Source organism: Carassius gibelio, chromosome B23 (genome assembly GCF_023724105.1).
Source record: "Carassius gibelio isolate Cgi1373 ecotype wild population from Czech Republic chromosome B23, carGib1.2-hapl.c, whole genome shotgun sequence".
Classification (NCBI taxonomy): Eukaryota; Metazoa; Chordata; class Actinopteri; order Cypriniformes; family Cyprinidae; genus Carassius; species Carassius gibelio.
In genome coordinates, this window is record NC_068418.1 from 24,366,897 (window position 1) to 24,438,985 (window position 72,089).

A 72,089-nucleotide genomic window follows, 5' to 3' on the forward strand; every position below is an offset into this window, starting at 1 on the left:
CTTTAATTCATGTTAGAATATACTTTCGTTTTTTTTTTTGTTTTTTTTTACATTGTATGTAATAAAGAAAATAATATGAAATGTTTATAAATTATGGCACTAATACATTCTAATCATTTATTTGTAAATGTTTTTAAATGTTGTCCAAAAAGTCTAGGTTACTTTTTGGGTTTACAGTTTTATCAATCTTTGTGCTGCTAAATGTGTCTGGACACAATTGGACAGAACATCAAACAATGAAACATCCAGAATCCCATATTTTAAAGGTCAGGTCTAATTTTTAATAGGCCTACGTAACACAACATGCAGTCTCAGTAAGTGCTGGTGATAAAATGTTGTACCTTGTATGTTAATCTACTTGCAGAGAAAGAAATAAGAGATCAACAGAGCAAAAAATAAAACGAAATAATATAAAAGTGGAAAGAATTGTGCAAAAGTCAAAACAAAAGGTCAACATTTGCATTTTTATGCAAGCCTATTTTTTATAAATGTAAGAACATACAATGTTTACTTTGGGTTTTGCATTTTCGTATAAGTAAAATGTTCCCCTAATCTCCAAAATCAAAATGCAGCCACCCCCCTGCCCCCTTTTTTTTTTCAGGCAAATTACAAAACTAAACCTATCTGGATTTGTCATTTTCCAAACAATAGTTATCAGTGTACGTTTTATCTGTGTACTCACTAATTCAAAAGAGATTCAGGCTCCAAACACGCCAGCTTTACAAACAAATAAACAAACTAAATAAATGTATCATGTATCATGTATTACACTTTATAAATGTCTTATTCTCATTATTATTTTCTAATAATATTTATAATATCTAGGCCTATTGCAATAAAAATATTAGATAATGTATTAAATAGCATCATCAAGTGAATGTGAACATCACTTTGATGCTTAAAATAACATAAAGCCGTTTTTGCAAAGCTACACTGTCGCGTGGCAGGGATATTCATGTAAATATTTTTCTTCTTTATGTATGGTCTGTTTGGATATCTATAGGCAATACAAAATAATCTAAGCAAATTTGGATTTGTTGTGAAGCACCCCAGGATGGTCCTCTGCTGCAATCTGCTGGACAGAGCTGGTTAATCCACCTTCTGTTCAAACACAGAAATCATATTACATGAGTTGCTACATGCACCTTCTTCATTATTAGCCTCTCTTTGTTCATCGTCACCATTCATGCTTATTTAATATTTTGTTAATATAGTAAATTTGGTTGCACTTTATTTTACAGTACATGCACTTACAAATACCTACAGTGTACCTACCTAAGAAAGTACTGTAATATAAGGTAACTACATGAGGTAGAGTTAGGTTTAGGGATAAGTTCAGAGTTAGTACCTGATTATTACTAGTTATTGTAATACACAGTATGTACATAAGGAACAGGTCTATAAATTAAAGTGCTACTGTAAATTTAGTAATTGGTATGAGCCACTGCAGTCATTTAAAAATATACAAAATATCACAAAGTTAACATAAAGTGACCTTTTGGTGGAAACGGAAACAACAGTAGCCATATAAAATAAATACAACTAACTGTATCTCCACTGTAGCTTCTAGACTCTGAGACTAGCTGAGGTGTTTTATTAAATCTGTAAAATAAAAAAGGACCTTCTTGCTGAATTGCTTGTGATTACTGTATCTTTGAGCTTTTTAAATTGTTTTAAATCTGAAAATTCTAAAAGTTCTGAATGCTTTAGTTTTTTTGATGTAGAAAATAACCCCATGGCTATGTTTTACTTTCTAAGAATACCCAAATAAATTCTACATTTTCTTCGCACTTGAATAAATTTATATGAGGTCTTTTGTTTAAGAATAAATTCATTTGTTTTGAAACCTACTGTACACACATCTGATGTTGGTTCGATCAAATGTTGAGACCAGATCAGATTTTTGTATTTTTCTTTGCTAACTGGCTTAACTGGCCATACAGGTTTTACAGCCTATGCCTGAACTGATTAAACTAATCTTACTGTTCCTTTTGTGTTTTAATTTCCTGAACCAAGCTGTGTGTTTCATGAAAAATGCAATGGAAAGTCCATCTTGCTTTAGTTCTGAAGATTTTTGTGCTGATGTCAGGTATTTACAGTCTTTACACATTTAAAACAATAATTGCATGCATATTTACTGAATGAAACCCATTCCTTGTTTTCTTACTATCTTTGCGGTGCTGATTTCATAAATGGTTTCAGTTTTTCTCTGGAATGTGACACGTTGTCACGAGATATGATCCATTTCGTAGCATTTTTGCTTTCGACTACCATTTGTAAGGTGAAAAGTTTCTATTCTCCCTTAAACTGCCAAAAGACATGTCTTCCCTGTCATCCCTGTCTTCTTTGGAGCCAGATTATGATGATTTGGGCACATGTATGAAGGATTCTCAAGACATTATTTTACACCTAATCTTTAACTTTCCATATCTTTTTCCAATACTTTGCTGTTTGTAGGTTAAATGATACATTCTTTTTGAATGCTTTCAGGTGCACAGATAAAACATATACATGTATATAGTTTGACAACTCTTATCTTATGTTATGTCTGTACATGATGGAAAGAATATACAATAATAAACAGTAATATAATATTAATTATTTTTGCTCAACTGAATTTTTTTTTTTTTCATAGTGCAGGGCTATGTAATCCGTTGTAACAAATTTAGTGGACACTGTAATCCGAAGCAACATAGGTATGAGGAACACTCTTAAAAATAAAGGTGATTCAAAAGGTTCTTCACAGCGATTTTTGTTCCACAAAGAACCATTCAGTCAAAGGTTCTTTCAAAGAACCATCTCTATCTTACCTTCTTCTAATCTGAAGAACCTTCTTTCACCACAAAGAACCTTTTGTGAAACAGAAAGGTTCTTCATATGTTAAAGGTTCTTTATAGAACCATTTAGAAGAAAAAAAAAAAAAAATATATATATATATATATATATATATATATATTCATTCTATGGCATCTTGAAGCACCTTTATTTTTAAGAGTGAATAAAATGATTCATGCTAGTATGCTAATGCTCCTGCTACAAATTCTTCATACAATGTAACACCCTCTTCCGTGCCATTTGGATCACGAATTTCTGCTGTTTTTAGTCTGTGTGAGGAAGAATCTCCTGGACCCAGCTGTGTGTCCATGAAGACTGATGCATCAATGGATTGTCCATTTAAATTCAGTTCAGGAGACCCTTCTGCTAATGTGAGGTGAGGACAGTCTCAAGTTTAGGAAACCTAATTCTTACTAAATGGTATAATTCTAGTCATGTAATCATTACAAATTTTATATGTTTAAGGGGCTGCTGAATTATCTGAGTGATTTGTGTTCCTTTCTAACAACAGATTTGACCTTTTTAAGATAATGAGAGAGCCAAATATATCTCAGATTGTTACTGTGTTTTTAGGCTGACTGAGGGTGATCCTCCTGAACCCAGCTGTGTGTCCATGAAGACTGATGCATCAATGGATTGTCCATTTAAATTCAGTTCAGGAAACCCTTCTGCTAATGTGAGGTGAGGACAGTCTTGTGGTTATAGACATAAATTGGTTAATAACTATGTGTTCTGGTTAATAACTGGATGAGCAGTGGGAACATTGATTTGGTATGTGCTATACTTTATATGTTTGTATTTTTACAATAAACTAATTTACTGTACATGTACATTATGTTAAATACTGTATGTGTTTAATATCTGAATAGTGTCAGGTATTGGTAAGGGAGGAACTCAAGTGCAGACAGCAGACAGGGATCGGGTACACACAGGATTTATTTGACAAAAAGGGGAAAACAAAAACCCACGAGGGGGAAAACAGGACTAGGGCAGATACAACAAATAATAAACAGGACTGATCAGACAAGATAAACAAAGACTCAAAACTAGAGAACACTAACTACAAATAACACTCACGGTTATACAGGGACTTCAGAGGTACAATCACAAGTGTAGAACACATTAGTACACATCTGAGAAACACAATGAACCGACGCAGGACAGAGCACACTAGGAGATCTAAATAGGGGGAACAATTAAGACACGACAGGTGTTACAGATAGGACAATCACGACACGACTAGGATAACAAGGGGGGCGGGGCAAGGGAACGAGACAACACAAGCACATGGCCCAAAGACAAGGCCATGCGCTTGTACACAAAACACGGGTCTGTCATGATCCTGCCTCAAGACTAGGAAAAATCAAGGACACGAGGGCAGAATCATGACAGAACCCCTCCCTTAAGGAGCGGCTTCCAGACGCTCCTCAAGGGAACATCAAACACGGGACATGACTGACATGACAGACTGGGACACAGACACAAACCAACAGGACATGACAAATAACAACAAAGGCAAACATGAGTACACAACGGCAGGGTTGGGGTGACAAATCAAAAAAAACAAACAGGGAAGGGGAGGGGGCGGGACCACAAAGTTCATGGGGGACAGACCAGGGCGGGTGGGTGGGGTAGGAATCCTAGGAGGACAGGACGAAGGCTGACGACGGGGGGTACGGGCAGGTCTGGGTGGTGAGGGGCGGGGAGGGTTCTCGGGATAACTGACAGGAGCAGACACAGGACGCGGGGCAACATCAACAGGACGAGGGGCGACTACATCAACAGGACGAGGGGCGACTACATCTACAGGACGAGGGGCGACTACATCTACAGGACGAGGGGCGACTACATCTACAGGACGAGGGGCGACTACATCAACAGGACGAGGGGCGACTACATCAACAGGGCACGGGGAGACAACATCTACAGGGCACGGGGAGACGACAGGACACGGGGATACAACATCTACTGGACACGGGGGCACATCAACGGGACACGGGGCCACATCAACAGGACACGGGGCCACATCAACAGGACACGGGGAGACAACGGCTGGACACTTAGGACTTCTGGGGACAGGGTCAGGGGACAAAACAGGACTGACGGGGACTTCTAAAATTTGGACAAGACGGGACAAATAATCAGAAAATGCTTTAGCAGCTAGGACAATTGGCATCTCCTTATGAGATGAAACCGACTGTACAAGAGTCTTTGCTGCAGAGTCGGCCGCGGCTCTCTCCTCCGCTCTCACGACTGCCGACTTGCATACAGCTTTCTTTCCCGGCTCGGGCACGCTAGCGCTCACCGCTGCTGACTCGGACACGCTCACTGCTGCTGGCTCGGGCACGCTCACCGCTGCTGGCTCGGGCACGCTCACCGCTGCTGGCTCGGGCACGCCAGCTCTCTCCGCTGCTGGCACGGGCACGCCAGCGCTCACCGCTGCTGGCACGGGCACGCCAGCTCTCTCCGCTGCTGGCACGGGCACGCCAGCGCTCACCGCTGCTGGCACGGGCACGCCAGCTCTCTCCGTTGCTGGCACGGGCACGCCAGCGCTCACCGCTGCTGGCTCAGGCACGCTCACCGCTGCTGACTCGGGAGGAGACAGGGTCACAGGACCGGCAGGCCCCTTCTTCTTCCTCTTCCTCCTCGGGCGCGGTGCAGAGGCTACAGCTGGGTCAGAGGCGGGTTGGGGGAGTTTGGTCTCGGACAGGGCAGACACGGACGCCGAAGACTCTGAAGCCGACTCCCATGAAAACCGTCTCCCTCGTTTCATGGGGAGACTGCTGGCTGAGGAGGGCACCTCAGGACTCTGGGAGGGGCTTGCCTGACCCCCCAGGGTTGCCACGGCCAGGACACGACCCTCCGGGATTGCCGGCAGCTGGGTAGGTGGGGACCTCTGGGGCTCCTCCTCTCGCCCGCTCACTCCGGAACGACCTCCCCTGGTCCCCCGGAACACCACAAGGCGAGAGCCCTCAAAACAATCTCGCTGGCTGGCTGATGCCATCCAGCATTGCCTCCTGTCTGCTGAGTTCCTTGGTGGTCGGTTCATTCTGTCAGGTATTGGTAAGGGAGGAACTCAAGTGCAGACAGCAGACAGGGATCGGGTACACACAGGATTTATTTGACAAAAAGGGGAAAACAAAAACCCACGAGGGGGAAAACAGGACTAGGGCAGATACAACAAATAATAAACAGGACTGATCAGACAAGATAAACAAAGACTCAAAACTAGAGAACACTAACTACAAATAACACTCACGGTTATACAGGGACTTCAGAGGTACAATCACAAGTGTAGAACACATAAGTAGTACACATCTGAGAAACACAATGAACCGACGCAGGACAGAGCACACTAGGAGATCTAAATAGGGGGAACAATTAAGACACGACAGGTGTTACAGATAGGACAATCACGACACGACTAGGATAACAAGGGGGGCGGGGCAAGGGAACGAGACAACACAAGCACATGGCCCAAAGACAAGGCCATGCGCTTGTACACAAAACACGGGTCTGTCATGATCCTGCCTCAAGACTAGGAAAAATCAAGGACACGAGGGCAGAATCATGACAAATAGATATTTACCATAAATCTAAATGTTCTTACTATCCACAGTAACAAACGAGATGGGTCAGTGTCTACAACTGGAAAGAAGCAGCTGGGCTCCCTTTTTAAGGTAAGGGTGTTTTTTTATATATATTGCTTTACGGACATCCACAAAGATGATAAAAAAGATGATTAAGGAAATCAAATTACTTCCAATATTTGCCTATATTAATGTATTCTAAGAAAAAAATATTTAAAAACTTTGTTTGGGGTGAAATGTTCTTCGGAAATAATAAACTTTGGTCATTAGACCATTATCCTTTTTTTATATCTTGTCTTTTACTTTTCATATCTCTCAGACAGACAGCAGTCCATTAGCACTGATACATTCAAATCTCATTCTGTCACTTTTTCTCGTGGAGTGCTTTTTGTATTTTATTTTTTTGCTCAGGCTTCAAATACAAACAGCGAGTAACTTAATGTGATTCATTCTGGTGCTGACACTGCTTGTAACATTACATTAATTCAGCCTTAGTGTTAGTAGATTAATTGCTCAAATATTCTCTGGTTTCAGAAGCTTGAGGACACAGTCATTTCTATATTGAAGAAAGAGCTGATGAGGTTCAAGGCAATACTAAGCTCAGATTACCCAGTGTCCTCTGAGATAGAGGAAGAACATCAGCTCACAGAGGAGTTTCTGAAGATCACACTTGACGCCCTGAGAAATATGAACCAGAGAGACCTCGCTAAAACACTACAGACCAGTAAGAGCTCATGTGACTATTATATCTCCTTCATTTCAAAGGAAAGACAGTAGTTGCATTACATTTTTGTAAAGTTGTTAACAGTCTTTTTTACTTCCACGTGAAAGAGAATATGCAACATGCAAAAAAAATTACATTGAGATTTGATTTGAATAAGATTTTGCATCCCTTAATTCAGGAACAATGTAAGAAAATAAACAGGAACTGATATTTCTCTTCATCTGTTTATCAGAGCTGGCCCCTTTGTATGTGAAAAAGCACAAATCCAGACTAAAGGATGCCTTTCAACTAATAAACGAAGGAATATCAAAGCAAGGAGACTCGCTTCTGAATGAGATCTACACAGAGCTTTACATCACAGAGGGAGGGAGTGGAGAGGTCAACAATGAGCATGAAGTGAGACAGATTGAGAAAACATCAAGAAGACCAGAAATGCCAATCAAATGCAATGACATCTTCAAAACCTTACCAGAACAAGACAAACCCATCAGAACTGTGCTGACTAAAGGAGTGGCTGGAATTGGAAAAACCATCTCTGTGCAGAAGTTTATCTTGGACTGGGCTGAAGGGAAAGATAATCAGGATATTCACTTCATGTTTCCACTTCCATTCAGAGAGCTGAATTTGATGAAGGAAAAAAATATAAGTCTGATGGGGCTTCTGTATCAATTTTTTACAGATACAGAAGGGCTGAGATCAAAAGACTTTCATGACTATAATGTCCTATTCATCTTTGATGGTCTTGATGAGTGTCGACTTCCTCTAAATTTCCGAAACAATCAGAGGTTGTGTGATGTAACAGAATCAGCCTCAGTGGACGTACTGCTGACCAACCTCATCATGGGGAATCTGCTTCCTTCTGCTCTCCTCTGGATCACCACTCGACCTGCCGCAGCCAGTCAGATTCCTCCTGAGTGTTTCGACCAAATCACAGAGGTTCGAGGCTTCAATGACCCTCAGAAGGATGAGTATTTCAGGAAGAAGATACATAATGACACTATGGCCAATAAAATCATCACACACATCAAATCATCAAGGAGCCTCCACATCATGTGCCACATCCCGGTGTTCTGCTGGATTACAGCCACTGTACTAGAAGCAATGCTACGTGAATCAGAAAGTGGGAAGATTCCCAATACTCTCACTCAAATGTTCACACGCTTCCTATTCTTTCAGACAAAACTGAAGACCCAGAAGTATGAAGGAAAATGCGATGTGGATCTTCAGCAGACCAAAAAAAAATATTCTCTTACTGGGCAAACTGGCTTTTGAACAGCTGGAAAAGGGGAACCTGATCTTCTATGAGGAAGACCTGAGAGAGTGTGGCATTGATGTCAGAGAAGCGTCTGTGTACTCAGGAGTTTGCACACAGATCTTCAGAGAGGAGTTTGGGCTGCACTTGGGGAAAGTCTTCAGCTTTATGCACCTGAGCATTCAGGAGTTTCTTGCTGCTGTATATGTGTTTGTGTCATTTGTCAACAAAAATATCTTCACTTCCAAGTCAAAAATGGAGGAGTTTCTAAAGAGTGAGGTGGACAGGGCCTTACAGAGTGCAAATGGACACCTGGACCTTTTCCTTCGTTTCCTTCTGGGTCTATCACTGGAGTCTAATCAAACAGTCTTTCGAAGCCTTCTGAAACAGCGAGGACATCACTTTCAAAGTGGACAGGTCATTGTTAAGTACATTAAGAGGAAGATTAGGCAAAATCCCTCTTCAGAGAAATCAATCAATCTGTTCTACTGTCTAAATGAATTAAATGATCATTCTCTGGAGCAGGAAGTACAAATATTCCTGAAGAGAGGTAGAAGTGGTATTTCCAACCTCTCTCCTGCTCAGTGGTCAGCTCTAGTTTTTATGTTGCTAAACTCAGAAAAGGAAATGAATGAGTTTAAACTGAGTGTATATTATCCATCTGAAGAATGTTTACTGAGGTTGCTGCCAGTGGTAACAGCATCCAGGATAGCCGAGTAAGTCATTTTATATAAATTCTAATTTCTCTTTTCATTAGTGAAATGCAAGATGTCTATTGGTCAGCAGTAAGAAAATTTTGTGACAGCAGCCATAACACTGTAAAATTATAATTCACACAGTCAAGAGGAAAGTTCATCCATCACATTTTAATTAACCAACAGCAGCTTTTTTCTAACAATTTTTGACTGAAAAGCTATTGTAGTTTTAAAAATAAGCTTCATTCAGTGAAGACTATGCAGTATTTTAATTTACATTTGGTGAATTAATTCAATTTCACTAGTATTTCTTACTTGCATCCTACTGTTAGATAGACCTACCTAAAAACATTTAAATAGTATATTTATTATATTGCATTTATTTGTCCTGTAATTTACTTATTAGTTTTATTCTTTTTACTGACTGTCTACTTGTCTTCATTAATCATTTGAGAACTTTATACTTACATCATTTAAGCTAGTAGGCTATTAGCTTTTGCTGTGATATTAAGAATTGAGGATTGTTGAGTTCCCTTTTGATACTACACTCATACTGCGTCATAAGTAAGTACAGGAAAAACTAATTGTTTTCAGATTTCCGAAGCCTTTTTCAATCCGGCGCTGAAACTTGCCAGCCATTAGTTCGTGGAGTTGAATAAAACAAACCAATGATAGTGTGGCACAGCCACACGAGCCTATTGTGAGCAAACTCACCCAAGCCCGCAAAAAAGGGCAGGGGAACAGGCTTTATATGCTGGCATCTCACCAAGGCAGGCTGATTCATTATCTTTAACAACACAGATCTCTTCTCTTTACTGGATCCTGAGACTTGAAGCCACCTTTATCTGCAAGCAGCTGGATTCTGATCAGCTCGCCGCACTGCACAGCCAGATCAGATTGCCTCTTCTCTGCTCACCGATCTCTACAGTTCGCCACTCTCTAGCAGACCATCGCTCTCAAGCAGCTCTGATCATCGCGCCGCTTCTGGTCAGTGCTTTGCTCATGAGCCACCTGCAGCATCGAGCGCATCCTTCTCATCGCTTCTACCCACTTTGCAGTGCTTTTCTAAAAGAGCTAATTTCTAGAGCAATTTCTGCGATGTTGTTGCGAATGTTGTGCCATGGCTTTGGCTTGTGCAGAGCACCTCTGAACAGTGAGTGTGCGCGATATCGGGAGAAATCCTACACTGAACCCACACTCACTGAATTTATCTGTTCTCATTGCGAGAGCATGAGTCTGGCCTCTCTGCGCTTGCGGACTGCTTTCTTTGCAGAGAGCAACTCCGCCCCTCGCACCCTCCCATTTCTTTTCTCCCAGGAAAGTGGAAGTGGTGTGGAATGGCGCAGCAAGCAGCTTGATACCGAGCAGGTCCTTACTGGGAGGACACAGGCTCTACATTGAGATTATAATATCTCACAAATGTGTTAGGTGTCACCCAGCCTGCAGCTCTACAGATGGCTGTTAGCGGGGCGTCATGCGCCAGCACCCAGGAGGAGGCTACACTCCTAGTTGAGTGAGCTCTCACCCCTAGGGGGGCATGGCAGGTCTTGAACCTGATAAGCAGGACAATAGTATCCACCATCTAGTGGGATAACCTCTGCTTGGAGACAGCTTTTCTTTTCTGCTGATTCTGAGCAAAGAGGGTATGAGAAGACAACTCATTCTTGAGCTGGCTCTGCGTTGAAACTTGCAAGGGAAAAGGGGAACGAGCGGTGAGGAAGCACATCGCCAACTGTCGTCCGCGGCCACTTGGGACCCGGAGGTAAAGGAAACCACTCTTTTAATGAAGGTTTGGGTACCACTGGCCGTGGACACTGCACTGGCAGACACAAAAAGAAAACGAGAACAAAGGATTCTCCCACGGCCCTCCTCTGGGGGAAGGAGTTGTCCTGCTACCATCTCCTTACGAGCTGACATCCTAAACTCCGGGTCGCCCATCCCAGGAACGCCGCTTGGCCTGATGCTTGGCAGGTTTGGGGGCAGAGACGGGCTGCACCGCTCTTCTGTGGCCATCTCCTCGCTGTGGCCAGGATGAAGGCTGCTGCTGTTGCTAAGTGGGAATGGAGGAGACCATAGGGGGGCACCCTTGGCGACAAGCAGGCTGAGGTGGCTGTGCCAGCGGCAGTGTGGAGACAGCAGCGGGCTGCCAGGGGATAATATGCTTGATGGCCTCAGACTGCTTCTGTGCGGCAGAGAACTGCTGGGCAAAATTCTCCACCGTGTCGCCGAAGAGGCCAGCCTGGGAGACCGGGGAGTTGAGGAGCCTGGTCTGATCAGACTCCCGTCATGTCTACCAGGTTTAGCCATAAGTGGCACTCATGTCAGTCCCAGCACACCCCTTTGCCGTCCACCATCGAGGGCAATGAAGGTGGAGGAAGCACCAGAATGGTTTCGGGCAGTTAAAGACAAGGCAAGGCAAGGCAAGTTTATTTATATAGCACATTTCGTACACAATGGTAATTCAAAGTGCTTTACATAAAAGAAAGTAAAATAATCATGAAGAAAAATAATTACAAAAATAAAACAAGCAATTTTAAAACTTTTAAAATGATTAAAACACTTACTTAAAATGAATTTAAAAACAGTTAGAAAATTATTTTACATTAAAAAAAAATAATAAAAAAAAAACAGTGAAAATATAGTGCAATCAGTTTAGACATAGCACAGTGCTCATTCAATAAATGCACAGGTAAACAGATGAGTTTTGAGTCTAGATTTAAATGTGACTAGTGTTTAAGCATATCTTATCACTTCTGGAAGCTGATTCCAACTGCGGGCAGCAAAGTAACTAAAGGAGGACTCCCCTTGTTTTGTGTGAACCCTTGGTATTTCTGCTCGTGATAAAGGCATGAACAAGTTTCTCCAAGTCTTGGCTGGAAAGAAAACATCTAATTCTTGCAATGTTTTTTAAATGATAGTATGCTGATTTAGTTACTGCTTTGACATGACTACTGAAACTAAGGTCTGTCTCCAGAATCACACCAAGATTCCTGACTTGATTTTTAGTTGTTTGACCCCTAGAGTCAAGGTATGCATTCACCTTGAGAACTTCATCTTTGTTTCCAAATTCAGTGACTTCAGTTTTTTTTTCTTGTTTAACTGAAGAAAGTTCTGGCACATCCAACTATTAATTTCATCAATGCATTGGCAGAGGGAGTCAATGGGGCTGTAGTCATTTGGACATAAGGCTAGCTAAATCTGGGTATCATTAGCATAGCTGTGATAGGTAATTTGGTTCTTTCTAATTATTTGACTTAGTGGAAGCATATACAGGCTAAACAAGAGCGGTGCAAGAATTTACCCTTGTGGGACTCCGCATGTCATGGACGTCCACTTAGACTTATGCTCTCCTAGACTCACATAATAGCCTCTCGCTTCTAAGTATGACCTGAACCATTTGATTTCCATCCCAGAAAGCCCGACCCAGTATTCCAGTCTCTCTAGTAGTATGTTATGATCTACAGTGTCAAACGCAGCACGGAGATCTAGCAATACCAGCATCGATATTTTGCCACAATTTAAGCGAATATCATTTATTATCTTAATGAGTGCTGTCTCTGTGCTGTGATGCGGTCGAAAACCAGATTGAAAATTGTCCAGGTATCGATTTGAGTTTAAGTATTTGATTAAAATCTGATTAAAAACTACATTTTCTATAATTTTGCCTATAAAAGGAAGATTGGATATTGGTCTAAAATTGCTCAAAATGGTGTTATCAAGATTGCTCTTATTCAGGAGGGGCTTAACAACTGCAGTTTTTAGGGAGTTTGGAAACGCCCCAGAAAGAAGTGAGGCATTCACCACTTATAAAGATTTGCTTCTAAGCAGTTAAGCACACTTTTGAAAAAATATGTGGGAAGTGTGTCAAGATAGCAGGTTGATGATTTTAGTTGCTGCACTATGTCTTCCAGAATTTTGCTATCAATTGCTTCAAAAATAGACATAGTATCTTTTTGATATTGTGGCCGAATCTGTCTGACCTCTTTATTACTTGAGGATGTGCTAATCGCCTTCCTGATATTGATGATCTTCTCAGAAAAGAAGGAAGCAAACTCATTGCATTTCCTGTCTGAGAGCATTTCACTGGGAATCTAACTTGGGGGGTTTGTCAGACTCTCAACAGTGACAAAAAGAGTACGAGTGTTATTTAAGTTACTGTTTATAAGGTTTGAGAAGAAATTCTGTCTAGATGTGGCTAGTTTCACATTATAAGCATGAAGGCTGTCTTTATAGATGCTATAGTGAATTTCAAGTTTCGTCTTCCGCCACATCCACTCAGCTTTTCTGCATTGTCTTTTCATAGTCTGAACTGCTGTTGATCTTCTCCAAACTGATTTCTATCTGTTTGTTTTTTTACTGACTATTATTGGAGCAACATTATCAATAACATTCTTAACTGTTGAGTTGAAGGAATCAAGGAGAAAATCAACAGAGTCTGCAGAAATGCTTGGTTTTAAAGATATAGCCTTCATAAATAGTGCACTTGTGTTCTCGTTTATGCATCTCCTTCTGACAGAGACAGATCTAGATTCAGTGGTAGCAGATATCAAAATATCAAAGAAAATACAGAAGTGATCAGATAGTGCTACGTCCTTAGTAACAATGGATGAAATGTTACTAACTGATTACCACAGGGACCTACTGATGATTAAGTCTAGAGTGTGTCCACCTTTGTGTGTGGGTCCATGCACATGCTGAGTCAGGTCAAAAGTGTTTAGTACCGTTATCATTTCTATTGTAGTTTTGTTTTCTGCATTATCTATGTGAATATCAAAATCCCCTGCAATTGCAAAACAGTCAAACTCTGAGGGAAATCATTGATAACATTTCTGTGACCTCTTCAACAAATGCTGGAGAGTATTTTGGAGGCCTGTAAATAATAATAAACACAATGCGTGGAGCACCTTTCAGCACAATCCCTAGATATTCGAAAGACAAGTACTGACCAAATGACCAAATGTTTGCATTGATAGACATCTTTAAATAGAGCAGCTACACCCCCACCTCTCCTAACAGTCCTGCAAACACTCATGTAAGTGAAGTTAGGAGGGGCTGCTTCATTTAGGACTGTTGCATTGCAGCTGTCTTCAAGCCATGTTTCATTTAGAAACATAAAATCCAGATTGTTTGTGCTTATAAAGTCATTGATTAGAAATGATTTATTTTTTAGTGAGCAAATGTTTAAAAGTGCTAACTTGATTGCAGTGCTTTGAGTCTTCACATAAATCTTAGTTTGATGCATAATAGGCCACAGATTAGATCAGTTTGCCTTTGGCTTGAGAAGGCCTTAGACTTTCTATCACGTGATAAAACTGAAATAGAGAAAGCTACAGGCACATTGGGTTCCCGCTTGTTCAGTAATCATTTGTGAATGTTGCTGTTATTATAGCGGGGACCCGACACATATCACTGTGCCTTCCATGAACTGGTCACTTCCTAGTGCACCTCTGGAAAGAGAGGAACCAGTGGGGGGTGCTGGTGATCAGCACTAGCAGCCCCCAGGAACCAATCGTCCAGCCTCGAGCGCTCGGGACAGGGTGGAGGATTCCACGTAACCTCTATGCTCATAGCTGCCCGGGAAATCATGTCCGTCAGCTCTGGATCAGACTCAGACAACTGGCACTCCCGGGGGAGCCAACGCAGCTGAATCCTCATCTCCCAAGGACTCAAGTCTGCCTTGTGATGTGGTGATCGACATCTGGTATTCCTCCTGAGCCCCAAATGAGATGTCAGGAACCTGAGAGGGTCAAGCACACTCATCCGGAAACTAAAACAGCTGTGGCGTTTGTGAGGATGAAGTTGCCCGAGGAGGCTGGCTTGTTGGGGAAGCCAACACAGTAACCCTTTTAGATCACCCTGGCCACCTGCCAAAGTAGCCCTCTTAAGAGGAGCTAGAACGGGGTGTGGCAGAGGGGACTCTATACCTTTTAAGGTAATCAAGTCCCGATCTTAACGCAGAGATTGTCATGTCTCTGCAATGAGAATATGAGTCATCCACGAACACAGTGATCGTGGCCGTCACAAGGAGCCATATATCGAGCGCACCCAGAAACACACGGGCTGAATGACATCTTTAAAAAGATGCAAACAAAAACCTGAAACTCTTTTAGAAGCTCTTTCAGTGGTGCTGAAGCGCTCAGAGGAACCCGGGAGTTGAAGGTAGGTAGCTCTTGACAAACCGCTGAATCGCGCCATCACACCAACACCAGCAGGAGATGTGCTTGGCTCCGAAGTGAAAACTTGAATGTGAGTTGCTTGCGCTGTTCCTTATATACCCACACAGCAGGGCGGAGCTCATGATGCAAATCCCACAGACCAAGGCACACTGTGTAACACTGGCTCAATTTGTTACCACTTGAAGGTGATTGGGCTCTCAGGCGAGACCCCATTCATCAGTCTCTTTGTGACGTAACGTCGAACGTGACCGACTGAGTTGAACCAAGGTTAAGTTAGTAACTGAGTACGTTTTTACTGGTAAAAAACAAAAAACTTATATTGTGATATATCATTAGCTGAAAATTCTATTACTGAAATGAATGTGATTTATGATTTTTGTGATATCGCCACCACTAGCTTGTAAATATATTTTGAGATCAAGCATTTCATGGTCTGGCAAAAATGAGTATCAATAGAAAATATGTGAATTGATAAAAAAAAAATAATAATAATAATTTTCCCATTGATTTCCTGTTGAATAAAACACTTCAATTTCTGATATCAATTCTTTCCTACAGTCTGAGCAGATGTCATCTCAAAGATGAAAGTTGTTCAGCTCTGGCCAAAGTTCTCAGCTCATACTCAAGTCTGAGAGAACTGAACCTGAGTAACAATAACCTGCCCGAGAGTGGAGTGAGGGTGCTTAGTGCTGGACTGGGAAGTTCAACCTGTCATGTGGAGACATTAAAGTAAGATATTATATAAACATATAAACATATAAACATATATATATATATATATATATATATATATATATATATATATATATATATATATATATATATATATATATATATATATATTATTATTATTATTATTATTGTAGTACTATGGTGATATCTCTTCAGCACACAGCGTGAGCAGGTCAAACTCCTATGCAGAATATTAATAACTATGACTGGACTGTCACATCCATACCATTATAATGAGAAGATCATTATAATAAAACGCTGTGAATCTTTAGAGTTTAGCTGCTGTGTTGAGAAGAACGCATCCACAAAATGAGTTCATTCAGAGCCATGCAGGCATGTTCATTTGCTTTCGGGCACTTTTTGCAGATCAAAAACATTTAATCAAAACATAAAAACATTATTTACCCCGTTTGTATCTGCGAGGCATTTGTTAAAATTTTTCCCTGTGTGTTAACATCAGTAATTATGAATGTCAGATGATGACTTGACTCTATGTATTTTGCCCCGCCCCCAAACATACATACATATATATATATATATATATATATATATATATATATATATATATATATTAAGGCTTGTGTCATTCTAACAAAGTTTTCTTTCATTATGAAGTCCTTTATTCACAGACAAAATAGTGGGTCACAGGATGCTCCTGATCAAATTATTAAGTCTAAACATCAGCATTCACAAACCACTGTCCACTGTTATTTTTAACAGAAAAGAATTGAACAAGCTCATGACCGTATAAGTTGGAAACATGAAGACAGCAGAGAAGAGCTCTCGCCCAACACAGTAGCTACGTTAACATATCAAATAATACCAAATAATCTGTTTGTAATCAGATTGATGGCTAAATCGGATTGAAAAACGTTCATATAAACACTTATATGAACACTTATATAAAAAATAATCGATCCGATTGAGCTCGATCCGAATTAAATTTCAGTCGGATTGAAGGGGGTGGTTTATACCTCTTCTAATACGATTGAGCATGCATGTAAACACTTGATCGGATTGAACCATGAAACTGAAAGGACTGCGCATGTGCAACAACGAAGAAATAACATAATTGACGTATGACAAATTTCACTCGGCAACTGTGAGGTGGAGCAGGACAGACTTGTTTTGGATGATAAATATAAGCAGCACAGCGGTTTGTATGTTTATTTATCCATAAAGGTTTATATAATAATTCTGCTGTTAAAACAAATAAAGAAACCATGTAGGAGAGTGGTTATTTTGTGCAAATAGAGAGAAACTCAATATTATCTTTATGTCACTTTCACTTTTCACTTTCACTATTTGAGCAGTGTGCACATGCCTAAAAAAATCTATTCTGATTTGAAGCTTGTGACATAAACCCGCACATCAACCGGATCACTTTATTTAGTGTTCATGTAAACACTACAACGAGATTCATCAATCGTAATTAATTCAGTCCGATTTAACAAAAATTGAGCATGTAAACATTGCCAGTGGAGTGAATCATTTTGTTAACTTGGTGGATTATTATTTTGGGTTGTATGGGACGTGGTAACACCAAGCAGCAACCTCCCGCACTCTCTTGTGAAGCCAACAAGGAAGTGACTTAAACTGCAATTCATCGACTGGCCGCTAGAGGCTGGCTGCAAAAGTGAGTTAATCCCATAGACTCCCCATGTAAAATTCCCAGCGTTACAGCAGAAAAAACAAACAAAAACAAAAAAATGTTTACAGCCTAGTTAAAAAAAATGGCTGTAGAAAAAAGTTCTTCAGGATTCTACAGGAGACTTCCTGGGCACTATGTCCATGTTTTTTACAGTCTATGATAAAAACATGGACGTAGTGTCCGTGATGTCACCCATAGAATCCTGAAGAGCTTTTCTGAAGCTCAAATTGAGCTGAGCGTGCCATCGCCATCTTGGCAGTGCGTCACAGTGCATCACTCCCGGATAATGGAAGATGGGCAAAAAGGTGGGAGCTGGTTGCTGAAACCACACCCACCTAGCTCGACCGCGGTGACCAGGTGCAATCCACCTGTCACTCAAGTTGCCACACCCTTAATTATGCAAAACTTTAAGGATTAATATAATTTAAACAGATGAGTAAAAAAAAATTACCCCTCTCACAGTTGTCATGAAGGGCAAAATTAGCTATATAGACCAAAATAATTTTTTGAACCAGGCTGTAAACATGTTTTTTTCCGCTGTAAATTTGGACATTTCAACATTGGGAGTCTATGGCAATGACTCCCTTTTGCAGCCAGCCTCTAGTGACCAGTCGATGAATTGCAGTTTTAGTCATTTCCATGTAAGCTTCACGAGAGAGGGCGGGAGGTTGCCCATAAGTTTTTATAAAGTCTGTGTAACACACGTCTCTCTCACAATATATTGTTTTACAGATTTATCGCTTTTTGCAGCTCAGAAATATTCACGCAATCATACAGAATGTCCCAGCAGATCTGAACTCTGGTGCGGTTAGCGCTCACACTCTCTGATGTATAACTTAGTCTTAGCCTCAGATGTCACACCCATGGACTGTTGGCTAAACATCTGATGCTTATGGGAAACAAAAGTGGAAACACTTTAGGAGTGTCAAAGTCATCATCAGATTGGTTGAATTAAACAAGATTTCTGGAAAACGTGTGTTGCGCTCTTTAACGATTCACCTGGAAGCAAAAATGCTGAGGCACCAAACCCCCTCATGAAAGAAGAAATGCGTTGAGTTTACAACTGTGACGACGAGCGCTTATCAGGATCAACTAAACACTGGATATTCACCCTCAAGAGCTGGTGCTCGGCAGTTTGCCTTTGTTCATTAAGTTTTCTCTTGCTCTAATAAACTGTGTGTTTTTTGGTCATTCGCCTCTGGGTCCTCTGTCTCACCCCGGACAAATATTGCCCAGCACTTCTAAATTATGCATTTTTACATATGATTTCTTGGCAAATATACATCATTCTTAGTTGTAACTAAAGAAGGTGAGATTTCATAAAAATATTTTGTTTAAACTTTGCGAGTTAGTCCAATTTGCATTTTGTACATCTTTTTCTATCTCTAAATAATTTATTTTGTTAATTTCACTTTTAGGTTATCTAATTGCTGTATTGGAGATGTAGGTTGTGCTGCTCTGGCTACAGCTCTGAGATCAAACCCCTCACACATGAGGGAACTTAATCTGAACAGAAACACACTGGGAGATTCTGGAGCAAAGTTGCTTTCTGCTCTAATTGAAGATCCACAGTGTAAACTGGAGAAACTACAGTGAGTGATATTTCTGCAGTGTAAAGGCATTTGTAGATATTTCGTAGAAGTGGATTGGTATTTTTCTATTCTATTGCAATTATGTATGAAATTATACATTTTTACTAGTCTGTATATGGAAAATCCATATCATGTTTTTATAATTAAGTTACAGAAAGAGACGATGTAGGATGTAAATATAAAATAGTTTTGTCGAGTGAACATGAGAGGAATTTTAATGCAGTGCTCTTTTAAAATCATGATTAATGTAAGGATTTTTTCACCTCTCTGCAGGCTGTCTCACTGCAGTATTGGAGAGGAAGGTTGTGCTCTTCTGGTTTTAGCTCTGAAATCAAACCCCTTACACCTGGAAGAACTCGATCTGAGCTTTAATAAACCAGGAGATTCAGGAGTGATGCTGCTGTCTGCTGTACTGATGGATCCACAGTGTAAACTGGAGAGACTACAGTGAGTATTAAAAGAATCTATTATTATAGTCAATTTTAAATAAAACATTCTCTTTAGTCTAATGTGGTGGCTCAATATATTGCATGTAGGAAGGACTGTTTGTGTGTGTGTGTGTGTGTGCGTGTGTGTGTGTGTGTGTGTGTGTGTGTGTGTGTGTGTGTGTGTGTGTGTGTGTGTGTGTGTGTGTGTGTGTGTGTAAGCATGTGCTCTTGTTTTTGTGACATATCAGGACCAGTGTTTGGAATAACGGCGTTTAAAAGAACGGTGTTAGGTAACGACGTTATTTTTTTCAGTAACGCGGTAATTTAACATTACTTTTCCCGTCGTTACAACGCCGTTTACGTTACTGAACGTTAAATGTGGTGCGTTAATATGCATTGATTGACTATGCAATCCGAACGGGCCCCTGGCTCACACAGCGAGTGAGCAGGTGGGTTAATGACGAGATAAGCGGTTGTGATTGGCTAAGGCAGAGTCATGTGTTTCATGGTAGCCAATCAGAGCCAGTGTTTTTACACACATGCCGGCACACGCGGCTGCGCCAGTGGCACCAAACACACACACACATACACACACACACATGCAACAGCTACACAGAGATTCGCAGCAGAGATGGCGAGTCAGGAGCAGGTGAAGGTGAAGACATAATGCACTACTTCAAATTCATTGTGGTCAAAGGCAAGAACGTGCATGTAATGTGTACATGCAATGTGTGACACGCATCTACAAAGTTAGTGGCCAAAACACTTTTCTTACTTGAAGTGCAGGATAAAACTCTTGCTGTCTGTTGACGTGCAATAAATATTGAAAGTTATGTACTTGTCTGTTCTACTCATTTCAACTGACTTGTGAAAACTGCAAAAAACAAAACAAAAAAAGTACAAATTCTTTGACATGTATAGCAATTTTTTTTTTTTTTTTTTTTTTTTTTTTTTTACAGTAACGCAAATAGTTACTTTCCCTGGTAATGAGTTACTTTTATTATAGAGTAATTCAGTTACTAACTCAGTTACTTTTTGGAACAAGTAGTGAGTAACTATAACTAATTACTTTTTTAAAGTAACGTTCCCAACACTGATCAGGAAACACAACTCTGTATAATGGCATGGGTATTACACAGGTATTACAAGGAGAGTGTAACTTATGAGGACATAATGTCCCCATTTTTCAAAATGCTTATAAATCATACAGAATGAGTTTTTTTTTTTTTTTTGAGAAAGTAAAAATCCTTTATTTGTGTTACAGGCTTTCCACCTGCGATATTAGAGAGAAAGGTTGCGCTGCTCTGGCTTCAGCTCTAAAATCAAACCCTTCACACCTAAGAGAACTCAATCTGAACTATAATAAACTAGAAGACTCAGGAGTGAAGCTGCTTTGTGCTGGACTGGTGGATCAACACTGTAAACTGGAGAAACTATGGTAAGTGTAATAATTTACTATTCAGACTTAATGATTATAGATTCACAAAAATCAAGGATCACATTCATAACTCTACATAACTTCTATAATCATTTTATTCGATCCATCAGATGTTCTGTCACCTTTTGTCTCAGCTTTCACCTGACTGAGAGGTCAGGCAGTGGGACATGAAGCATAAAAAATATTTCTAGATGATACATTTCAGCTAAGACCAGAATAATAATAAAAAAAAAAACTTCATCACAATATATGTAGTATGTACATCCCTTCAGGACACAGCAGTGACTGGTGCTTATAATAAACACATAACACAGTCATACAACACTATCTTCTGCCATCTGTAGGTTGTCCTGGTGCAGTATTGGAGAAGAAGGGCGTGCTGATCTGGTTTTAGCTCTGAAATCAAATCCTTCACACCTGAGAGAGATTGATCTGAGCAACAATGCAACAGGAAATTTTGGAGTAAACCTGCTTTTTGACCTACAGAAAGATTCACAGCGTAAACAGTGAGTGATAGATGTTGTGATAAATGTGATTTTACCACTGTAAATGTCTTCACAGAAAAAAATAAAAATGTTTACAATTATATTATACCTGCTCCTGCTCTTTTTACATTACTAATTAAATGTAAAGCAAGTGTAACGGAGAGTCCACCTCCCATGCTGGAGACCCGGGTTCGAGGCCCACTAGGAGAAAGGAAGAGGACCCGGGAGAGAGGGGTTATATTGGTGCCGTGACCCGGATGGGAGTGAGGTTTAGGATGGTGAGTATAACGGAGGCCATCAAGTAGGTGCCGTGCAGGGAAACCTCACTTCCCTGATCTCAAGAGATGCACTAGCAACTTAGTGTGTCTGCCTCATATGCCGGAGACCCAGGTTCGGGGCCTACTCCGAATGGAAAGGAAGAGGTGTGGTGGTGAGGAAACGAGAGAGAGGGGTTACACAGGCACACACAAACACAAGCCCATTTACAATCCTGACTCCTTAGTATACTTTAGAAGTAGTTGCTAAGCACCAACTTAAAATGGTCAAAATGAAAGGTCCTTAACTGCAGACTTTATTTCTACAGAATTGAAGATTGTCCCACTCTGGCCTCAAGCCTGATAGAGCTGAATCTGAATAATACTACACCAGGGGATACGGAGGTGGAGCTGCTTTCTGCTCTGTTGATTGAGCCACACTGTAAACTGGAGAAACTACAGTGAGTGATATTATTTAATATAGTATAAATAATGCAAAAGTAAAGTTAGGTCATTTAATTAATATGTTCAGACTTTTACCTTTGTTAAACAGCATTGGAAGGTAAATGTTCTATAACATTTTTGTCCTCTCTGCAGGTTATCTCACTGCTGTATTAGAAATGAAGGTTTTGCTGCTCTGATTTCAGCTCTGAAATCAAACCCCTCACACCTGAGAGAACTTAATATGAATGAAAATGACTTAGAAGATTCTGAAGTGAGGCTGCTCTCTGATCTACTGAAGGATCAACACTGTAAACTGGAGAAACTACAGTGAGTAATGATATTGTAGTATAGTAATAAATAATTTAAATGTAAAATGACATAAATGAAAGGACATGACCTAGCTTATACTTTTGTTAAACATCACTGTAAGGTATCATAACTATTATAAAATGTTTTTGTTCTGTTTTTGTCCTTCTTTGTGCAGGCTGTCTTGCTGCCATATTAGATTTAATGGTTTTGCTGCTCTGATTTCATCTCTGAAATCAAACCCCTCACACCTGAGAGAACTCGAACTTAATGAAAATTATCCAGGATTTTCTGAAGTGAAGCTGCTCTCTGATCTGCTGAGGGATCCACGCTGTAAACTGGCGAAACTACAGTGAGTGATACTTCATTTGACCAATAAGGAACAAGAGGCCATGCATTATTGTGAATATAGTCATGACATATGGCCAGGTATTCAAACATTTTCACTGTAAGTGTTTACATAGAGGGGCTATTTACATAACAACGTTTTTAGCCAAAAACTTTTTATGCATTTTGCCTGTTCGATTACACAACAACAGTGTTTTGGGGACTGAAAAAGCATATTTTTGAAAACGGTTTCAAAGTGCACGTTTTTGAAAATATCACTGTTATCATTTCCATGTCAACACCCAGTACTGGAATCTTTTAGACACGTAGTTACGTGTTAGGTTTGTAGACATGCGCAGTATGTGTGAACAAACAAACACAACAATGCCAGAGTACATGCTCCTGTTGTTGCAGCTCAAGAGTTTGTTAACGCTTCATTAGCAAAGTGTGGATTTACTTCATCAATATTACAACCAACAGCAGACATGCATCACATACATCATATAATTGTCACTTCCCTACAGGTACTGTTTACTAACAAGGTGAGAGCGCCACTGGCCTGTCATATGTAATACAGTGTTTTTTGCACAGATATGTGTAAACGCAAATCATTTTGAAAACATTGTTGTGTACTTGTGAAAATGTTTGAAAACACAAAGGAAAAACTTTTACATTTTTTGCACTGTTGTTGTGTAAACATAGCATAAGACAAGATATTCAAATGTAGTAAAACTGGGGTTGTACAAATGGTAATCAATCCATCTAAAAAAAAAAAAAACATGGCTGCTAAACTTTTACTACAATCAAACCGTGTTTTTTTTAAGGGGTTACTTACATCAGTTGATCATGCTCTTACAACGTTCCATTATGATCAATAAAGTTCTCTGCACTGCAAACTGAATCTATTCTTTATATTGTGTCTACACTTTGTTTGCTATAAGGAGAGGATTTGTGAGGGTAACTCTGCAATGAAGAAAAACACTGGCGTTTCAAGCATTCAGTGGATTTCATCTCAAATGCCTCTGATTGGCCATTGCATTCAGGAAATCAACAGATATGTTTCTGATTGCATACATTGCACAACGCTGCACACATATTTTAAATAAAAACATTTAAGGCTCTCCAGAGTGCAAACACAAATATGCACTGGATCGTTTGCCAAATATGATTCACTGATGTCTGATGGGGCCCTAATTCCTTGGGTCCAAAGCCACCACGTATCTCACTTATTGGTTAAGACCATCCCTGCACATGCCTTTTGAAACATGTAAGATGTATTGCTTATTTGAACCAAACATGAACTGAAGCTACTTTGACAGGTAAATGGGAAGAGTTTATGCATGCAAAGGATGCTCCATTGTTTCCTTGCTCAAGCATCCTTGGTAATCTTAACCCTCTTTGTGGTTTTATTAGACAAAATGTCCTTTTACTTGGTGGACTATGAACGGTTTCCAGGTCACGAAGGAGCATTGAAATCAGGATGTACAATTTTGTAAAATCGGAAGCACTATATGTTTGTCTGTTATTGCATCACATTCAATACAAAATGTAAACTCACATTCACAACCCACGGCCCTGAAAATTCATCAGTGGCAGCTGGTGGTTAAAATAAATTGTAAACAGAGCTACAAACTACGAAATTCAAAATCTTTCACATATCTCAGGTTAATATTATGCACACAACTATGTAAGTGATATCCCTGAAAAGTATACTTTAAACAGCAAGATGTCAACTTGTTTGCTAGGAAAAAGGGTTTAAGAAACCTATAATTATTTTGACAATCCACATGATGACACTTGTTGATGCACTTCAGCTTTCATTTATGTTTGTTTTGAGCTGAAGTTTTTTTTCTTCTTCTTTGTCTCTGCAGGTTGTCTAACTGCCATATTAGAAAGGAAGACTGTGCTTCTCTGGTCTCTGCTCTGAAATCAAACCCCTCACACCTGAGAGAACTCAATCTGAGCTATAATCTTCCAGGAGATTCTGTAGTAAAGCAGCTCTGTGCTGTACTGGAGGATCCACAGTGTAAACTTAAAAAACTACAGTGAGTGACATATACCAATACATCTGAATAAACATCAACAGTTTATTTGTAAAATATGTTTGCAAAATGTTTACCTACTTATCCTAAACCACCTTTCCATCACTAAATGGGGGGGGGATTACCCTCTTTGTTCTTTTTTTGAGTCATGGGGCCCTATTTTAACGATCTGAAACGCAAGTGTCAAAGCGCGAAGCGCAAGTAACTTTGTGGGCGGGTCTCGGCGCTGTTGCTATTTTCCCGGCGGGATAAATGGCTCTTGCGCCCGGCGCAAATCTAAAGTGGGTTGGTCTGAAGTAGCTTCATTATTCATAGGTGTGGTTTGGGCGTAACGTGAAATAAACCAATCAGAGCGTCATCCAACATTCCCTTTAAAAGCAGGTGCGCAAGTTCCATTATGGATTGCTATTATTATGGCGTATTTACCAGGCGCACGCCAGGAGCGGTTCACAGCCGAGGAGACTGATGTTCTTGTAAGAGCAGTGAAAGACAGAGAAGTTGTGTTGTATGGGGATGGGAGAAACCCACCCAAAATACACCACAATGATTTCCGTCATCTCATGTGTTAATATTTTTTTTAGTGCAACAATTTATGATTTGCAAAAATAACTGTTGCATCTGTGTAGATTACATGAGCAAAGTGTATGCGCGTTGTGCACGCTATACATTATGGTCAAGAATGCGCCCTTAAAATAGCATAATGAACAATGCGCAACGCGCCAATGACTTTAGACTAGGTTTTTTCTGGTCAGTGGCGCAATTGTTTAATGGAACAGCAAAATAGCACCAGGGATTGTTTGCGCCGGAACACGCCTCCTTTTTTTGGCTGAACCGCCCAGGGAGCGCAAGTTCATTCACTAGTTTAGCGACGTACTTCTGTGGAGGGAAAAGCGCGCTTTGCGCAGGTGCAAAATAGGAATGACACATGCGTCGGTGTACAAAGTCAATTGCGCTGGGTGCAAGATAGGGCCCATGGTGTCTTTCTTAATAATTCCATTTATGTAATACCAAACATTTTATGATACAACTATAAGGGTCTTTTTCTATTATTTTAATTAAAATAGCATACTACTTTATTCCCTAATTCTTGCACATTTTTCCTGAACTGTGCATTTGCATTTTAGAAACTTAGGTTATGTTTTTTCTCTGTCTATGCAATAAATGCACGTCCTTAACCCTTTAGAACCTAAAGCTAAAATAGGCTGCTTTCACTCATTTTGTTTTTTTGAGTATAAAAATAAAACATAATGTGGCATCTTCAGGTGTAAGGTGTCATTTTTTTTTTTCAGAAAATGATTAGCTTTCAGGAAATTACAGTTATTGTACATTATTGTGTGTGGTGAGTTAATAAATTGAATTTAAATAGACAAAAAAAACGGAAAGAAATTGCACTGCTTTTTATTTAGAAAAAATCTGAAAACTCATGAAAGAAAGAATCTAATGCCTCAGTCTTGAAAAAGGAACTATAATACATAAATACAAGTCTTTTTGGGACACTGGTTTTCACTAAGTTTTCACAGTTTTCACTCAGGAGCCATTTGTTTTACCCCAGTTCTCCAGGCATTTTTGGATCCTTCAATCCAGTCATTTAAATGTGGTGCTCTCGAAAGCAGTTCCTGTCTAACTGCAAGCAAAGTCCCACATCACATTCCTGGCACTTCCATGGGGGCTCCTCTTGCATAGTTTGCAACTCTATAAATGCACGTTCTTAAATGAGTGGAATTTTCTAGAACTGCTTAGGTAATGTCAATGGCATGACACATTTCAGATGAGGTCAAGTTTAAAATTTTAAATCAGTCAGAGCTATACAAATTTATCTTAATTTTTTACAAGTAAATCTTCATTTAATGAAAAGGTTACTTTTATTAGTCTTTGTTAGGGGTGTCAGGTGGCCAATGCAGGAAAGATCAAATGGCCCTGACGTGGCATCCCTTCTTTGTTTAAGAAATTCTTCTTCACCCTGTAGACTGGAATACTGCTGTATTGGAGATGAAGGTTGTGCTGCTCTGGCTACAGCTCTGAAATCAAAACCCTCACACCTGAGAGAACTGAATCTGAACAGGAACACACTGGGAGATTCTGGAGCAAAGTTTCTTTCTACTCTACTTGAGGATCCAAAGTGTAAACTGGAGAAACTGCAGTGAGTGATATTGGTGGTATTATTATTACTATTATAATCATAAAAGTTACTTTTATTATATTTCATTCTCTGCTTTGTGGTAGCATCACATGCTGCACATACACAAACACACACACACACACACACATGTTTGTTTTTGTGAAAAGTGGGTTCATCCCATAGGCGTAATAGTTTTTATTCTGTACAAACTGTATATTCTATGGCCCTACACCAACCCTACACCTAACCCTAACCCTCACAGGAAACTTTGTGCATTTTTACTTTCTCAAAAAAATGTATTCTGTATGATTTATAAGCATTTTGAAAAATGGGGACATGGGTTATGTCCATAAGTCACCCTCTTCTTGTAACACATGTTCTTCTTGTAAGAGTTGTGTCATGATATGTCACAAAAACAAGAGCACACACACACACAACCAGGCCCAAATGCATTCAAATACCAGAAAGAAACAAGTCATAAACAAACTCTGTTTATTGCATTTGTATCATGTTCTTACAAATGTTACTGTAAACTAGGCAAATCAGGTTGTGGTTTTTTAACTAAACTTACCACAAATAAAATAAATAAAATGCCTAATACAGACTCATATCGCTTTACAAACATTCTTTATATGTTTCGCAGGTTATCTAATTGCTATATTAGAGATGAAGGTTGTGCTGCTCTGGCTTCAGCCCTGAAATCAAACCCTTCACACCTGAGAGAACTCCATCTCAATAATAATGAATTAGGAGATTCAGGAGTGAAACTACTCTCTGGTCTACTGGAGGATCCACAATATAAACTAGAGGAGCTACAGTGAGTTATTGATTTCCTTAGGAATTTTACAGCATATGTGGAAATGAACATTACATTTGTGTGTGTGTGTGTGTGTGTGTGTGTGTGTGTGTGTGTGTGTGTGTGTGTGTGTGTGATTTTTTTTTTCCATTGTGATAATGATTATGATATAGGAAGTATTAATGTTTGTCCTTTTTCTCCACCGTTTTACAGTATATGTCCTGTACTTTAAATGCAAAACAAACAACTGCCTTCTGTCATGAAGAACAAACAGCTGCTTGCTGCCACCTGGACACACACTTTGTCTGTAAGGGTTATGAACTCACATGTAGTAATAACTGAAATTTAAAAATCTGCTGATGTTGTACTACTTGCAGCAATACAGTAAAATACATGTTTTCTATGCATTCCATTCCATTACAAAATGCTTGACAAACTGCTTTTATGCATTTTTGTTCTTTACTGTGTAATTGTCCAGAATGCTAGAGATATGATGGTTCAGACTCATTACCATTTAAAATAATTAATAGGTGTGATCAAATCCTGCGGGAGTGAACCTGTCAGTGTGTTACATGTATATAAAGTGGTGTGTAAAGAAACTGATATTTGATAATGCTTTGGCCATGCACACATCTTTTGAGTGAAATACTGAATGAAATACGTTTTTCTTTTTTATCTACTTAAACTTTTTACATCTTTTATTGTAGTTTTAAAACAAAGAACATATAAATAACATAAAACAAATACATAATAAACAAAAATGAAGAAAGCAATAAGAATATATACATAATGCTATTTCTGACTCATGCTTGTCATGTGATGTTACTTCTCTCTGCTTGGACATTGTCATTTCTAATTACTGGATGCTGCATTTAAAAATGATCAAATAGCAAGCCTTTGCATATTAAAGGGGTCATATAATGTTGCTAAAAAGAACATTATTTGTTGTAATGGGTTTATGCGGTTCAAGTAAAAAAAAAAAAGCACATTATTTTCTACATACTATACAATATAGTTTCTCATCTATGCCCCACCTTTCTGAAACGCATACATTTTAACAAAGCTCATCGTCCTGAAAAGCGAGGTGTGCTCTGATTGGTCAGCTATCCATTGTGTTGTAATTGGCCGAATACCTCAAGCATGTGATGGAAATGTTACTCCCCCTGACTATACTGTGATGCCATGTGTGTCCTGGAGCACCGAGACTAAAACATTAAAGTGGGGATATAATTACAGATTATAATGACAATACCAGCAGCCCTTAATTCCAGTCCTCGCGCCCCCCAGCTCTGCATATTTTGTATGTTAACACACCAGCGAACATTTGGGCAATGTTATGCAAAGCTTCCCACACAGTTAAATAGACATATGGGGGTGTGTATAAATGAGGCGTTTTAGGAGCATGTGGACAAGTCTTAACTTTTATAAAGAATATCTCTTCAGATTTGAGACTTTAGTCTTTGTGCTTCACACAGGTGAGTTGGTCTGTACAAACCACAACTGTACAAAATATTGGTAGCAACACACTCTCCTCTATGCGTATAGACACTTTTCACACACACTGCTGTGTGCACATAATCCCACAAAAGACTCAGTAATATGTTTTTACATGCTCATGCACAACAGATCATCTTGCACTGTTCCCCAGCCAGCTGCTTGACTTACGGTGTTTCTCTTTGCACATGTACAGTATTGAAGCACGTATAATGTTTGTTTGTTTGTTTTTTATGTATAGGTAAACATTTATATATAGTATATTCATAGTCAAAATCTGTCAGTAGGTTAAGTGTGTGTAGGTTTATACTGTTTTACTTCATTGTTGTATGTCTGTATTTACGTAGCACAGTGTGAGACACAACATTTCGTTCCACTGTATGTCCACACATGTAGCGGAATGACAATAAAACTCAACTTGACTTGAACTTGAACTTTGAAACTTAACAGATCTTGTTTATGCACCAAGAGCTTGTAACACTCCAAAGAGAAAGGAAAAACAGAAATCGCATCATATGACCCCTTTAAATTATTTTCAAAGGAGCGTTCGGAATTTTGAGCCATCTAGCGCCCCCTGGAGGAAGAACCACTCTGTGCCTCACTGGAAACCGTTATTTACGCAAACGTTATTTATGCACACGTCAGCATTCGGTGTTGTCTGGCTTTTAGATCGATACTGAGAATGTCTAATTCAGTGATTTCTGTAATTTCCAGATTTTTGGAGGAATATGCGTCCAGCACGCCGAACAAACTGAAAGTGATAGACGCATATCTCCTGTATATTATGATGACTGGAGCGCTGCAGTTTCTATATTGTTTATTAGTCGGCACGTTTCCGTTCAACAGCTTTCTGTCTGGTTTCATATCATGTGTTGGGTCGTTTATTCTTGCAGGTAACTGATTTATTCTTGTTTCTCCCTCTCTCTCTCTCTCTCTCTCTCTCTCTCTCTCGTTATTTATGTGCACAATAAATATCCATCCAGTAAATAGCCTACAAATAAGTACTTACTATTTTTTTTATTGCATTTAATAATATCTCCATGTCTTCTTCAGTGTGTCTGAGAATCCAGATTAATCCTCAGAATAAAGGCGAGTTCTTGTCCATCTCACCAGAAAGAGCCTTTGCTGACTTTCTGTTCTCCCACACTGTGCTTCATCTGGTTGTTATTAATTTCATCGGTTAAAGTGTCCAGATGTGCTGATAAAAAGGTAAAATAAACTGACTTTAATCTATAGCAAAACCCCAAACCTTAATGGTCTTGCAGCCTATAAATTAATCGTGTAATTTGTAACTTTATTTAAGAGTAAAGTTATGTATTCTGTATCAATGTTTTGATATGGCAATAAAACAATTAAAATATTGACATGAAGATTAATGTTTAACAGGTAACCTGTAACTTTAAACTGTAGTTTCGCACTGTATCAAGCATTTAAATTGATCACATTTGGTTTTCTCTTAAAATAATCTAAATATTTTCTTTCACACATGCTCATTCATTTATTTATGTCTGTTTTATTTTATTTTATTTATTTATTTTTATTTATTTATTTTTTTTGCAGACTGACTGTCAAGAAATGTCCAAACCAAGCGCACCCAGCTACTAGAAGCAGAGAATAAATATCATGTTCATGATTGCTATTTTCTCCAAACACTGACAGCACCTGCACACCTTATCAAGATTCCCAAATCCTCAGACCTCCCTACACTACTAGACAGATAAATCACATTTCTTGAGATGGGATCTATTTTGGGTCCATTTCTGTTCCTTCTCTATATTCGGTGATTATTGAAGAGAATTCAGGCTAATATGCTCAACTGGAGTCTATCTTCATATTTTCTTCTTTTAATTTCAAACATGCTTGTACATGTTTCATTATCAAGTTTATAGAGATATATATTTTTTGCTTTATTCAGAAATAAAACATAATAAACCATGTGGATTTTTCATGGCCGTAACCAGAACATATGAACAACATACTCATAACTGTTAATTTGAATCAACATCATCATCGTGTGTGTGTGTTTGTGTGTGTGTGTGTGTGTGTGTGCGCGCGCGCGCAATTTAAAGCGCTTTGCATAAAAGCATCTGTGAACTGCCTAAATGAGAAAATCAAAAAAAAAAAAAATCAATCCTGAATGCATTAAAACAATAAGACAAATATGCAAATTAGAATTTAGAACAAGTGTTTCAATGTGAATTTAATTTTTTAATTTATTCGTGTGTTTTGTGTTAACTTACTGTTAACTATGAACCCAACTTCTTGTGAACTTTCCACAAAAGGGGCGCAAGGAGACTCAGAAAACCCAAATCCTCTATTATGCGGCAATGAAATCTCAGAAAAGTAACTTTGCTTCTTCAGCGCTGGCAATTTTTCAAAAGTATAATAGCTTTAAAAAAATACTATAGAGATATTAACAAAACAAAAACAAAAAAATATATATTTGATCCGCCTTTTTCACCTTTTGCGCATCTACCCACTTCGTTTTCTAATGTTTGACGTGCCCGTGACGTCATGACGCAAGCGCATGCGCGGTAGAGTCTGTCTGCACAGCGCTTCCTAAACACGGATTCAAACCGTTGCGGGTAAAGATTCGATTTAAACTCTATTTATCTGCCTGTTATTTAAATTGTGATCTTTTTTCTTCCACGAACACACATATTTTCCGCCACTTTTTTGTATTTAATTCGGTCGATTTGGGCAAAGCGCAAATATTCAGCGATTAAGCTCAAAACATTGATAATCTGTGGGTTGAAGACTGTAAACACGCTTACTATGATTAAACATTATTAATCAATGCAATTACTGATTCTACTAACAAAATATGTAATGCTATTGGACGACGTTTACCAGAGAATGCAAATGCATACAGTAGTTAACATTTGGTACACGATATATAAATATATCTCATCCGATTCATATTTTTACCGTGTTACCAGTGGGGTATGAAAACTTGTTTTCTCTTTGAATTTAGTTGTTTTTCTTGGCACATTGGCAGATGCTTGTTTTTGTTTTAATCAAAAACAAATTAAACTTTGACCAATTTCTCAGAAACAAATGCTTGTAAGTTTGTCAATGTGGTTCTCGATTAAATGCATCTTTATTTAAGAATCTGTAGACGTTTGGACTGGAAAATAAGACAGTAGAGTAAAAGAATAGAAAATAAGTCATTTCCATATTTGTGTGATTGGAAGCGGAGTTATTCAAGCATTAAGCTGTTCATATGGTCATTGTTTCATAACTGTGGTTCCACTACATCTTCCTTTCCACACCCATCAGATGCTGATTGACACCTGTTAGGTGCTGATGACCTCATGGCATCATCCTCTGAGGTGAACGTCCACATGGAAGAGGTGGTGGTGGTCACGACCCCTGACACAGCGGGTCAGACCTCATCGGCCGAGGAGGAGGAGAAGAATATACTGGTGGCGACGGATCTGGAACAGTCTGGGTGAGCACTTCACTCTTTCATGACTCCATCTTCAGCTCCCATCATGCACCTCTTCCAGACTCACAGCGGCTTTTGTCTTTTCCTGCACAGGGAAAACATTATGGAGCATAGCATGGAATCCGAGGCGGAGTCTAGTGCCACTATCTCCCTGCCCAAGGACACTGTTTTTGGTAGGTATTGCGATTCGCAAATTAAAGACACTTTAACAGAGCAATAATCCACTCAAACAGGTTTATCAGAGTGATTTCACCAGTTTATGCAGGTCATAAAAAGCTGGAGCACAAAGACTTGGATTCAAGAAGTCATGTCATTAAATGTTGCATGAACTGCAAAAACAAAACACACAAAAACTTTTTTTCCAGTGTTGAATTAAAATATACTGACTTGAGATGCAAATTGCACATAAGAAGTCTTGTTTTCTGAGAGACTGAATAATATTAATTAGTTTGTTTTCTGTTTGTTATCGGCCAGTGGGTTATGAAAAAATGTTTACCTTTGAATTAAGTTGCTTTTCCTTGGCTTTCATTTAATTTTGACCAGTTTCTCAGAAGCCAACACTTCTTATTTTATGTCATTTTTTTCTTTTTGAGTAAATATATCTTGATTTAAGACGTTTGGCTTGAAAAATTAAGACAAAAATACAGAGGAAGTGCATGACTTTTTGCGTTGTGTGATCAGAAGCTACAGTCATTTCCATATTTGTGTGGTGGGAAGCGGAGTTATTCAAGCATTAAGCTGTTCATATGGTCATTGTTTCATAAAATCAGTTTTGTTTTAGTATCATTGGTTTACTACTGTGTGTTTTAAAAATTTGAATTGCATTTTTATTTTTAATTTTATGTAAGTTTCAGTAGATTTAGTTTTTATGATTTTACTATTTCAACTTTTTTTTTTAGTTAAATTAATTTTTTTTATGGTTTTAGTTAGTAGTATTATAACCTTGTATAACATTTGAATACATAGATTTTATCAAAACCTAATTTAGCTATTGGAGATAATAAAGTTTTGATTATTCTTATTTGTGCATGCCATGTTCATATTTACACAGTGAAAATATCTGAAGATGCAGATGTGGAGGGTGATATTCTCTACCCAATAACGTGTGGGGACACCAAAGCCAACCTCGTCTGGAAGAAGTTTGTGTGTCCGGGGATCAACATCAAATGTGTGCAGGTAAATATGTGATCGAATCTGTTTTAAAACACTACAACATTATTGAGACACACTTCAGATCATATATTTGTTTGTTTTTTTCTTCTTGATTTAAAGGCTTGTTTGTTAATTAGGACGGTTAAGTCAATTCAGATAATCGCTATTTATTTAAATTTTCAGTTTTTAGTTAATGCATTAATTTCCTTTAGATGTTTAAAAAGTAAATCATGCTATTATTATGCTTATGTTATTAAATTACATAAAAACAACAGATTCCTCAAACTGCATAAATTTTTTTTATGCAAATATGTAATTTCAAAATAATTTGTACATATTATTATTTGCAAATAGCACTGATTAGCCATTTCACGTAAAATCAACAGATTATGTATTTCTAAGACAGCATCAGAATTCTGCAATAATACATACAAACATACATATATATATATATATATATATATATATATATATATATATATATATATTAAACTTAATAATTTTTATTTATTAAGCCTGTTTTTAGTTGATGCATTAATTTCCTTTGGACATTAAAAAATTAAATAATGTTATTATTATGCTTATGTTATTACATTACTGTTATTATTAAATTATCTTTGCAGCAGTGCTGAAAACTCATCCTGCATAAAAACAACAGATTCCTCAAACTGCATCAAAAAAATTAAAATGCAAATCTGCAATTAGAAAAAAAAGTACATATAATTATTTGCTAACAGCACTGATTAGCCAATTTACATAAAAACAACAGTTTTTGTATTTCTAAAATGGCATCAAAATGCTGCAATAATACATATTATATATTAAACTTTTTTTGTATTATTACGCCTGTTGTAGTTAATGCATAATATAATACATTCATATTTCATAGTTTAGATGACATTTCAGTTTTTCTAAAATGTGGTAAACAGTAATAATAAATAATAAGCATATGTGAATGATAATGTTTACTATCATATCTAACCCTTATCTCTCTATAAACATTAAGGAAATAGTTCACTCATCATGAATAATTTCAGAAAAGATCTGTAAGTAAAGACTGTGAAGCTCCTGGATTGTTTTGCCATAAATGTGCTGCTCTGAGTAACGGAGTGTCTGCATATCTTTGCCACATAGACAGTTTTATCTGTTCATGAATGAATTTAACTGCTTTCCATTTCCGGCGCTGATGCTGTGCTCGTCATAATGCTTCATATTCATCACTGCTGTGTTCCAGCTGAACGAGCATCTCATCAGTCCCAAGGAGTTTGTCTATATAGCGGGAAAGTCCACGCTGAAGGACTGGAAGAGAGCCATTCGCCTTAATGGGACCATGTTGAGGTTTGAGGCAGAAAAGAATATAAACTAGAAATGCATCCCAGCACTGGCAGTTTTATAATAGTTTTAGATTTCATTGTTTATCAAACTAAAAATTAAAGCACTGAAGGTGCTGATCTTATTTTCTGTCCTTAATCCTATTATTACTTTTTGTGCAGTTTTTTTTTTTTGTGCAGTGTATGTTTATGTGTGTGTGTGTGTGTGTGTGTGTGTGTGAGTGACAAGGCACAAGTGTTTTCAACATTGCTAATAATCAAATGTTTCTTAATCTGCACATCAGCATATTAGAATGATTTCTGTGTGAGACTGAAGACTGCAGTAATAATGCTGAAAATTCAGCTTTTCATCACAGAAATAAATAAAATTTTAACATATGTTCACATAGTGCATTTTTATTTTGAGTTGTAATAATATTTAACTTTTTTATATATATATTTTTTGATCACATAAATACAGCCTTAGTGAGCAGTCAAGTCGTCTTTAAAAAAAAAAAAAAAAAAAGTTTTAAAAACTCTCCAAACAATAGTGTTTGTATGTTCTATAAATGCAAATTAATTTCCAAGTGGAAAATATGAAAACATTGTATGTTTTCTTTGAAATATCGAGCACTGAGGAGTTGTTTATAATAAGATATGTAAACAGTGCTATTGGGATATCATGTTTACTGTAGTTTATGCAAGATGAATGCACTGTTTGGTTGTTTCTACAGGAAGATCATGGATTCAGGTGAGCTGGACTTCTATCAGCACTCCAGACTGTGTTCAAACACCTGCCGCAGTACCAAGATTGACCTGGTGGGGTCACGAGTGTCTCTCAGCAGCCAGCAGTCCACCGAAACGGCTCCTGCGACACCCGCCTCTGTGGACGGTATGAATCTGGACAGTTTATTCATAGTGTTTCACATTTGTATTTGACACATTTTTTGATTGCACTTCAATGTTTTTCACGATAGCTCCATTGAATGGTTTGAGCTAGGGTTGTGCGCAACAAATAATTTGACTGCATTCGTTAAAACAGAAGTTTTGTATCAGACTAGACTAAAAGCAAGAAAACCCCAAAATATGGTAAGAAAAAAAAAAAAACGTTGTGCGTGCGTGTGTATATAATAGCCAACATTTGAAAGACTCAATCTATGAATCACATTGACAAATCCCTCAATGAATTCCGCTAGAAATATGTCGCAATCATGCCGTACTCTTGCCTCGTGTTATCAACATTTAATTTTAGGAGGACGTTAAAAAAGAAAGAAACGAAAAGCGCAAACACTCAACGTCAGCCAATGCTTATTTATTAAAATCAGATGGGGAAAAATGCAGAACAATGAAAAATCAATCTTCTTATAACGTTAGCCATCATATTTAAACACAAGACAAAAACAATAGGGAATTTTATCAAGGAATAGCATTAAAACGGCTTTTAAAAACATAATTCGTCATGTAGCCTATTTCATCTAAACACAAAACGAACAAAAAGAAAGACAGACAGTACCTGAGGCGATTAGGGTTTCCATCCAAAGTTGCTAATTTAATTTAATGCGCAAAATTGGAATATTACATAAAACATTTGCGAACAACCACTGTTTCCATCCAACGCATCAAAGAGAACAAAATAGTCACTTCCTGTTAAACTGGCACTAAATATCAAGTTGGAAACACTTGAAAAAATGTGCTCTGCAGGAACTGAAGTCGTGCACGCAAAGATAACGAAAAGCTAGCCAAACTTTGAGCAGTGATTAATTATTTTGTGTATATGTTTCAGTGAATGGATCCTCAGCTTCGATTTCGGCAGATGCTGGTGATGACAGCACAGAATGGGTGACGGCTATCGGAGGTAAGAGACTTAGGGATGTATTGTATGTAGTCTGTGTAGTCGTTAATGGGTTTAACACTGTCACCGGCCCGTTCTGCTCCATGTCAGAGGACACCATGACGTTCTGGAGAGGACTGAAGGATGCTGGGCTGCTGGAGGAGGTGATGGAGGACATGCAGGGAGAGATCCAGGAGATTCTCAAGGGCCTGGAGGAGCGAATCCACGACCCGCCGCTTCAGGTTAAAGGTCAGTGTTAAAGCCTTTCCACACGGAGCGCGAAACAATTTAACAAATAACTAGGGATGTAACAATTAACTGTGAGCCGGTTGAAAATTGATTCAAAATGTGACGATTCAAATCTGTTGAGATGCAAAACAAATCGTGATTTAATTGGGGTAGGAGTTTAAATTAATGCATGTCTGAGGGGAACTTACTTAACGTCTTTAGAAAAGTTTAGATTTTTTCTCTTCATCTTGTCTCTGTGTAATTCGCATTAAAGTTCATAACTGCAGTGCTGCATATTTTACAGCGGTAACCAAGAAAACGATGTAAGCGCCACCTGCTGGCAGATAGTGAATCTGTGTCTCATTCAGACATTTTTTTATATATATATATAGTTTTTTCAAAACTGTTCATGTTGCATGTATGCAGCATTTTTGTTTGGATCATGATTAAAATTAAAATGCAGTGGTTGCCTGTCAAATGCAAAGAGCACACAAAACCTTATTTTGTTTATATGAAGAGATATTTTATTTGAGTTATTGCGTTGATTTAGGGCTCGTTTTAAAATTTCAATTTAGTTTTGATGTTTACATTTACATGATATTTACATTTAGTCATTTAGCAGATGCTTTTATCCAAAGCGACTTAGAAATGAGAACAATAGAAGCAATCAAAACCAACAAAAGAGCAATAATATGCATGTGCTATATTAGTATAGTGTTAGATTACATTTTCACAAAGGGATGTGCAACATTTTGTCCAAACAATAATAAAAGGGACACATTTTATGTATAATTTGTCTTAAATCTCATTTTATAAACAACCTGATACTACAGTCAGTTTGAACCCACTTGATATTTATTTGGACACTAAACTCAATTTCTTTCTCAAAATCTTAAAACAGTGTTTCTCCTCAGACTTTAATGCTACAATGCTTAAAATGAGTTGTATAGACTAATAGGCAAATTGTGCATATATATGTATTTAATATTAATAATGAATATATTCATTATTCATATAACAATATCAAATATAGTATTTTCATCTATTTTTATATTTTAGAATATATTATATAAATTATATTATTATTGTTGTTTTTAAAGTTCAGTTTGTGAATGTATATCGCAATTATATATGTATATATTAATAACTTTATGCTAGTGATATAATAATAGCTTTTTATATAATATAAGTGATTATTAATCTAATATATAAGACTTTATATATAATTTTTTTGTGGTATTTTCAATATTTTAGCATATTAAAGGTCAGACTGATTTGGTATTGTTCATTACTTGAATCTGTCAACAGATGCTGCTCTGCTCAACAATATAGTCCAGAACTTCGGTATGTTGGACCTGGTGAAGAAAGTTCTTGCCAGTCACAAAAGCCAGATGGATCGCTGTAGGGAGCAGTACACGCGCAGCTTAGTGGGTCTGTACCTGTTTTTGTCTTTATCTCCTCATCCAGCAACAGACTTTTTGTGCATATTGTGTTTTTGAATGAGAAAGTGAGCTTTAACTTTGCATTTATAGCCCTAGAGCAACAGTGTGACGAGCATCGCAAACGCGCCAAAGAACTAAAGAGCAAATCCCAGCACCTCAACAACGTCCTGATGACCTTGACCCCCGTGACCTCGCCTCCCACCACAAAGCGCCCCCGTCTGACCCGTGCTGTCTCGGGTCCCGCCACCGTGGCCTCCACGGCCGCCCAGCCCGCACACTTCACCCTGCCCATCACACAGCTCACTGGCATCCCGCTGGACAAAGTGCTGTCGGTTCCGACCCAGTCGCCCCTGATCGGTGGATACACGGTGCTGACGTCACCCGGAGGCACCGAACTCCAGTCTGAAGGCTCTAATTTAACCGTGTTGAGCACCGCTGCGGTTACACAGGGGTCCACGGCACCCACTTTCGTCAAAGTGGTCAGTCCGTTCCAGCTGGTCACACTGCCCACAGTAGGAGCTGGAGCTACGGTGCAGAATCTGGCAGCGCCAGTAGGGGGCGCAGTGGGCGGCACTGTAGTGGCGGTACCCATCAGCAGTGTAAACACTGCCAGTGTGGAGACCGTCGGGCCGCAGGCGGAAGTGGCTACAGAACAGAAAGACGACCAGAAGGAGTGAAATTCTCCTGAAACCGTGTTCAGTTCAGTTTTTGATGTTAATGCATATGTTATATCCTCTGTTTGTACATAGAGGATTAACTTTTTTGCTTTTTTAGAGTTCATTTGCAACTTTTTTTTGCAACAACAGCCATGGTGTGGTAAGGATTTATTTTTTATTTTTGCATTGCATTTGATTTAATTGTAATCTAATTACAATGTGGTAAAATATAGCCTGAATTGTTTAAAGCGAAAGTTCTCCCAAATATTAATCATCATTTACTCACTCCACGGTTGTTCCAAACCTGTGTGAGTTTTCTCATGTGGCACATGAAAGATGATATTTTGGCAACCAAAGAGTTGTTGGGTAGCCATTAACAATTCTTCTTTCATGTTCAATTGAAGAAAGAAATTCATAGATTCGGAACAACTTGAGAGTGAGTTAATGATTAAATACTTTTCATTTTTGGGTGAACTGTCCCTTTAAGGATGTTTTTTATTAAATGTAAGGCACATTTTGTCTTTAAAATTTCATGGTTGACCAGTGTATGCATAATTTGTATTTTTTTTCTCACTCCATTATTTATCCTGTTCACATAACATTTTCTCGTATAATTTTTTCTCTATCGATGTTTCATCTTAGTATTTCTGAAAATACTTGTTACAGTGAAATCTGTACTTGACGTAGTTGATTATTTAAAATGCATTTACCTGGACCATGACAATCTTGTCTTTTAAAATAAATACAAATTGTACAATACAGAAAATTGGCCTCCTAAACAACATCATGTCCAAGATTAGGGGATCAAATGTCCAATTTTAAGAAAAGACGGTCATTGAAAAAACTGATTCAGAACTGATTCCTTGTAGTTCAACATTTTTTCTAACACTCTTACCATAGTAAAACCAGGTGTTTTAGCTGTTTCACAGAAGGGGTCTGAGGTGCTTTCTGTATATACTTAAGTCTTTCTTTAGCACAATACTTCAGGAAAAAATACTTTTCAAGTGGTGAATTTAACTTGTAACTCTTTTTTTTTTTACCAACAGGTGGCGCTAATTACTTAAATATTATAGTGCAACGTGAGTCCTGACTTTCAGATGGACATGTCCATATAGAGTAAAGAAGAGTTTAAGCTTAGTAAGTAAAATAGCAGTAAGTCGTGTAGTAACATCTCATCTTTAATTTAACAATCGAACATGAATATGGCTAAAAAAAATAATAATAATTTAAAAATCTGAAAAAAACATTTACCAAACAAATTTAGCAGGTAAAGTTCTTGCCGTTTATTGGTCATCTTAAACAAGCATTATCTGCAGGATGTACTGATTGCTTACATGGAGGTAAAGTTAATGAGAAACAACAAGTGGTCAGTCACTGAAACGTCCCGAGCGCATGATTGACAGGTGACAGGTGATTGATGGCGTCCAGAGGTCAGCAGCCATTTGGGATAGTAAAACACCTCAGCACGTGTAAGGTCATGACATCTGTGACCCTGAACCACAAAACCAGCCATAAGGGTCAATTTAATTAAAAACCGAGGTGTATACCTCATCTGAAAGCTGAAAGAATTTGTTAGTATATGACCATATTTGGCCGAGATGCAACCATCTTAAATCTTAGGTTGCAAATAATAATAATAATAATCTAAATATTGTGGAAATCGCCTTTAATGTTGTCCAAATGAAGTTGTTAGCAATGCATAGGCTATTGCTAATCAACTTTTTCGAAATTTACAAAATATATTTCAGCATTACTTCCCTAGCCTAATGATTTTTTGCGTAAAGGAAAGATATATATATTTTCTACCCATACGTGTAGGTTTATGGCTATTGCTATTGCTATACCCGTGCTACTCATGACTGGTTTAATGCTGCAGGGTCACATTAGTTGGGGAAACTGAAATGCGTTGGCTCAATGAGTTCTGGTTGGGTTATCTATGATACAATAGCCTATAAAGCATTGTCCTCGTACGATGAGGGCTGTTCGTCAGAGCGCACGGAGATTTTAAAATGACGCCGTAAAAACCCGCCATATCGCTTTTGGTTGTCCCACCTCAACTTCGGGCGAATTCTTCGCATAAACCCTCCATATCTCTTCTGCAACACCTGCGGGCTGGTGTTTTCCACAAAGTTGCTTCTTTTTGGCCCGAATTTGCGGAGAAACCCGCCGTAGCGTTTGACTTCGTTCAAAGGAACGTCGTTATCGTAAACTCCCGTTTCGTTTTCCGCGGTCACGTCTTCGCCCTCGTCGTCTTCCGTGATGGACGGGACGTCTCGCTCGCCCAGTTTCGAGAGCGATTCTCCGTATTTCTTCGCGAACAATCCTTTTAGAATGGCGTTCTCTTTCCAGGGTGAAGCGAAAAACTTCTGTTTATTCTTCTCGATCCTCTTGATGAAGCCCCCGTATCGCTTGACCAGGTTGGACGCCTTCTCTTGGAGATCCTCCGCGTTCAGCGCGCTTCGCTCTCCGTCGGCGTCGGGGTTGAGTTCGGCGAATTCATCTGAAAGCTCCTGTAAAGCTTTCTCGCATCTGTCTAATGTACTTGTAGATGGCACGGCTCCTTCACATTCTAAAGTGCAAGTCTGCAGAAAGAAAAGTAGGTTAAGACTGACTCCGTGCACTTCTGGAGACGTTACATTCTGAGACCCGACGTTCCAAAAAAGAACGTTTGTTTGTTTTGTTTTTAAATAAAAGCGTCACATAGAGAACTTAGAAGCAACGTTCTGCAGAACCTAAACTTGAACGCATGGGGCTTTTTAATCTCAAAAGAATCTAATACGAGAACTCCACAGAGCCAAAATATCTATTGATTAGAAGATGGTTGTTTGAAGAAACTTTTATCTTTTTATAAGTTTGCTCTTAATGAACATTAATATAAGAACCAATTCGAAGGTCTTATTGTCTGATGCCATAAAGTTTTCAAGTTCCACAAGTGGCGTTTTATCTATAAAAACATTTAAATCTTGATTGTAGCTATCGGCTTATCTAATATGTACTATTTTTTTCAGTATAGGTTTTTCCAATATGATAATCAACGAGCGCGCTATTGTCGCGCTCTCCATGGTGCTGAATGCGCGCGCTCCAAACGGGATGCGCCCAGTGTATTTGTTAATGACAAAGGAAGCGACTATTTCTCAAGTTTAAAATATTTCTATTGCAGAGAGACTTTTCTATTTTTCATATATATAATAGTATGAGAGAGTGAAAAAAAGGCGTAATCTCACCAAGCGGTTCACTGCAGAGTCCAGGTCGGAGATCTGTTGCGCGCATCTCATGCATTGCTCTGAACAATCTGCCTGACTCAAGCTTGGCAAGCTCAGCATCAACACCAAAACATACCACTCCATCATCTACAGCGATTCCTGCGGTACGAGAGAAGAAAACAGGCTTTAAGTGCACTATCTTCCTCATATAATCTACACTGCTGGGAGGTGTTTGAGGTTTTTCAACAATTTATCTATAATGGTTGACGTCTTTCTTTTTCTAGGTTGCTTATGTCTTTGTCTTACCAGTTTAACATCCAAAACCTTTTGAGGCACGTGTGCCAACACAAAATCTCCTCTGTTACCTTGAGTACCTACAGAGCTTCTTGTTCTCCAAGCGTCAAGGCGATCACTTGGTGAAGCTGGCTGAAACTTCTTTGTTCTCGTGTCCTTTGATAGAGTCACTCTTTATCCATCTACGGTTTGCTCTTACTTGGACTCAGTCTCCATACTTTTATTCACACAGCCACCTGAACAAACCAATGAGAACGACGAGCTATTTGACTGACTGGCCCCTCCCACGCGATGTTGCAGCGTTTCGGGAATAATAATAATATAAACAATAACGAAATGAGCTATAGCCTAACAGAAAAGGGTTAGGCATGGTTTCAAAAAAAAAATCATGATATGGATATGCTGTATAAGGTGAGGAAGTTTGAAGAGGAGGATGCGCCAGGGGTAACTTGTATTACTGAGTTGCAGTATTAGCTCAAGGCTGCAGGCTTGTCTCTTTTCAACGACCGCAGCTCTTTTTTTAGATTTCATTCCAATTCAACAATATTTGCAGTGCCATAAATCACGGTTCTTTAAAATACGCAATATCCAGACGAGAGCAAGGCCCTCGTTTCCAGAGTTGTCTTCCTCCGTTAACCTCCCGGAGTTAATGGATGTTCCGGTCATTCTGCACAACGATCAGTACCCGGAACTCCAACATTCAGCGTGTATTGGGAGAGTCAAGGAAAGACGGCTGCAGATCTAAGAGTGCCGTGGAAATATATTTTGATTATGATGACTCGTGTCTAATGAATCGGCTACATTGAATCGTTTTTGCACTCAAACAATCTTAAACAGAAGACTAATTTTTTTTTATAATTTATTAAAATTTTTGTATGCATGTTATAGCCTATGCAAATCTATAATTAAGTGTTAAATCTGATGTTTTTAAGTTTTGTTGTAGCCTATCGTTTTCCTGTTATGTGGATTTGTATTTTATTTTACACAATACAAGTGCTAGCTAACAATCAGTAAATTATACAATTATTGGCCTATACAATGAAAGGGGACGATTTCTTTTTTAAATTTTTTTTCTTTTTTTAACCAATTTTGGGTGGTTCAAGCTAAATAAGTTTGTGTACATTCTGTGTTCAACACTATAAGTTTTAGTTACCAGCTCAGATCTGAACACCTCAGCACTAACTCTTCATCTCTGTGAGAACTGGAGCTATGAGATGGGATGTGGTGAGAGTCACGCGCTGTCAGTCTTCGTCTTCAATGAATAAAGGGCAGTTTCTAAGCAACCTCACCTAACGGTATGTGTGTTAGTCTCCTGAGCTCGTTTGGACATGTTGATCTTCCTGCTTGTTGCCAAAGAACCAAAAAAAAAAAAAAGAACAGAAAAGAACAGAAAAGAAAAGAAAAAAAAACGATTAATTTAGGTTGTCATGGAGGATGCACAAATTAATCTTCTCTCCTCCCAGAAGAAGTTCAAGTGTATGAGCCAAAAATTATTACTTTTGTCTTACTACAAAAACTCCTTAAAGGTTTCAGAACTCAAAACTTTGTCGATAGCTACTCTAAAAACAGCTAATAGGGCTACTGAAGTGGACTAGTCTGCTTAATCTACCCGAAAGTACATAGCAATAGCACAAGTTTATGTTTCGATTTAGCGTTTTTAAACACAGAAATTGACTTTGGCGTGCATATGATACGCAATTAGTGGAATGTACTCACCCTGAAAAATCCCACAATGCACCACAAAAACGTTAACCTGAAATAACCGAATGGCCGAATTAATGTACAGGATATACTGATTCATGAGCTCGGGAGCTGATTGAGACGTACCCAAAGTCCCTTTAAAGGTATTCCATTATTTTTGATATTATATGCACGCCAAAGTCCATTTCTGAGTATCAATGGCACGATTTTCTGTTTGTTTTTAGCATACTGTTTATACACATTTTCATGAGACTGGGCAGAGAGCATGTGGAATGTGACACTCTATGATGTAATAGTGTAGATAAGCACCGCCTCCGCAGAAGAAGATGAAGTCACTGCCTGTTTAGCCCCGCCCACTGATTTACGCATGTAACTTAGGAGAGAGGCAATGCGCAGGTCTACGCCGAAATTAAGGTGTCCTTGAGCAACGCACCGAACCCCCAGCTGCTCCCCAGGCGCCGCAGCATAAATGGCTGCTCACTGCTCCATGTGTGTGTTCACGGTGTGTGTGTTCACTGCTGTGTGTGCGCACTTTGGATGGGTTAAAAGCAGAGCATGAATTCTGAGTATGGGTCACCATACTTGGCTGTATGTCATGTCACTCATGTGCATATGGCAGCCATTCTCAGAAATATTAATAAAAGATGTAGTCAACAGCAATATGATGCAATCACACTTTTAGCAATTATTTATGAGGAATGTATGCACACTGTCAAAAGTACACAATTGTTAGCCAATCATAGCAGTGGGCTTTAACTTGGGAGTCTACAATCTGCACGCCCATATGAGAGGGATTAAAAACAGGACAGAAAATAGCTAATTACGTCTTAATTAGGTTTTCTGATGTAAAAAAAAAAAAAAAAGAACCTCTTTATAAATGTAACTCACAAAATAGTACAATATAAAAAAAACATGACCCCTTTAAAAAAAAACACAGCCAATCAGAATCCATCATGCTTCAATGAATGTGATTATTTAAAACTTCCGATGACAAAACTGCAGCGCATTAATGCCTGAGTCTGAAAGTTGGTACATTCTTCCACACAATCCTGGAGGACAGAAGTGTGTCGTGTATACCAGCTCTGTCCTGAATAAATCATTAATCTAATGCTGGGACTTGTTCAAACACAATACTCAATTATCTATGCGGGCCCATCAGTGAACACTGTTTTATATACTCTACCTTTCTACTGTCAGTGTTTATCCTTCCCAGTAACCTGGAAACGAAAGCATGTAAATCCTGAGTCATTACAAATGGAAACATCCTGTTTTACATTTCAAATCGTCCTATTACAATGCTTTTAAATGTTGTGCACATGAGATGTGAACAGTGTCGGCAATTAGCCTCAATATGAAATATATTATAAAAATAGTGTGTTAATGGTGCTATCCTAGTGATAGTTTAAATGCATTGCTTGTGGATTTCAGGCAGCTGCCTACTGTATGTTGACAGCAGACAACAGAGAAGATCACTAGGTCTTGGAACAGAACCATTATGTTGCATTTATAATTATTAATTAGGAAGATGCATGGTCACTAAACACAGCTAAATTATAGGCACGTGGCGCTTCTGAAAAAGTCATTAGCTGTACTTTTGTATACTTTAGCAAGGCAACAAAGTACACTGAAGCTTCTCAAGTGGGCAATAACTTTTAAAATATACATCAGTTAGATCATATCACGAAAATTAGGATCTCCATTAGAATTAACATATTTTGCTATAAATTTGAAACCATAAGGTGCCTCAAAGAACTTCAAATGAATCATTCTATCAAAAGTATATTGTAGCTTCTAAAATGTGTTAGATCATATTACAAAAAATGAGGGTCTACATTGAGACAAGCATTTTTCAATAAAATCAAAAGCATAAACTGCCTATAGAAGAGCTTCAAATGTATCTCTAAACTATATTAGTCAATCAGTTTGTTCGGATGGTTCATTGAATCCAAAGGAATCTGATTCAACTGAATTTAAATTGTTTTTAATTTGAATACAATTGAATCAGATTCTTTGAATTCAACGAACCATCCAAACAAACTGATTCCCTCTTCTTTAATCTGAAACAAAAACATCTGATTCCACAGAATTCAAATGAATCATTCTCATCTGAATCCAAACAACTGATTCAAAGTCAGGTATTTTATTTACTACAATCTGTATCTTCTTCAGCCATTCAAATGACATTTATTTAAGTAAATAACTATTCTTTTGAATTAAGTTCGATCAGATTCAACTGAATTCAAAAGAATCCGATTCAAAAGAATCAAACTCACTGATTCATTTAAGTACTACCAACTATCTTCTTAAAGTGTTTAAACAATAATTTCTTAAATATATAACTATTGGATGATTTGCATTGCATTGACATTTTAAAACATACTTCTACTCTAAGCAAACCTGTTCTCTGTTTACTGATTACTTGCAACCTGTTGCTACTGTCCTTCTCACACGATTAACTAGTGAGTCTGTAATGAGTTTTGAAAGCAGCAAATCCATGACGTAAAAGCCAACGTGGGGGAAACATTTATCTCTTTAAGAATGAATTGCACCTGAACTTTCTCCTGCATGGTGTGATCGTAACCATAGCAGCAGGGATAATTGTGTTGTTGCCATAAATAATTACTGTGGGAGTTGCAACTTTTAACTTGTAATTACATCCCATAACCCCCGACTCATTCTCAAGGCCTGACAGGCCTGGAGCAGCATTAACAGGTGAAACGAGAAGACGCAAGCTTATTTATTTCACAGCTTGGTAAATAGATCCACGATACCGTGTGACGTACTGCATTAGGCAAATTCAGTGTTTTTCAAGAGCTCAGAGAGACATTATGACAATGTTTGCAGTGATTCATTTTGATAAAAATACATCTCAGAAAAGGACTTGAAACATATGAAACGTTGCTAAGACCTGATCACACACTGCTTTTGAATAAGCAGATGAATGGAGCTATTTTAGTCCTTTTTCATAATGTTCTAAAGTGCTTAATATGCTTTTTTTCTGTACACCCATGTCCATTTACACAAATACAATAGAGATGTAAAGTACTTACACCATATATGATCACATGACTTGCAAAACAACAATGCAAGAAACATGGTTTAGACCTGTGTACCAGAGATTTAGGATTTTTTGATGGTCCAAAATCAGATTTCCTGAGCACCAATTCCTGGAAATAATGAATGCATGCTTTATCAGGAACAGTTTGTGAAATGAAAATGGGTTCATAAAATGTGCTTATTGGTATCACATAAAAAATGCCGGGGGAAAATATGCACAGATTCGTCCCAGTTGAACCTTTTCTTATCTGTATAGCAAAATTTGAATTAAAACCTGTTACATAAGTTCGCTTTAAAGATAAATGCATTTGCTTGTTTTGTAGGTATAGCTTTTTGACAGTAGTTTAACTTCTTTAAATTAAAAGTAGATGCACTAATAAAAAAACATTTTATAAAACATTACACGATAAAAGGTATTTCTTGTTAATAAAAAATGTGTAGTAATAAAATAGTTATATATAACAGTTAACTTCTTTGGTGTGAGGTACATCCACCCATGCAGTTTGAGTTAATGCAGCAAAAATGATTCATGTAGTCTCAAAACAAATTAAGTGAACTTCAATTTGACAAGTCATTTAACTTAGCACATTAAATAAGGAGCAAATTAGCTACTTTTAAAGGATCTTCTCCAGCACTGAATGCTATTGAGCGAGATCAGCTGAAGATCAGGCAGAAGCGGAGTCTCTGTTTTAAGTTCTGATTTGATGACTCCGAAGTCAATCTGTCTTAGTTACTTATACGCTGGATTTTTTTCTGCCGTATCTTTGGAGACCAAGGTCATTTTCTACTGTACTAATTCCTTATGTGAAAATAAGAGCTATTCACACACAGAAACACGTCATTCGTCTTTATACTTGTGGTTTTTTCAGTGTCACTGCACAGACAGGCACATTGAAGGATAAGTTTAAGGACGAAAGGACAGGCAGATAAGCTGTCAGAACGTTTTTCAGGAGCTCGCCACACACTTTGCTTCTTTTACTTCCTTCCCAGCTAACAGGGAATGTTCTCATAACACTGACTAATATCCTGGTAAGGGTCTCTCACATTATGAACAAGCATTCTTTGAGTAACATTCATAAAATGTTTGTTCAGAGCTGTCTGCGCTGATGTTCTCTGATGTTATACATCATTCATGGAACGTTTTTTTTTTTTTTTTTCTAAAATGTTTCGGTTGGATGTGCTTCTAACATTTTGTACTTGTTCAGTTGAAATTCAAAAGTAACATTCCAAATTGTTTCATACTGTTCCATACTGAAATATCTCTTTGAAAAGAAAATTATTATTTCATTGCTTAATTAATGTTTTGAATGTTCAGAGAACATTTTGAAATAACGTTTTCATAATTGAATGAACATTAGCAAAATATTTTTACTGCATTACACACCTTATCTGAGCTGTAGGCCTAATAATGGTGAATGTTTTATTTTGCGAATGACCAATAGCATAATGCTGTTGCCTCCCTTCATATTTATTTAAACATAAACATCAACTCCTTCCTTTCAGTTTGTCTGTATGCTGAGAAATAATTCAGATCGGAATCCGTCACTTGTTCTGCCACAGACCTGATCTGAGATCAGCTTTGAGATTGTCATTGACATGCTACACATATCGGTTGTAATCTCAGATCAGCGTTTATAACAGGTCGAGCTCTCTGGGTCTCGTAAGCAGCATGGAGTCATTGTATATATGCGTGGAGGCTGAAAGCTTTCTGGCGTTTCCGGAAGGAGGACAAAAGCGCTCTGCTCCAACGCAGCAGGACTGGGTGCCCACGGTTCAAGGAGAACATGACAGGGAACAGTGACTGGAGCACATCTCATCTTCTGGTTCATATTTCTGAGGATAAGAAAGAAAATTAGCTGGGTGTAAAGTAGTATTTGTAGTATTGTATAATGTATAATGTAGTATTTTTGTCCCTGTTAACCACTAAAGGATTATATATATGAACAATATTAAACGAGTAGCAGTGTAATATCACTGTGAGTGTGTTCTGGTTTGAGAATCATTTGATTAAGTTTGGGAGTTCGCAGCGGGATCGCGAATCATTTGAGTCCGTTCGGGAGTTCGGAGCGGGTTCGCGAATTATTTTAGTCCGTTCGGGAGTTCGGAGCGGGTTCGCGAATCATTTGAGTCCGTTCGGGAGTTCGGAGCGGGTTCGCGAATCATTTGAGTCATTTCGGGGATCGCGAATCATTTAAGTCAGATCGGGAGTTCGGAGCATGAATCATTTGAGTCAGTTCGGGAGTTCGGAGCGGGTTTGCAAATCATTTGAGTCAGTTTGGGAGTTCGGAGCATGAATCATTTGCAGAGGTGTCAAGTAACGAAGTACAAATACTTCGTTACTGTACTTAAGTAGACATTTGGGGTATCTATACTTTACTGGAGTAATTATTTTTCAGCCGACTTTTTACTTCTACTCCTTACATTTTCACGCAAGTATCCAAGTATCTGTACTTTCTACTCCTTACATTTTAAAAAATAGCTTTGTTACTGCTATTTCATTTCGGCTTGTTTTCATTCCGGCTTGTCATCATTAAAAAAAAAAAAAAAAAAAAAAAAAAAACCCTATCCAGATAAATCGCGCCATCCGTATGGAGTGAATTGGATTGTGGTTTGATGAGAAGTATAAACAGATACCATCCCGACACCCTATTGGTTTGTAGGCGATCCATCGCACCTGCACATGACACAGATCACATCACACTCCAGCAAGGGCATAGACAGTTTTGGGTTTGTTTATCAAAAAATATATTTCTTAAAAGTAGGGTTGGGTATGGAACCGGTATCCGATCGCCTCAGAGTCAGTTCGCTTAAATTTCATATGAAACCGTCAGACCGGTCTCCTCTCCGTCTTTCAGCGCGCTCTTGAATCCGCAGACAGCGGCGGAGCAGCGTGAGCTCAAACAGAGACAGAGGACACAAGGTGTGTGTTTATCGATAGATTGTTAGAATGTCCGTATCTGTGCAGTTTTTTGTCATAAATACGGTTTACAAAAGGTCACGAAGAAGCAGTCGCTTTCTCATCTACTGTAAAGTTTTCGCTTGTCACAGCTCATCACACCACAGCCGTTTCCTCCAGCGACAATCTAGCCCTTAACACAACGAACACATACTTTAATTACACTTATTTAAATATACTTAATTTAATCATACGTACTTTATACATACACTACGGTGCAAAAGTCAGGCACGTTAGTATTTTCACTTAAAAGAATGGTGTTCGGCTATTTATATATTTTGCTGTAGTGTGTCAGTAGAAAATATCAGTTGTCAAACTGCTTGTGCATTCAAAATCGCACTAGATTATTATTAAAATTAATGGCAAACTGATATTTCCTACTGACTCACTGCAGCAAAAGATATAAATAACTGGCTTAAAACCCTTTTTTGGGGTGAAAATACTATTTTTTTTCTTTTCCATAAGACTTTTGCACAGTACTGTATTTTAAAAACGACATTGTAGCTACTTTATAAAGAATGACCATACAGTCATTCACAGAACTGATTTAAGACAGTGACAGACAGCACTCATCTTAACTAAATATCAGAGTGAGTGACAGAGATACAGTAGAAATATTATGTGTGCTTTTGTATTAAATAATGACCCAGATTGTAAATGACATTTTTTAGCCTTAGATTAAGGGAGGCACATCTTTTTTTTTTTTTGTGGTTCTTTTTTTTTTTTTAAGTATTGGTTTAGGCACCGTTTAGGCACCGGTACTATTATAAAAGTGTCGAAAAGGCACTGGACCTTACTTAAAAGTTATTATTTCTCACTGGCTCATTTACCAAATGAGTACTTTCTCTTCTTCCTTCGCAAATTAAGCTATTGTAGGTAGTTCGGTAGCGAGACGTTTTAATAAATCATCGTTTGCGATTGATTACGCGATTGACAATGTTGTGTCGTATAGTAGGCTATACCGACTTCGTAACTCGCTACCCCTCCCACACTGGACATAGCAGACGTATGTACCAAATACAAGAAGCTATCAATCAAGAAGGTATCAGGATTATGAGTTATTTTTCATTTTTAGTTTTGATTACTCACTTGGATTGATCATTCATTTTGCCAGCACTATAAAGTTTATTGTATATAGACAACCTTAGAAGTGTAATTGTTACTAAGCCTGTACCACTGTTCTTGTCCATTGCCCTCGAGATTCCTGCGGCTAAGCTTGGATGTACATTTACATTCCATTAAAAGTTATTGATGACATGCCTCTGAAGTTTGACTTTTTGCATCATAACAATACTTACTGGCAACTAGTCATCATATCTCTAGTACTTTAATGTATTTGCATTGTACTAAAATGCGTTCATTTTCAATGGGCATATATGCGGCTTGAAAGAGGTAGCCTATAGTGCATCCCAAATTTTTCAACATGAACATTTTAATATAACATTATAGTCATTATGGCCTTTAGAAAAATGTTTTTTTGAGGAGGTGGGGTAGTGCACAATAGGCCCCTGTGGCACGGCCCAAGCTTTTGTTCTTAATGGCATTTTTTCCCTTACATTACTTTTACTTTTATACTTTAAGTAGTTTTTTAAACCAGTACTTTTACACTTTTACTTGAGTAAAAAGCTTGAGTTGGTACTTCAACTTCTACAAAAGTCTTTTTAAACCCTAGTATCTATACTTCTACTTGAGTAATGAATGCCAATACTTTTGACACCACTGATCATTTGAGTCAGATCGGGAGTTCATAGCGGGCTCGCGAATCATTTGAGTCAGTTTGGGAGTTCGGAGCGTGAATCATTTGAGTCAGATCGGGAGTTCGTACCGGGTTCGCGAATCATTTGAGTCAGTCCGGGAGTTCGGCGCGTGAATCATTTGAGTCAGATCGTGAGTTCGTAGCGGGTTCGCGAATCATTTGAGTCAGTTTGGGAGTTTGTAGCGGGATCGCGAATCATTTGAGTCAGTCCGGGAGTTCGGAGCGCGAATCATTTGAGTCAGATCGGGAGTTCGTACCGGGTTCGCGAATCATTTGAGTCAGTCCGGGAGTTCGGCGCGTGAATCATTTGAGTCAGATCGTGAGTTCGTAGCGGGTTCGCGAATCATTTGAGTCAGTTTGGGAGTTTGTAGCGGGATCGCGAATCATTTGAGTCAGTCCGGGAGTTCGGAGCGCGAATCATTTGAGTCCGTTCGGGAGTTCGGAGCAGGTTCGCGAATCATTTGAGTCAGTTTGGGGATCGCGAATCATTTGAATCAGTTAGGGAGTTCGGAGCTGGTTCGGAGCGGGTTCGCGAATCATTTGAGTCAGTTTGGACATCAGGGCCAGCGCTGTGGTGGGGCATTCGAGGGCCGTGCCCCCCCTAGCGGTTGTTGATGTCCCTCCTACAGGCCATGGCATGGCCAATATATATATATATATAAAAGAATGGGAAAATGCATAATCTAAGTGCATCATGATCCTGGAACAACATTCAAATTAACCAATCAGACTTGAGGGATAACATTTCAGGAAATATCTGTTTTAGGCTTACTATCAGGGTTAGGTGCTTTTACACCCTTGTTAATCAGCCATAATTTCCCCCTGATTAAAGGAATAAATTATGGGTGAGGTTAGGTTTAGGGCAGGGATTGAGTTAAGTCTGTATTTTTGGACAGTACTGTTGATCCAGGAACATGTCTTGGCAAAATCACAGCGACCCCCTCTAAAGCCATGTCACACAATGATTGACAGTCGCATTTCTGGGTCTTTTCTCAGACTATTTTTTTTGTTTGTTTACAAAGCCTAAATCAGTCACAGAGACAGGTATTAGTTCTGTAATTTATTGATTTATTTAGTTTTTCACTTATATCTGTTACACTTTTTTGTGTGTTATTAAAGAAATCTGCGCAAATGTGTCTTTTGATTCAGAACTAGAGCGTCTAGTGGTGCTTATCAGTTGATTTTTATTTGTACACGAGTTACACATCACTTCTGTCTGAAGCTCATGTTCGTGACAGACTCACAAAGTGCAGTTCTGTGTTCAGACAGAAGGAGGCGCCAGGCACCGGTCACCGTTAATCACAGGGCAACAGACAATGCCCGAGACAATACCGAGCAGCACCGCCCACAGTCACATAATCATATGAATATGGAAATTAGCCTGGAATTTAATCTGGCCTTATATTAAGTGAGTTATCGTGAAACCTAGCCTGATAGTTGTGTTATTGCTTTATTAATACTCAGAGTCAGTTTGAAACCATAAAGAGTTTTTTTACATCCCTATCTAGATTTACAAGCATTTTTTTATTTTAGTACCCTTGCTCCCTTACTCTTCTCTTTTTATCTAATTGTAGTGCTGTTTACAAGAAGGGTTAAAAAAAAATATTATAAAGTATATTCGTTATTTAAAAATAATAATAATAATCATGCATTTCTTGCAACAGCAAAAATGTTTTTATTTATTTATATTGACATGCAACACCATAATTGGCTAATTGATGTGATTTGGGCTAATTAGTTATAAATTAATTATAATTAGCAGGTGTCACAGGTTAATGAGAATCTTGGAAAAGCTTTCTTTAGTAAAGGATAAATTACTTATTTTATGTGAAAGCACAGCATGAGCACGTTTTTATAATTATTTTAATGTATTGATAAATTTGTATGGTTACTGAGAGTGGGATTCTGGGTAAAAATTATCTTTTGTTTGATTCTCCCTTTTGAATCTAGTTAGAGCTTGAAGAAGCGCTGTCTCTTTATCAGTGTTCATTTGAAGGTCACTGAGCTTTTCATTTTATACCTTCAGTGCTCTCATCCTTCCCTGCGTGAGGCTCAGCTGCTGTATCAATCCATTGCAATACCCAAACTACATGTACTGTATATACGTCATACGTTCATGAGTCTGTCCAGCTCCGGCTGAGTGGGTTGTAAAAGTAGCCAATGAATAATACCTTGTTTTTCCCTCCATTATGTTAAATAGGAAATGTGGTTCACTACATAATACAAATGTTTGCAGCAAAAAAAAAAAAAAAAAAAAAAAAAAATATTAAATTTAAAAAATGTTATATTAGTCATTAGACTATATATATTAGTTGTACAGCTTAAGTTTAACTGAGTATATTTTAAAAGAAAAAAGTTTAAAAGAAACAATTCATTCTTCCATTTCAAAATTTAAACCTTCTTTTATTAAATAAAAGACTTATTTAATGTAAACAAGGATTAGTTTTTGGATCTTTTTAAGCAGAATTGAGACTTAAAATCTGTCCTGGCCACCATTACTTTATTACAAGAGTATTCTGCTGATCCAAGAACAATAATTTAAAAATAATCATATAAAATTTCTACATTGAAATACATTTTTTAAATCTATATAAACATTAGAAATCGTAAATACAGTATATATAATTTTGAATCATGTTAAAAATGTAATTAAAATGTGCACATTTAATTTAGCCTATGGGGGTGTCGCTCAGCAGGTACATGCTCATTTAATGGAGAATAACTTGTTTGAGCAATTTCAGTCTGTCAATCGTCCATATCATAGCACGGAAACAGCACTTATTAAAGTCACAAATGACTTGTTAATGGCTGTGGATTCTGGACTTTTATCAATACTCATTCTTCTTGATTTAACTGCAGCTTTTAACACTATCTCACATAGTATTTTGTTGGAGAGGTTGATTTCTATCAGAATCACTAGTATCCCCCTTGATTGTTTTAAATCATATTTATCTGGTCGGACTCAGTTCGTTCAGATAAAAAAATGTAAATCGCAGATATTTCAGATAACCAGTGGTGTGCCTCAAGGCTTAGTTTTGGGCCCTCTTTTGTTTATTATTTATTTATTGCCTCTAAGACAGATTTTCCATAAATTTAATATAAACTTTCTCTGTTACGCAGATGACACCCAGCTCAACTGTATATGTCTTTGAAGCCCAGTTCAGTATTACCATATTCTTCCCTTTTACTATATCTTTCTGAAATGAAATCATGGTTTACATGCAATTTTCTCAAAGTTAATGATGAGAAGACTGAATTCTTAAGTACTTAATCAAAACTGCATAACCGTGGACGTTTTACACTTACTATTGATGATTCTGTTATCTCTCCTTCTCAGGTTAAGAGTCTGGGTGTCATCCTTGTCATCCTGGGTGTCATCCTTGAGGCACATGTAAATAATATTACACGGTCAGCACATTACTATCTGTGAAATATCAGTCGTCTTCTAGCACCACTTTTGCTAATGGTACTACTGTCCTTGTGCATGCATTAGTTACGTATTGAATTGATTACTGAAATTCTCTTCTCAGTGGTGTTTCACGTAAACTTCAGATGGTTCAGAATTCAGTGGCTTGTATCATTACACGAACACAGATGAAAGAGCATATTACTCCAGTTTTAATGCACCTTCATTGGTTTCCATGTGTATTCACCTACTCGATCTCTCAGGTCTTCTGCTTCTGTGACTCTTGTATCATCTTTACGTGTGACTATCATGGGAGGTAGAGCCTTTAGTTGTATTGTTCCGACTATTTGGAGTACTCTACCTCAGGACATACATAATAGTTTTAGTTTAGTGATTGGGTATTACTTTTTCTTCGTATTATTGTTATAGTGTTGTATTGTATTGTTTGTTTGTTTTTCTTCTGTTTTAATTATGTATTTTATAATTGTAGGGTGTCCTTGAGTGTCTTGAAAGGCGCCCATAAATAAAATGAATTATTATTACACTGAATTTACAGTCTTTCTAGTAATTTTTTCTTTGTTACCATACATTATATATATCTATATCTATATATATATATCTATATATATATATATATATATATATCTATATATATATAGATATATATATATATATATAGATATATAGATATATATATTAGTGGGTAATTCATATATCAGGTCTGCTTTTTACGTTTCCAAAGATGAACACAAGCATGTTGTTGTGAATCTGCTTGCGTGTTTTTTCATTTATATTTGTAAAAAAAAACTATTCTGTCCTTCATGTTGCTGTGGCAACTTGAGGCGACATGATGCTTTGTGTGGTGTGTACAAGAGAATGATGGAGAAAGAGGAGAAAGAGAGGCATGTGAGTCATAAAATACTGTGACCCTGAAACTTGAGCAGAAAAAAAGAAAAATCTGCCTACAGTAAGAACCAACGAAGGCTTTGGAGGGTCAAGAGCAAGCTGCAGTCAGAATGACCTGAAATACAAACAATGGCCATTGATGGTGTTCTGTTAACAAGCTGGTGAGTCACAGGGAAATGCAATCAAATTGCTGAAATGCCTGAAGTGTTTCAGTGTAATTTCTAAACGTGAGGAGGAGAGGCAGAATTTAATGATGTGAGAGCGGCGCGCTTGTGATTTGATCTTCAGCCGTCTTGTTTCAGCCTGAAACTATCACTGGCATTGAGTGGGCAGCAATTAAAGCTGTAAACTCTGGAGCTCGGCCCCCTGGTGTTTGAATTCAATTACATAGCTGTTTATTGAAAGACATGATATTTTTTCTGTCCATTCTCCAGCTTTGTGCTTTGGAGAAATCAATGGAATTGATTTCATTCTTCTGTCTCACATAAGACACAGTTATTTTACTTTTCACACTAAATCACAGAGAAAATAAACTATTTTCTTTGTAGGAGCTAAAAATCATAGTTCAGTCTTTCTTAAGCTAATCACAAATTGAGTCTTTTCTAATCTAGATATTTATTTATTCAGAGGACACCCATTTTAGCAACACTTGCACCAAATATCAAATTTTGAATGAGAAACATCATTAAATTTACTGCATTTACATATGAGACAAAATAAAATAATAATAATAATAATAATAAATCCACTGGCAAATTTATTTTTAAGATATTTGTTAATGATTTGAAATTAAAATAATTTATTAAATAAACGACAAACTGAATGACGTTTTTAGAAATAATAACTAAATAAATAAAATAAATTGCATCAGATTTATAGAACATATATATAAAATGAATGGTTTGTTTTATACACTTTTTTATTTTATATAATTCTACAACTCCCATTTATCCAAATATGGATGATGACGACAACGACGATGGCTTTATGACTGATATGCAAAAGACAATATGAAGTAATTAATTAACCTTTAATTAACTTTAACATTCAAAGAACATTTGTTGTAACAGAAACGTGTAACGTTTTGTGTAACGTATTGTGATGGAACAACTAAAACAAAAACGAAGAAGCATATACTGAAGGACAAAGCAGTATATACTGGCATAAAGAAGCAGCCCCCTGATGACGTCAGGGTCTGTCCGTGCGTGCTTGCGTGCGGGTACATGCTGTACCGCACGTGCCACCTTTCCTCTCACGTGCAGACCCACGCAGCAGAGGACGGAGCACCGCGCCACAACTCACAACGATCGAGACGCAGTCTTTTCATAGGCTTAAAAAATGTTTGCTGAATTTAACCCGCATAAATGTTTAATTCAACGCAAATATGCCATTCATTCCCCCGCCCCTTTGGAGGTGTACAAGGGATCTCCCTAATTTGCATATTAACTACAGAATGATGCTGGGTGTGTTTACATTAACGTTTGCATTTAATGTACAGAAATGGATATATATATATATATATATATATATATATATATAGAGAGAGAGAGAGAGAGAGAGAGAGAGAGAGAAATAGGAAACTGTAAAATGTGACAAACATTTGAATGCATTTATTTAACTTTATTTCTATCTTTTCATTTGACATTATTTTATTATTATTATTAAGTTATTATTATTATGTATTTTGTTTATTCTATTGTACTTCCTGGCTTGTACTTTTTTCGAATCAATAATAAATGTATGACACCACTGATTTATAATATAAAAAGGGGCCCACAATTTAATGAACATTTTTCTTAACAAATGAAATACATGAAGCATAGTAGCATAAATCTAATTTAATTATAGTTAAAGAAATAAAAAAAAACTGTAACCAAAAAGTATAACAGGTAACAGTATTTGTTCTTAACACATCAAATAAACTCAAATTTCAAATCTCTTTTAACTTTTTTGATTATAACTGAAAACTAAGGAAAATCCAAAATTCTTAATGGAATTAGTGAAATAAACTTTTTGATGATATTATAATTTTACAACCAGCTCCTGTATGCCTGCTTTTGTGGTCAAGGGTCACACACATAGACAGTTAAAGGTCACACATAGGCTTGGGCGGAACGATTAACTTTTAAATTTTGGGGGGAAAGAATATGAAGAACAAAACACCTTAAATAGTATTGCTTTTGGTATTCGTATATTTTTGAGCACATTGTGCGAATAAATCGTTTAAATGGTGTTTAAACTAGGAAAATTGTTCGCATTTGTGACACGCCTCCCCCGTCTAATGAATGAAATGGAACAGCCCGCTGATGCCACGCCCCCTCCCCGCTCGAGTTGATGTTGTTTATGTCAGTCAGAGACGTTTGATGGAGGAAGTGACAAAAAGACACAAACAAACCTGTCGAGTTTCCCCAAAAGTGACAACTCCCGCGGCTTTTCAGAGACGTTATGAAAAATAGGATTATTGCCCCGAAACATATGTTAACACAGGGGGTAATAAACTCATGGAGCTGCGCAACGGCACACAGGGGAGACTAGCGCGCCTCCGGCGGTGCTGCAAGCGAGCCAAGCCGCCCAGCGCACACATGAGGCGGGATGAAGGTAAAGTCCTGCGCCCGCTGCCTGTGGAGACCAACGAGGACGACGAGGAGCTCATGGAGGAGGAGGACTGTTTCTCCACGGGCTTCCTCAAGCGTGACAGTCTCCATCCCGCCGTGTTCCTGAAGACGCCCAGGTATAGCTTGATCCGGGAGGTGGGTCGCGGGAGCTACGGTGTGGTGTACGAGGCCGTCGCCCGCAGGTCCGGAGCCCGCGTGGCCGTGAAGAAGCTCCGCTGCGACGCGCCCGAGAAAGTGGAGCTGGCGCTGGCCGAGTTCTGGGCCCTGGCGAGCCTGGAGAAGAAGCACGAGAACGTGGTGCAGCTGGAGGAGTGCGTGCTGCAGAGAAACGGGATGGCACAGAAAATGAGCCACGGGAACAAACGAAACAAACAGTATTTGAGATTAGTTGAAACTTCACTCAAAGGTAAAGAACTGTAGAGCTGTTGCATGTTGTTGTCATAAGATGAACTGATATATTGATTGATATCTGTTTTTTTTTTTTTTTTTGAGTGTCAACACAAGAAGTGGATTGTTTAGTGTTGTAGCACATATGCCTTTTGAGGTGCATAAAAGCAATGCAACTTTGCAAGCATGACAAATTGCACTATTTTAATGTAATGCATGCCTGTACTGGGCATCTTTATGCATGTCACCATACGTAGGAAGAGAAGGCATTCTGTGCGTGAGGGAACATCATGTTCTAGCACCCATCATGCATTAACCCCTTCTCTCCCTTATAGGCCAATATCACTTCTGCCAATATGCTTTAGTCTTTGTGTGCAGTTTTCAAAGTTTGAGTCTCTTTTTCCAGTAGATTAAATAATATTGTCATCTATGGGCATGCTGTCAAAATCAGATTGAAGTCTACTGTCACTGAGCAGAATGCAAGTAGTTTTTGAAGAAATTTACTAGATAAAGGTTAATTTTTAAGTAATTGCAGTCTCAAAAGTTCAGTTTGAGCTCATTAGGTGTTTTAGTGCATAACTTAAAAAATCTAATTGGAAATATACATTTTTATTAGTTGTTAAAATTGTATTATTTTGTATTTTAGTAGGCCTGGAAATCATATTATTATTATTTTTTTATTTTTTCGTCTGATATTTCCATGCACGTGAACCCTGAATATAGTTTTGACATGAATTATTTACACATCCTGCAGTCAGACATCTGTACTCCATAAAAAAATGGATTTAAATGGGATTTGTGAATATATATATTCACACAAAAGGAAATGAGACACATAATGTGTATAATTCTTGAAATGGGACGTTGGTGTTTTGTGATTTGGTGTGTTGAGGTTGCGTGTTTGTGGTGTCGTGCGAGTGCTATATTTGTGGTTGGCCTCAGCAGTAGCAGGATCTATTTTGTGCTGACTGCCTGTTATGTAAGTGTCACCATTTACTGGCCTCGTCCACAATGGAAAAACTAATCCAGACGCGACAGGCTTGTTTAGGAGTTATTTGAATGTATTTTTCTAGCTCATTTGGCTAATAAACACATTTATGGATCACAGTTTAATTTATCACAAGAATTATTTTTTTTGTATTGCCAGTCAAAGCTCTTTGACCTTAAGTATTTCTAGTAGATTTATTAATATACTGTCATTGTGCAGTTGATACTGATTACAGGATCAAGATTTATTTTAAAATCATTGCACCATAACAAAATCTGAGTCGTTGAATGCTGTAGATTGGTGCATTTACTCTGCAATATAAATTCCCAATTTTTTTTATGAATTTTAAAGTTTTTATGGGTATTACAGAGCAGTCATTCTGCATTTGTGACCTGCATAGGTCAGTTTTGCCAGTAAGCATATTCACAGCTCTCAACTTTGCCACTGACCTAAAATATTTACTAAATACACCCTGGAAAGATTATAATAGTTTAAGTTTTACAACACATTCACATGTTCATAGTTCAATAAAGATTCATTTTTAAGTCATCACTTTAGTGACACATCACTGCAATCACTAAAGAAAAAAAAATGTTTAAGTGGTGCATAACTTTAAAAAAAAAAGAAATTGGAAATGATTTTTTACATGATATAATTACATGATATAATTTTTTGAGACTTGGAAATTGTCATTTTTAAAATTCCCCAAGTGTTTCTAAGTTCTTGCAGCATTTGTATGGGTCAGAGTCCACCGGTTCTCCATGCATTTCCCTAACCCTTGTTTCCTGAAGCTAAGCGATGTTGGTTATCACAGAACACAGACAGATTATCAGGGTTTACTCTCATACGGGCTCTTTGGAAAGCATCCAAACATGCCGCTCAGCTAACGTCTGATTGGTGTTTTGCTAGCCTGTCTGCGTTAGCTAAATCAACAATGAAGTTCTAAGGCTCGGAGTATGAACAGTAAAGCTGCTGTAGTTTGAACAGGACTGGGATTAATCAAACACAACCATGTCAGTTTGTTAACGAGCCAGAAACAGCAGCTTATCAGTTAGAAACCAGCGACATTCAATAAAGAGCCGTTTCGTCTGACTCAGCACAAATAACTCAATGAAGCACGAGGAGATTTTGGAGTGGGTTTGATCTGCCATCAGTGGTTTAGTCTAACCTCAAACAAATGCTAATTTTAACCAGGGTTATTAAAGTTGAATAATAAAGCCATACAAAAAAATAAAATAATAATAATAATAATAATTGCTTGAAAGAAACTACAATTAAAAATATAAATGTGTATATATAATAAAATAACTAACCTACTTGCCAAGGCAACTAAAATTACGCAGACATTTAACAAATAAAACGAATAAAGATATAAACAAAACACACAATCAAATTAATAAATCTTTAACCAAAATAACAAAGGAATAGGAAGAATATAAAAACTAATCAAAATATAATAATAAAATAGTTAAATATAAAAATAAAAATAAATCTAAAATATACTTAGTACTATAGTACCTCAGTGATATTAAAATAAAAAAATCTGTCAAAATGTATCAATTGGAAAATATTGCAATCTTTTATATATAAAATGCAATATTTATATATATATAAACTGTAATCTTTGCTGTTTTCAATTTTGACTAACATAATACATAATTTGACTGACTGATAATCATAATTTGACTGATTAATAATAATCTGAAATGTTTCTTGAGCAACAAATCAGAATATTACACTGATTTCTGAAGGATCATGTGACACTGAAGACTGGAGAAATGATGCTGAAAATACAGATTTGATCACAGGAATAAATTACATTTTATTGAAATGGAGCAAAGTTATTTCAAATTGTTATATTATTTCACAATATTACTGATTTAACTGCATTTTTAGTCAAATAATTGCAGCCTTGGTGAGCAGAAGAGTCGCTAACTGTATTCTATTATCTTTCCAGGTGAGCGTATCTTGGGTTACCCAGAGGAACCGTGTTATCTTTGGTTTGTTATGGAGTTCTGCGACGGCGGCGACCTCAACCAGTACATCCTCTCACGGCGGCCTGATCCACGGACCAACCGTAGTTTCATGAAGCAGATGACCAGCGCTGTGGCCTTCCTCCATAAGAACAACATCGTCCACCGGGACCTCAAACCAGACAACATTCTCATCTCGCAGAAATCCGGCGATCCGGTCATCAAGGTCGCCGACTTCGGCCTCAGCAAGGTTTGCGCGGCACTCAGCTGCATGGAGAGCGAAGGCGACAACCAGGTGAACAAAAACATGGTGAACATTAACAAATTCTGGCTGTCGTCAGCATGCGGCTCCGACTTCTACATGGCTCCGGAGGTGTGGGAGGGACACTACACTGCCAAAGCGGACATTTTTGCTCTCGGCATCATCATTTGGGCCATGATTGAGCGGATCACGTTCATCGACGCCGAGTCCAAGCGAGAGCTCCTCGGCACATACGTCCGCCAGGGGACCGAGATCGTCCCGGTGGGTGAGGCCCTGCTAGAGAACCCAAAGATGGTCCTGAACATCCCACAGAAGACGCGGAGCATCATGTCTGAAGGCGTCAGGCGGCTTCTGCAGGACATGTTGGCGGTCAACCCGCAGGACCGGCCCGACGCGTCTCAGTTGGAGGTTAGAATGGACCAAGTCACATGGGCGGCGTAAGTCAAACCCATTGGCTGAAGAAAGCGAGCATGCACATTTTTCAGGTGGGTTGCAATTAAAATTTTAGATGCTGTGTTCACCATTTTTGTTCACCTCAGACCAAAAGTCAAGATTGCAGTTTAAATCCCATTATGAATTAAAATGAGACCTCTTGGGTTGTTGAAATGTATTAAAGGCACAATATGTAAGTTTTCGCCACTAGAGGTCGCATTTTCAAAACAATAACAGAGGCGGAGCTCGATGACGCAATGATGGAGCATGTAACAATGGGAGATGTTATTTTCACCAAATAATTTTCACGGATGATATTTGCTTAACTGTCTATTAAAACACACGTGAGAGTGGAGAATCTGTCCAGTCCCAGGTTTTCGCGAAGCTCTCTCCGTTTTGGAAACGCCACGGCAATATTTATTCTAGTTTTATTTCTGTGTTTGTCCCAATGCCTTCTTGCCTCAGTTGGTGTACGTCTATGTTTTTTTTTTCTTCGTACTTTCCAAAATGTAATCGTGATAACATAAATGCACAACAGTGGTGTTCTACATGCGGTATAACTTAAACGTCCGCATTTCTCCATGTGTGTTGCCGTAGTATTCATAAGCGAGGATTGGCGAGGATATTGTGTTATTGATAGGCGACAATGACCAAGGGACGTGTCATTATTTAAAACTGAAATTTCTCTGGATTTCCAAATCCTTGGGAACTTTTAGTACACAACTGAATGAAATATATAAAAAATATATATATTTTTTTTAATAAAATATCCAATAACCACTTGTGGGTATTGGATATTTTATTAAAAAAAATCTTATAAATGTTTTTCCTGGACACGCAAGTCATGTCTGACTCTTAACTGGAAGGGTGCTTTGCATTTCCGTTCTCCAGTGTTATAGCATATCCAGCACATATAGGGCCCTTTAAAATCCGTTTTATTTTTTTCTGGAGACAATAGTGATAAAAACCAAAATATTCAATGTCTACTAGAGTAATGCACTATTTTGTAGAGGGGATCACATAGTGGATTACATAAAGTAAACAACTGTTTTTGACTTTAGAATGATGGCAGCATTATTTATTAATTTTTTTTACACAGAGATTGGTATGTCTGTTAGTAAACTTTGTAAACTTTAGCGATCTTTTTGGCATTATATTCCAATTGTGATGGTTCAAAAATGGGGGAAAAGCACTTTTTTTCTTTTTCTTTTTAAGTTTTCGTGGCTGTAACTCACAAAGTACTACAGATATCTTAATATCCTTTTAGATTTTGTCTTTTAACAAACTTTTATTTGGGGATCCTTATTTTTAAGGTCCTGTATGGTTCATTCTCTGAGATATTGGGATCTCGATATGGCTCCATAATTTAACAAATCTATCCAATTGTTAAATTGTACACATTTTCATTGGTCAAAAACCAAATGTTGGTCACTTCGCACACCGCTGATACTTATTGTATTTTAAAAAAAGACCATCTGAAGACCACATAATGTTGAAAATAGGTCTACAAAATACGTCATATCTTCAGCACTCTATTGGCAGCCTTTGGAGTACATAAGTGTTAAAGTACTCAATGTGCCAAATTGGTTTTAATCCAAGCTAGAGTTCTTCAACTATTGAAGAACTCCTCATCGTTCCTGGTGCAAACCCATGTATTTGGCCTCGGGGGCAGCATGTACCCATCGCTCAACTCACAGGCCTGTTTAGTTTTCTGACGCCACACCCTGAGCTCCACGAATGATCTGATTAACAAGATCCGACACCGTTTTAGCAGCAGAATGCAGTCTGCCAGAGGCGATAGCGTCAGAGTTTAATACGCCACATACTCCCAACCAGGTGCTGCATGTTTTGGGTTTATTGCAATCTTTTATGGGTTTTGCATTGGATGGGATTCAACTGGAAAGGCCACAGGAAATGAAATGCATTTTAGAAGCCCTCTTTAGCATTTGTATTCAAATCATACTGAGGCTCTGTTTGTGTGGTTTTAATTCAAATAATGCAAATATGATGTGTAAAATGATGTCAGTTATTCATAATAGTTAATTTCACAAAGTTTATGTTTTTTATTTTATTAAATTAATTAATAATAAAATATTTATGTGTTTTGTTTAGAATCATGTTGGAATCTTATACTAAATAATCAGTCACAAAATCAGTAAAATTGGCTAAATCTCCAATGTTTATTTATTTTTAGTAATAATTATAACTGTATGTTTGTCCTCTTTTGTGCATTTTAATAAAATTAAATATTTTATTAATCAAAATGTCAAGATTTCCTAAAATATGTATATTCTTATATGTAATATTTAAATATTTATAATAAAATAAGCCAAAATATATGACATTATTCTGGCAAGTAATTAAAGGCTTTAATTTAATGAACATCTTAAAGTCTTAATAAAGTCCAATTTTAAACGCTAAACCAGGTGCTTCACGTTTTGGGTATAAGAAGTGATTTTTATGCAACATCAGTAATACAGGAATGGCATTCTAGCAGAGTTTATTGCATTCTTTTAAGGATTTTGCATTGGATGCGATTCAACTGAAGAGGCCAGAGGAAATGAAATGCATTTTAGAAGCGGCTTTAAAGCACAATTTTAATCAAAACTCGTTGTGTTGGTGTCCCGAGGCGAGAACATACTAAAACAATGACTCGCTCAGACTAGCACGCATCTCCAGTGAAATACAGTGACGCCGGCTTATTTGGTGTCAGATGGGTTGAGCGTCGTGTGCACGGGCCGTATGGATGTGACTCATGCGTCATTCGTTCAGAAAGCTTATAGAGCGGTTATGCAACTCCCTGCTTTCTCTCCCGGACGGCCTGAATGGAGGCAGCCATCCGTCAAAACAAGCTGGTCTAGCTGTTCGTCTCACGGGGGGGTGTTTTAGGGGGTATTTTTGTGTATTTACACCCCGAGCGCTTTCCGTTCCCTTAGACTTTTATCCTGGGACGAGGAGATGATTGCAGCTGTGCACAGAAGCCCTCCCTGACCCCACACAGTAGAGGTGTCTCTGCTCACGTTCAGAACATTTTGTTCTTTGCCTTCCAGCCAGTTGCTCCTGTGTATACTGCATCTGTATTACTGAGTACACCACTCACATCAACCATCACTAATGTGCTGGATCCTTCAAATATACTAATATAACATAAACATTCGTCATATATTTCATCATATTTCATATATTATCATATATCGGTTTATAAAATAATCACACGTTCTGTAATTTAAACCACAGGAATGAAAATACATATTATGTGTGACTCAGTATGTAAATTATATTCTTCCTTATCAATAATAATGTTTCCTAATTGTGTAATTAATTTTATTTGTTTAATTTTCATTTTAGTACCTTGTTTATATATATATATATATATATATATATATATATATATAAATATATATATAAATATATATATAAATATATATATAAATATATATATATATATATATATATATATATATATATATATATATATATATATATATATGTGTGTGTATGTTATTTTTAACATTTGATTTTAACTACTGCCACTAATAATAATAATAATCTTATCATTAATATCAAATTTTATTATTTGTCATTTGACACTATTGATAATTAACATGTCATAATTATTGTAATGATTATTGATGATGATTGTCTTTTTATTGTTTATTATTTTGTTTATTTATTGTTTTCTATTTAACGTTACTGGTTTTGATACTTAATGTTTTAAAATATTTAATAAAGTGCAATTTACCAATTTAATTATTTAATATATGAAAGCTAACAAATAAACTCATAAATAAATAAAAAATTAAGTATTAAAAAGTATTATAAAAAATGCATGAATTAATATATTTTTTTAATTATTTACTTTTTAATGTTTTATAATATTCAATAAAGTGTAATTTACCTATTTAATTATTTAATATTCAATTTGTTTAATACTCTTTATTGTTCCTTTTTTATTAATGTATTTTAACTTATGGTTGTTATTATTATTATTGAATTTTATTATATCGTTTATTTATATTTAAACTCATTATTTGTAATAATACTAACACATATTTGCTGCTTTTGTTGTTTTTATTGTAAGATATAGCACATTTGCTGAATCAGTTATATCTGAATCATAACTACCATGTTTTTCCCTTTCTGTTTAATTTATTCAAATGTAAGACTGTCAAACGATTAAACACTTTAATAAGTTAAATCATATGCCGAATAATCTGATTAATCAAGAAAAGTCATTATTGTGGCAAGTAAATCATTAAATGGATAAAGCGGTTTTAGAAGTCTAAATATTGTAGATAAAGTCAATAAAGACAAATTAATGTTCGACTGTCGTTTGATTAGACTGGAACTAATGCATTTAACAGAGCATTTGTCTCTTTTCAGAAATCATGTCTTGTTAAATTTAATCCAAAAGCAACATTGTTTGTTTGCGTTGTGGAGATTCAGGCTCCTTTGGGGAAGCTGGGGCTGGTTCAGGAGTGTTTTTCACGATTGTCGGGGAGGAGTGAGGGTTTATAGGCTGTTATGTAAGCATGAAAACATGCTGTTTTTCCATTTATTTAGCACACTTTTCAATGGGCTGCTTGTTTTCTTATTCTTCTTAAAATGATGCGAAAGGGCTGCTTTTTTGTAAATCTTCAGATTAAGTTCATGTATTAAATATTTTCAAACTATTAAATCAAAAGCCTAATATAAGATGTGAAACTGAAGTCGTTTTTACACTCTAAACCTTTTTTTTTCAAAGTCAATTAGAACAAAGTACATTTTACAAAAAAATATATAATATAAAATAAAATATTTCAGTCTTTCTAATTGTTTAATTTAACGTTACTTGCTGTTTATTTAATTAATTGTGATTTAAAAATAATAAGTATTAATTGAATTATTATTATTATTATTATTAATGTAATTATTTATAGCAGATGTTGTTTTTAAAACTGGTTAAGAACTATTATAGAACATATGTTTCATAATTTTATAAAAACATTTATTCATGCATGCATTTTTATAATACTTTTTAATACGTTATTATTTATTTATTTATTATTTATAAGAGTTCGCCCTATTTGTTAGTTTTCACATTAAATTAAGCGTGAAATTATGTCAAGTAGAAAGACTAAAGAAGCAATTTCTTGTAAATCATATTATTTTTTATTATATTTCAAATTTCTGTGTGAAAACTATTCAGCAGGTTTTTTTTGGTGTCTGTCAGAATAACTGGCTAAACGTGTCTATTTACCCAATTAGTTTATGTAGTCCTTTTGTGAAAAATCTCTCTGTAAAGTACATCTGATCAGGTCAAACTCAGAAAAACAATTGGACAGACGGCATTATCGGATTGTGTACAGCCATAGCTGGCCAGAGATGAAATCGGATCTGATGCAGAAACAGCTTGGATGACACCATGTTGCATCAGTAAATCATCTCGTGGCCAGCTGTCCGACACATGGACCTGCGATTACAAGCCAGCCGTGTAGTCTGTGATTATAGTGCGCCGTATCAATCAGAAATATCATAGTCTCCATGCATCAGGTTCGTTCAGCGGCGAGGAAAAACAAGTTTTCATGTGATGTTTGGAAGGAAGCCCACATGTAGTTACACAACCACAGCTACTGTGGAGGCATCCTGCTGACTCCGACCACATCTGTCAACACCTGCATGTTACTGTGTTGAGCTCAGATATCAGCTGCTAACCCGTCATGCACTGGATTATTGGGTTTTCAGAAAGAAGTTATCCATGATGCTTGCTAAATATAACCATTGCTTACTTTATTTTTAAAGTTCAAGTTTGTCTTGCATGCAGTCGCTCATGTAAGCCTTTCACAGTACGTATGCTTGAGCGTGGACAACAGAAATAATGGGAATTATGAGATATAATTATGAGATAAAATATATGACAGATTAGTGTTAATAAATATGACCTTACAGTAAAAATTTGGATTTAAAAGGTTAAATTAAAAGATTAAAAAGTCAGGTCAAAATTATGAGTACTACCAAGTAATTGAAGTCATAATTATGACTAAAATCCGCAATTATGATATATGAACGTATAAAATAAGAAGCCAAAATAATGAGATACTAAGAAATAATAATGGCCTAAAAAGTAGAAATTATTACATAAAAGGTTACAATTATGGGATAAGTATGTAAAGTCATGATTATGACATAAATGGGTGAAATAATGAGATACTAGATGATAAATACAACTTAAAAATGTAAACTTAAAAGGTGAAATTATGATATGAATATAAATGGTGAGATTACAATAAATAATTAAACCTAAAAAGTAATAGTTATGACATTAAAAGCCAAAATAATTAGATACTATGTAATAATTGTGGCCTAAAAAGTAGAAATTATGACTTAAGAGTTGCAATGCAATTATGATTAATGAGATAAAAGGCCATATAAGTTTGACTTAAAATGTCAAATGTATGAAATATCAAATAAAAATAACTTTTGAAATGAAACATTTGGAATTCAAGGGAAAAATTATAACATAAATCAAAATTGAGATGCTAAGTAATAATTAAACCATAAAAAGTATCATTCATAATTAAAACAAGTAGCAATTATGAGGTACGGAAGTCATAATTATGACATATAAAGTCAAGATTATGAGATATGAAGCAATAATTGTGTTTAAAACTTATAAAAATTATGAGATTGACTTGTCATAATTATGGATAAGGAATAATTACAACCTAAAAAGTAAAATTATGGCATACAAATTTAAAATGATGAGCTAGAAAATCAACTATGAGATATAAAAATGCATAATTATGAGATAAAAAGATGTAATTATGAGATACTTGATAATATTTGCAGACAATTTGGCACATTTATTAGATAATTATGACATAACAACCCTCTACGAACATCTTGGTAATTGAATCGCGATTGGCTAGTACATTTTTTAGATTACACCTTAAAAAGTCATAATTATGACAAAAAGTCCTAATTTCAGCTTTTTACTTTCATAAATTAGACTGTTTGTGTTAGAATTATGACTTGAGATGCCATAATTAAATTTGTCCACCATAATTTCATTCACCAAATCAGGATTTTGTGTGGTATTTGGTGAAAATGAGAGTACGGTTGAGTAACCGTTATGTTTTGCTCTCTCTACAGGTTTGCCCAGCGATGGAAATGAAAAAGGGACGTCGGATCCTTGAACTGAATTTCATTTCGTGACCGCTTCCAAAAAGCAGAAGTGAAATCAAATGACTTAATATTTCTATTTAAAAGCCCTCACAAGGAAATGCTATGCAGTCTTCTTTATTAACACGCTCGTTTTCTACTGTGGATCCTCATGCAAGTCTTCCAAACTGACCATGTGTTTCCTGCTCGGACCTCACCAGCAATGTTTTCACGTTCCTCTCGTTCTCTGCTGTGACTGTGCTGATGTTTCAGACCAGGTTTATACACACACACACACACACACACACACATTGCACTATGTCCTCAAACCGATATATCCCGTCTGCACCTCTGTGAAATCCAGACAGTACAGATGTAAATAGTTAGATGTTTGTGGTGAATGCTCTAAAATATTCACAGGACGACAGAGAAGGAAGTTATTATAAAACTCACAAACATGAAGACACACTGTGAATGATATAATGTGAATGACTGGGTTGGTAGTGACCCGTCTCTCCTGTAGCTGGAAATAAACCTGACCCGAACAACAGCACCTCTTTAAACAAAAACTCCCCCTTTGTGCCTTATTTTAACATTTTTAGAAAGTGTTGGATTGGTTCTCTTTTTTTTTTTCTTTTTTTTTTGCATTTGCAAATGCTAAATATATATATGATCCATTAATGCGGTTACAAGTTTTGTCAAGTAACTTCTTTTTCTTTAATCTAATTCCTTCTATTGTAGCCACTTCATCTAGATCTAGAACAAAAGCAGAGTATTTGTACTAATGCCATTGAACAGGAGATTGTTTGATTTTCTATGCAGACTCCACTTTGTGTCAATAATTAGACGAGGGATCAAATGAGTTTTGTTGTTGTTAACCTTGGTTTTCATCTGACTTCACATTGTTGTAGCAAAATGTCTGATTTCCTTTTGGCTCTTCACATCAAAAAGCTTTAAGACAGGCGTCACATTCACATTGTCTGGAATGTTTCGGTTCCGTTAGAATGGAACAGTTTGAAATGTTTGAATTGTAGCGCCTCACATCACGTGATTCCAAACGGAATGTTGCAGGATGGGCATCACTGAGTCACTCTAACTGGATTTCTCTTAACCTCAACACACTACTTTACAGCTGTGCCAGATATCAGATCTTTGTTTAAAAGAAAAAAGGCTTTAAATTGAAAGATGCATGTTAATTGTACTCCTGAGCACATTCACGGTTGAAAGAACAGTTTTCAAGCCATCCAAGATGTGGATGATTGTTTCTTTGTCAGAAATTAGAGAAATGGATAGATCTTCTATATAGCTATAGATCTTCTGCAGTGAATGGGTGCCGTCAGACTAGAGCGATGTGGATTAGCGTTACATGTGGATTATTGTGATGTTTTTATCAGCTGTTTGGACTCTCATTCTGATGGCACCCATTCACTGTAGAGCATCCATTGGTGAGCAAGTGATGCAATGCTACATTTCTCCAAATCTGATGAAGAAACAAACTCATGTACTGTACATCTACTGTACATCTTGAAGGGAATGAGAAAGTGAAGATTTTTAAGGTGAACATAA

The 72,089-nt window shown here is 37.3% G+C and overlaps 5 protein-coding genes across 6 annotated transcripts in view; 4 read left to right on the plus strand and 1 right to left on the minus strand.

The window, feature by feature from the left end:
* The first annotated feature begins 7,112 nt into the window (after positions 1-7,112).
* LOC128011770 (NACHT, LRR and PYD domains-containing protein 12-like) lies at positions 7,113-27,911 on the plus strand. The gene is given in 10 exon segments (XM_052594476.1): positions 7,113-7,149; positions 7,382-8,382; positions 8,384-9,117; positions 15,831-16,001; positions 19,074-19,247; positions 19,521-19,694; positions 20,940-21,113; positions 24,801-24,974; positions 26,938-27,111; positions 27,734-27,911. Coding segments are annotated over 10 exon segments (2,991 nt in total).
* A 2,086-nt stretch (positions 27,912-29,997) lies between these two features.
* On the plus strand, positions 29,998-31,317 carry LOC128011772 (dolichyl-diphosphooligosaccharide--protein glycosyltransferase subunit DAD1). The gene is made up of 3 exons (XM_052594478.1): positions 29,998-30,273; positions 30,434-30,589; positions 30,941-31,317. The coding sequence occupies exons 1-2, from the start codon at positions 30,063-30,065 to the stop codon at positions 30,562-30,564; spliced, it is 342 nt and encodes a 113-aa protein (XP_052450438.1). The 5' UTR covers positions 29,998-30,062; the 3' UTR covers positions 30,565-30,589; positions 30,941-31,317.
* Positions 31,318-31,842: 525 nt separating this feature from the next.
* gmeb2 (glucocorticoid modulatory element binding protein 2) lies at positions 31,843-40,306 on the plus strand. The gene is made up of 10 exons (XM_052594477.1): positions 31,843-31,965; positions 32,660-32,831; positions 32,922-33,001; positions 33,880-34,004; positions 35,215-35,318; positions 36,025-36,182; positions 37,074-37,145; positions 37,233-37,370; positions 38,658-38,780; positions 38,882-40,306. Exons 2-10 carry the CDS (start codon positions 32,695-32,697, stop codon positions 39,466-39,468), a joined length of 1,524 nt encoding a protein of 507 aa, XP_052450437.1. The 5' UTR covers positions 31,843-31,965; positions 32,660-32,694; the 3' UTR covers positions 39,469-40,306.
* Positions 40,307-40,621: 315 nt separating this feature from the next.
* pdyn (prodynorphin) lies at positions 40,622-43,162 on the minus strand. Of its 2 annotated transcripts, none has more exons than XM_052594757.1 (3): positions 43,029-43,138; positions 42,672-42,809; positions 40,622-42,029 (listed from the first exon to the last, which is right to left on the minus strand). In XM_052594757.1, exons 2-3 carry the CDS (start codon positions 42,795-42,797, stop codon positions 41,397-41,399), a joined length of 759 nt encoding a protein of 252 aa, XP_052450717.1. In that variant the 5' UTR covers positions 42,798-42,809; positions 43,029-43,138; the 3' UTR covers positions 40,622-41,396. The 2 variants fall into 2 exon arrangements, with proteins under 2 accessions (XP_052450717.1, XP_052450716.1); XM_052594756.1 differs by having other exon boundaries at positions 40,623-42,029; positions 43,016-43,162.
* Positions 43,163-59,063: 15,901 nt separating this feature from the next.
* The window catches only part of LOC128011897 (serine/threonine-protein kinase 35), a 13,876-nt gene continuing 850 nt past the window's right edge, over positions 59,064-72,089 (plus strand). Inside the window, exons 1-3 of the mRNA XM_052594677.1 lie at positions 59,064-59,747; positions 62,674-63,436; positions 70,515-72,089. The exon at positions 70,515-72,089 is cut by the window's right edge and continues 850 nt beyond it. Of these exons, the coding sequence (XP_052450637.1) occupies positions 59,228-59,747; positions 62,674-63,392 (1,239 nt within the window). The 5' untranslated portion in view covers positions 59,064-59,227 and the 3' untranslated portion in view covers positions 63,393-63,436; positions 70,515-72,089. The remainder of the gene's footprint in view (positions 59,748-62,673; positions 63,437-70,514) is intronic.

What these genes read in the sequence shown, in the direction of transcription:
- LOC128011772 (XM_052594478.1), top strand. Translation starts at nt 30,063, where the DNA reads ATGTCTAATTCAGTGATTTCTGTAATTTCCAGATTTTTGGAGGAATAT. An exon ending in TGGGTCGTTTATTCTTGCAG is followed by an intron (nt 30,274 to 30,433) that starts GTAACTGATTTA and finishes TGTCTTCTTCAG; the next exon opens with TGTGTCTGAGAATCCAGATT.
- gmeb2 (XM_052594477.1), top strand. Translation starts at nt 32,695, where the DNA reads ATGGCATCATCCTCTGAGGTGAACGTCCACATGGAAGAGGTGGTGGTG. An exon ending in CTTAATGGGACCATGTTGAG is followed by an intron (nt 35,319 to 36,024) that starts GTTTGAGGCAGA and finishes TTGTTTCTACAG; the next exon opens with GAAGATCATGGATTCAGGTG. An exon ending in GTACACGCGCAGCTTAGTGG is followed by an intron (nt 38,781 to 38,881) that starts GTCTGTACCTGT and finishes TTGCATTTATAG; the next exon opens with CCCTAGAGCAACAGTGTGAC.
- pdyn (XM_052594757.1), bottom strand. Translation starts at nt 42,797, where the DNA reads ATGATGGAGTGGTATGTTTTGGTGTTGATGCTGAGCTTGCCAAGCTTG. An exon ending in ACTCTGCAGTGAACCGCTTG is followed by an intron (nt 42,030 to 42,671) that starts GTGAGATTACGC and finishes TTCTTTCTGCAG; the next exon opens with ACTTGCACTTTAGAATGTGA.